The sequence below is a fragment of the Lactuca saligna genome, chromosome 9 (assembly GCF_052625555.1).
Source record: "Lactuca saligna cultivar CGN05327 chromosome 9, ASM5262555v1, whole genome shotgun sequence".
Classification (NCBI taxonomy): Eukaryota; Viridiplantae; Streptophyta; class Magnoliopsida; order Asterales; family Asteraceae; genus Lactuca; species Lactuca saligna.
The window spans coordinates 95,039,108-95,111,196 of record NC_136425.1 but is presented as its reverse complement, the minus strand read 5'-3'; positions in this window follow the sequence as shown (position 1 = coordinate 95,111,196).

Genomic DNA, 72,089 nt, shown 5'->3' with positions numbered 1-72,089 from the left:
GAAGCCTTAAAATAGGAATATAGACCATAAAGAACATGTGGCTCAATATAGGGAAAGAATGGAGATCATCCCTATTCCCAGACATCTGAAGGAAGCTTATCTGTACAAGGGTTTTGGCTCGACCCTCACTGGATCAACCTTGAAATGGCTACTAAATGTTCCTCTTTACTCTATTACTTTGTTTGCACATTTAGTTTATATTTTTAACAACAAATTTTCTTGTAGCAGAACATTTGAAAATATCACTAGTGATATCTATCAATAGTTTCAGAATATTAAGGAATCGCTCAGGGATTTTATGAACAGGTTTGGCAGGGAAGCTTTGAGTATCCTCAACATCTATATGTTGAGTACTGTAGATTCCTTATAAATCGGCTTAAAAAAGGACTCCCTTTCTACGAAGACCTTGTAATGACTCCATTCAAAAGAATGGATGAGGTAACGAGTAGAGAACTTTGGTTCATAAGGCTCGAAGAAGACAAGGAGATCCAAAATAGGAGCAACCTGCCAAACTCCTATGAAAACCCCAATAGGAAGGTCGATTCCTCGGTCTGAATATCCTATGAATCCAAACCTAATCATCATAGGGTCAATGCCATCGAAAAGATTAAGGGGAAGGAAGAAGAATTTCCTAACATCACTAACTAAACAGGATCTTAACAATAAAGCATGATGGCTAAGAAAGGGAGAAAAGTCCTTCGCCTGGAAAAAGATAAGTCCAAATGGTACGCATGCCATAAGTACATTAGACATATTGCGGAAGATTACATAGCCCTCATAAAGGATATCAGTTATCTACTAAGCAAGGGATACCTCAAGGAGATCCTTGGAACAAGAAAAAAAGATCCAAAGAAAAGGACCAAGATCCACATAAGATCCTAGAGAAAACTAGGTTCCCTCCTATGGACACCAAGGTAATCAATGTGATCTCTGGAGGATCTGAAATTTGTGGTACTTATTATTTTGCATAAAAAAATACACGCCAAAGTGTCGAAAATGGAGAAAGAAGAACGGCCTCATAAGAATACACCGATCACAAACAAAAATGAGATTACCTTCGATGAAAGAGATAAAAAAGACGTCGTGGATCCCTACCACGGTGGAATTTTTATCACTCTTTACATCACCAACACTTTTTCTCTGAAGGATCCTTGTCGATGGAGAACCCTTAGTCAGAATTATACTCCTGGATGCTTTGAAAAGGAAGAACATCCCGAAAAACAAAATAGTCAAAACATTCTCAGTGCTAATACGATTTACTGGTGAAACAAAGCATATAATAGGTGAGATAAAGTTACCCATCTACATAGAGGGGTTAAACTCTATGCAACACTTTTTTGTAATTAATACATTTATCCTCATATAAGGTTATACTAGGTAGACCATGGTTCCATGATGTAAAGGTTATCCCCTCAACATACCATCAAGGTTTTAAGATTCCTAGTCCATGGGGGATAGTAAATATCATAGGTGATCAACAAGAATCCAAGAAGTGTTATAGTACCTCGATGAAATCTTTAATAGTACCACGACAAGCTTAACAGTTAAAGAAGGGGGCACAAGGTGTGCTACAAACAAGAGAGAAGGATGTAAAGGAAGTGCCCCTAAAACTCGAGGATCCTAATGAAAAAGCCCTCATAGGATCCTCAATACCATAAAAGATCGAGCAAGAACTAATAAAGTTCCTAAAAGATACAAGCAAAACGTTCGCCTGGAAGCATGAGGATATGATAGGTATACACAAAAATACTATAACTCATAAACGTAACTGTTTGGTAAAAAATTACTCAAGTGCTAATCAACCAAATTGTATGAGAGGTTGTGATGTTTAAACTGTGCAATAGATAATGATAAAAGAGAGTGACATAATGGATTACAAGGAAAGCCCTTTATCCTTTATAGGATCTCTGTGACAAAACATTGGGTGGTGATAATGGTCACCTGCCTTGATGATTTTATTTTCAGTATGAACAATTAAATAATTTCGTAGAATAAGTTTTTAGTAAAAAATAGTGTGTAGTGCGTGAGATCTAAGTGTCAATTTATAGTCTAAACTAGCCAACAAGATGTCTGATATTTCTGGGATCCTCTATGAGCAACTTCAAGAACGTTATTTGAACAAGTATTCCAGGCCTTTAGCATTGTTGAGAAGATTATTTGTTGGGAATTAGTCTTATGTTGACTATTTCTACACATGTACCTATTATGAACAAAAAATAATTGTTATGAATTGTTAATAAAAATAATAACAATGATAGCCTGGATCCTAAGGTAACTGAGATTCCTGGCAATTTGGGGATCGTGAATATCTGACGATCCTAGATATTTGAGGATCCTGGCCCTAATAGTTTCCTGCAAGTTATTCATGAAAATGTAAGAGTTAATTTCGAATATATTAAAGTAATGAATTAAATTAAAGAGATAAAAGGAGACAGAAAAGTAATTTCCAGATTTAACCCTTAACGGCTAGGTAACTTTGAATTTTAATGGGTAGATAACTAGCCATTAACTGTCAAATCAATCTTAATTCCTTAGTATAAATATATATTATCAGCTTCTCCTTACTCATCACGTTCTTCACTTCTTTACCTGTATTACTTTTCGAGCATCGACGATTCATTAGATGGTAATTATTTTTACGTTTTGATTTCTTTCAGTATGGTTAGAAAAATGGTTGTTTCCCGTAAAAGTATTTTAGCCATTTCTGATGATGATTTTATCAATCAAGGGATCCTCTCTTACAAGGATGTTCTTTTGTGGACGATGATATTGAATCTCTAAGACTCAATGGAATGTTTCCTTCCGAAGCTATTTTCAGGCCCTCCAATCCTTTCGTTTAGCCGAAATTCATCTCTCCCACTTGGGTGTGCTTTCCCAAGTACCCCTTCTCTTTGGCTTTTAAATACCCTTTCACCAAGATTGTTTTCAAATTATTCTTGGTATCAGGGATTTCGTATATCTAGTCCTTGGCAATTTTCTGGAGGATCCTATATTGGGTCGACCAGGTAATTCAATCAAAAGACCATGACATATGCGTTCCTGAATTGGCCTTCATATATGATCTCACAACCTTTGGGAATTTCTGTTTCCTCCTTAAGGTTAGAACCCATAGATCTCTTCTCCTGAAAACCAAGCATAACGAAGGAGCTTGGAAAGAATGATACCTTTTCGTGAGATGTGACTCTGCTCTAAATGGGGATCTACTATCGGATACCTAGGTCAAAAAGGGTAAGATTCTTTAATATAAATTTAATGATCCTGGAATTCATATCCTCTTATTTTGTTTGCTTCTTTACAGCTTTGAAATTCGTGGAGCTTGTTCTTGTTGCCGAGGATTCTAAAAACAAGATTAAGAAGTTCTTGGCTTTGTCTAAAGTTGAGAGATCCTTATGATTCGATCAAATCATCTCGCATGAAATCTCCTCTACCACTGACCTCATGTTGAGAGGTAAGGATCTTTGGTTTTTTCCTATTTGTAGTGAAGATCTTAATGATCCTCTTCTATATACATAGAATCCAAAGCCACTTGCTCTAGTGCTCGCTCCACTCATACTGATATTGATACAGTAATGTCGAAAGACCAACTGGCAGTGAAGAAGGAGAAGGGTTCATCTTGTCTTCCTCCTGAAAGATCAATTGTTAAGTTTCCAGTGAAGACTTTCGGATCCCGAAAAAGAAAAACGATTGATTCCACATGATTATCTTTGGACAGCCTTGGAACTGATGAAACACTCCAGAAGTTGGCCACTTTCTCCCAAGCTGTAAGTGGTGGCTCTATTCTCGTTTCATTTTTTATTTTGTTTTCTACTAATTCACTACATCTTTTTCATAGGTCTGTGAACATGTTTTCGTTAAGGATTCAGGCGGAGACGGTTGAACAAGTCCTTTAGGGAAAAGAGAAGATGTGGAAGGTGACCAATGATGATCTTCTTAGGCGGGTTGAGCTGCTCAACAAGGAGAAGCCTGAGAGAGAGGATGAGAACGTACACGAGATGGAGGAAGTTATCTTCGATGCGAAGGTCAGTGCTACAGTGGCCAATTGGGAGGCCAAGATTCGTCTTGCGGAGGATCTTGAAAATGTACGTTCCTAGGACACGGACCATTGGTGCGAGGCACTGGCCAAATTGACTGGCAAGCCTACTACCGCCAGACCAAATCATGTAATGCAGCTGACCGAGGGGGAGGAGAAGAAGGTTGATGATGACCGGGTTAAGTTCTAGGCCATTTAGGCGATTAGGGTAGCGTAATTTTTTTAGGTAACCATATGACTCTTGTAGGGCTGTAAGCCTTTTATCTTGATTCCAATGATTAATCTTTCCTTTATATTTCTATGCTTCCTGCACAATATGATCCTAAGATCTTTGCATAGTTAGGATCCAAAAAACAGTAAATAATTTTCAAAATGAAGTTCTTTAGATAAAATTGTTTGATAAGGATTGAACTAGTTAAAAAAAATACTAAAAATAATAAGTGCTGACTTTGTTATGTAATTTGAAAGTTTCTTTAGAAGTTTGATGACTGACTTGTAACCATTAAAAGTTTCAAATAATAATATAAAATAATTTGTTAGGAACTAATTTTGGTAAATCCAAATGCTTTAAAACTTCTTTAAAGACATCAATTTAAAATAATAAATGATTTCGAAGTGATGAAAGTTTATAAATCAACAATTGGTTTAGGATATTGTAAATTTTAGGATCCTCAATTTTACATAAAAAAATTCAAAATTAAGAACAAAGAAAGATGGAACTTGATTGTCTTCGAGTTTTACCTTAAGCTTTACAAGTCTTTCAATCTTAGAATCTACGTACGATAAATCTCCACTTAGGAAAGAACTCAGGATCGTTGTTAACTTCTGATGATATGGTTCTTCATTGATAAGGATCCTTACCGATTACGATCCTTAATGATGCAGATCCTTAAGGATGAGGATTCTAAATGATGACATGATACATTGGAGTTCCCTTCTTAGGATAACGTGTTTAGTTTATACACTTTGACAAATTTTTGTGTAACATTATAGGTTCTATGGATAACATGTTCATGTTATATACTGGGGAGGATCCCAAGTAGTTTATAATTTATGGGAAAGATCCCTACATATGATAACATGAAAATGTTTTGATTTGTATGTTCTCTAGGGAAAATTCCCAATGTATGATGCCATGAAGATGTTATAGACCTGATGCAGTTTCCTAGGTAAGATCCCAATTTTTAATAACATGAAAATGTTGTAAACATTAAGGATCTCAACATATATTCAAAGATAAGCGGGTTGCCAAGCCACTGAATCATGAAATGATCCCTTATCCATATACCATAGTTAGATATCATGTGTCCAAGCGAGGTGTATAAACCTAAGTTTGTGTAAAAGAAGTAATTAGCTCTTTAAAACTTAGAGGGGATTAAGTACTCTTAAACGTATGAGAGATGATCACTCTCTTGCTCATGTATATGATTGTTTAAAGATTACACTGCTAAATATATTGGAGTTTCTCAAGTGTTAAGATGTTGATATCTTCATTTCTCAAGATCCATATGTTTAAGGATCTTCAACCTTGAGGATCATTATATTTTAGGATCATTGCTTATGTGGATCCTTTGTTGTACAATGTTCTGCATAGTAAACGTTAGCTAGGGGTGGGCGTTACTCTAGCTAACTCCACTCTAATGCTTAAGTTAGTAATGTACTCAAGGAGAAAATAAGTAATTATGAAAAGTTTAAGTTAAAGAATATGTGTACCTTCGTTTTGTTGTGGATCAATCGACCCTAATTACATGTAGTATGCTTTGAGGTATCATGTTCCAGGATCTTCACAGAACATCTCCTTCGAGTGTTGCTAGCTAATACGTTCCTTTTCCTTCTTCAACGTATATGAAATATGGTCCTCCCTATTTAGGAGGTAATTTTCCAGCACTAGGAGAACAATACATATTTTGCGAGATCTCCGAGTTCGCCAATGTTGTCAAGATCCTATGCTAAGAGCTGGTCACTATTTTCTTGATCTTGCAGTAAGCATCTTGCCATCAGGATCACTACTTCGATGGGGATCAGTGCTTTGGAAGTAGTCCTATCTGCCCATAAGACAAAAGGAAGCTCTTTTTCCCGTCTTCCCCTCTTCTTGTCAAATATTTTCTGTAAGTTGTTTACTATGATTTTATTGATGGAATCTGCTTGATCATTAGCTTGGGGATGAACAGGAGTGGAAGTTATCATTTTGATTCCCCAACCTATGCTGAAGTCTGTTGCTCATTTACTTATGAATTGGGATCCATTATCGCACATAATTTTAGTCGGGATCCCAAACTTGGTCAAGATATTTTGTTTAATAAATGAGACTACTACTTTGTATCATACCTGAACAAAGGCTTCATCTTCGATCCACTTGGAGAAGTAATCAGTCATCATTAGCATGAACACTTGTCCTCCTGGGCTATCGGTAATTTTACCACTATATGCATTCCCCATTTCATGACTGTCCATGGAGAGATAAGAGGATGTATAGGTTCTACCGGTTGATGCAGGATGTTGCTATGTCTCTGGCAAGTATCACACTTTTGAGCATGTAGAAAAAATCTCTCTTCATGGTTAGCTAGTAGTGTCATGTTCTTAGTATTTTGGACCATAAGGATCTGCCCTCGGTGTGATTGCCCCTGCTTTGAGGATCCTATTCGTTGGGGTCCCTTTGAAGAGAAATGCTAGAATTAGGATCTTCAATAGCTTCTATGTTTGTTAGTTGTTCATCAGATTTTTTCAAAGAGGGTTTCTATAGCTAGGATTATTATGCCGGTTATAGGAATCTTCATATCTGGTGGGATCCTAATAGAGGATCCTAAGTTGGCTAATTCCTTTGGTTCTGTGTGTTCTTCTGTGGGAACTTAGGTTAGGCTAAACTTCTTGAAATCAAAAGCTATTTTTTTGAGGATCTCTAGATATAGTGCTAATCTTTCACTTTCTACTACATAAGATCCATTGAAGTGATTGGTTAATAATATAGAATCAAAGAATACCTATAGATTCCTGATTTGAAGATCCATAGGAAGTTGTAGTCCCATGATGAGTGCTTCGTATTTTGCTTTGACATTGGTAGTGATGAATTCGCAGCTACCTGCCTGAGGTAGGATATCCCCCCATGGCGACTTCAATATGATCCCTAGCCGTGTTCCTTTTCTATTTGAAGCTCCATCTATGAAGAATGTCCATTTTCCCAAGTGTTCATCTTCTAGGAGTTATTTGGATTCCATGTCTACTTTGTTTCGTAGATCGTCACTAAAGTCAGCCACAAAGGCCGCCAATGCTTGTGACTTTATGGCTGATCTTGGTTCATATCTGAAGTTGAACATGCTTAACTTCACTCACCATTTTTCCATCCTTCCTGAAATGTCTTGTTTTCTCATGACATTCTTAATAGGATAATTAGTCTTTGCATGTATAGTATGCATTTCAAAATAATTTCAAAATTTAGTACAGACGGTTATTAAGGCATGAATTAGTTTTTCGAGGTGAGAGTACCTGGTTTCATGATCTACGAGACTTTTACTTACATAGTAGATAGGATGTTGGTCTCCATTAATATATTTGGCCAAGATAACACTGAGTGTGTTTGAGGATATTTAGAGGCAGAGGCAGAGTGGTTCCCCGTCTAAGGGCTTTACTAGTAATGCCGTGGAACTTAAGTATTTTTTGAGTTCCTGAAAATCTTTTTCGTGATCTTCAGTCCATTAGAACTTCTTGTTCTTCTTCAAGATGTAGTAGAAGGGTTTTCATCTTTCTGAGGATCTTGAAATGAACCTGTCGAGTCCCGCTACCCTTCTAGTTAGCCTTTATATGTTTTTTGTTGAGGATGGAGATTTTAGCTAAAAAAATCCAAGGGTTTTAAAAACTTTCAAAACTTGCCCTCAAGTTTTGGAATTTCTAAAGTCACCCCATGTACACTTTAATTCCAAACCCTAGAATTTTAAAAGATAAAATTCAAACTTTATGGACTTCATTAAATTAATTAAAGTGTTTAATTAAAAGATTTAATAGTTCCATAATGGCATAGTTTAAGTTTAATTAAATTAAGAGTATAGTTTCATTATTAGATCAAATCACCAAGTATTTTAAATGTGTAAAATACACACTTATATTATTATAATATTTAAAGTTAATATTTATATATATGTATAAGATTAAAAGTCACTCTTACCTCTAGTAGGCCTCATTCACGAAGCCGGTCTATAAGGGAGGTATAAGTTTACTACCTATAAAATGGCAGTTTAATGGGTGTCCACTCTCACCCACCACTTCTTTAACTGGTGGAGCGTCGTTAGCCGAACGGGTCTGACAGGACTATATTTTCCCTTCATTAAAAGTATTAATGATAAATACTAAGTAACTAAACCTTTTATAAATACCTAATCTTAGTTACTTAGGAAAATGTGAATATGGTGCTAACCCATGAAATTCACACTTTGTACCTTACCAAGTCGTTGGTGGAGCGTGTGTGGGTTACCGGCACACTAATGTGGACTAGTATGGATTACAAAGGGTGAATTAATGTTTATCATAGATCGGTGGAGTGTGTGTGGGTTACCGACACATCGATTAGGTGATAATATTAGGGGTACCAAGTGAGTTTGCATGGTTATTCACACCTTGTTTTGTGATCCTCGGCATCCCAGTCACAAAAATTGAAGGGCACAATCGAGATTGAAACACGCCATTGAAAAGTTCAATGAATCAAAAGATCTAGGAGTTTTAAATCCAATTAAAACCTAATAATTTATTTCATTTTTCATGGTGGAAATTGTGAATCGTCATTCACCTACCTTCAGACATCTTATAGCTTGGATTATGGCATCCCTCTTCCAAGTTATAAAATATCGTGTTGGGTCGTAGCCTTAATATTTCAATTTGGGTGTTATATTAAGGACTTAAAAACCAACTAACTTGAATATCTCACATTGTATATGTCTAGTTTAGACATCTATGATCTTCCCAAATCTCTTGGAATTTCACTTCCTATACCCCCTCCAATTATTCTCCCTAACCCACAAGTTCAAGGTCATTCAAGCCCTATTGGCAAGCAAGGTCTATGTGTGATCACATATTGGAGATGAAGTCACATATTGACAAGCCGGGAAAGTTGGGTGTCAAAGTCTTGAGAAGTTGGATGTTCAATCACTTTGTAAGTTACACAGTCAATTCCTTTGGGACTACTATGAAACATACGATGACATGACCCTTTATGATTTTGTCTATTTGCTTGGTACTGGTGAAAAGAAATGATTTGAGGACTAGTAAAGAAAATTTGATTAGAAGATCAACTTCCTAAACCTTCTATTTCCAAAGGAAAGGGTATTGGTTACGAAGCTGTCTAATTTACCTGAACAAACATAAGGTTGGAAAAGTCAAAGAGTTTGACTCTACTTCGGGTAAAGTGCACTATCTAACTCTATTAAGTTCCTATTTGAGATTCTTATACATGATGTGACCAGGTCACATTTTGATGTTTTGTAGAATCTAAGAGAGGAAGCTTAAAGGAAGTATATGTTGAGTCTGATCACGAAGATGGATTTCGATCGCATGGTTCGGTGATCAGAATTGTGAGTTGTTACTTAAGAGTTATGATACATTACTTAGGAATAGATAACAACAAATTTTTCATATGCATTTGCATTGTAAGGATAAGTTTTTCCGCAAGTTTTAAATAAAACATAAGGTTTTATTTTATTTATTTTAAAAATCCTTACAGTGGCATTTGTGAAAAATGGTTGTTTATATGATTCCATTGATAGCAAAATTGGAAAATGGATTCGATTCGTTCATTTGTGGTAGTGTCTAAATTTACCAAATAAGGAAATATTCTCATCACCCAAGTTTCAATTGGACTGAAACTTGAAATCATACAAGTTGTATGATGAATGAGAATTTTCATCTTTGGAAAATTATGTCAAGTGAAAGGACTAAGGGAACGAGTACACATTCGTGTGCACTAGTCAAGTCCACCACAAAGATCAATAAGACTATTCATAATGATTTACTAAAGTATAGTAAATATGGTTATACTTACAAGTTTAAGAATAATTGTGAAACATTAGAAAATATTCAATGTATGGAAGAACGAATGAGAAGAATCAAATTAGGAAGAAAGATAAAAGTTTCTCAAATCTAAATAGATGGGAGAGTACTTTAGTATCATGTTTTGTGATCAATTTAATGATTGAGTAACCATATCACAATTCATCATCTAAGGCATCTTACTGCATTCTTATGGCTAAGAAGAGGAGACATGAATTGTTGGAATGGTTAAATCAAAAAGATGAGTCATACTTCGTTCCAAAAACAAAGTCTTAGAGTTATACTCGAAGATTGTAACTTGAGTGGCATATCTTGAAGAAGGTTTATTAACACTAGTCAAATGTTAGCGTAAAATGTTTTCTACTGATGTACATTTGAAATTGGTAAGTTGTGATGTTTTGGATAAAACAGAGATTAACTTAGGCCAATTGCATGAAGTGTTAGTCTTGATAAGAATCTGCACTATCCCTTGAATATTTGTTTTGTCAACTAATGGTTCTTGACAAGAGAGTCTTATATGTCAAGAGGACAGTCGGAGTCTTGAAGGTCTTGAAAGTTTCAAGAACTAATCAAGGATAAAACCTATAGTTCTTCACTAGCACACAACTTGAGGTTTATAATTTGTCGTGTTGACATTTCTGTGTCCATTCTAGTTGTAGTTGTCTTTGGATAGGAGTTCTGAGAGTTCTCAATTGATTGCATAACAACTTGGAAGCAATGATAGGCCCTTGTGCTGCCGGATGGCAAGAATTTAAGATTGTACAAGTTCAGTCCATATGAATTTGGAATTGTCACTAATCTTGTCTTGTGATTATGGTTTTGAAAAAAAAATCACATGGTAAGAAACACATATACCATAAAATCTAAGGGTCATAAGGTTTTTCTCCTATTCATGAAAATGATGGTGAGGAAACACTTCCATCAAGTAGATTTGAAGCAGATGGAAAAGGTCTAAACAATTGAGACTATGATTACGACATCCCTTTTCATAGTTCGTTAAAACTGTTTAGATACACATGTGAGCTATCTAAGGAAAGGTGTATGGTTTTGATAAAGTTTTATCAAAGCATGTAGTATCAGAAATCTGAACTTTGGTAAGAGAGTCAATAAAGTATTGATTTCTAGAAGTCCAACTAATTTCTGGATACATGTCAAAGCTAGTGGGAGCATAAGTGTTATGCTAATAATTATCATGTTAGTGGGAGCATGATTATTATGTTAAGTGCTAATTATAGGAAAAAAGGTTTCAATTCGTGAAGTTGTAGGGATTGAAAAGTTGTTTTGCTTTAATTAAGGGAGAGGAAATTATACTTCATTACAAATCATCTTAGATAGTGAGATTTTAATCATGTTTAGTCAAGTATATATATATATATATATATATATATATATATATATATTAATTTTATGTTGGAATGGTTCGACTTAAGGAAATTCTATATATGTAGCGTTTTCAAATTTTGATTATAATTACGACATCCCTCTTCATAGTCAAATTTTGAGAACATGGAAAATAAAAATATTATAGGAAAATACTGGTCTATTATCATGTCTTTATGTGAGACACCATGAATCGTGTCCCATATGCTTTGTATATAGGATCGATTGCATGTGTTATAATATTAATCATTTCTAAATTTTCCAAATGCTCAGGGCATTAAGAGGGGAAAAATCTAGAACTGAATATGACTAAAATGATTAAGCAATTGTTGAGGACAATCTGAGGTTTACCAAATATTGGTTGCTCACGAACAGTTGGAAGTATAAGTGTAAATTCTAGAAGCACCATATTGACATATTCAGAAAAGAGGTAACTCTTGTTCAGAAGTGATAGTCAAAATGGGAATTTGGGAAGGTTTCCATACGTGGAAGTTGTTCTTTCAAATATGTGCAAGATTAGAAAGCTTAATGCAAAAAGGATGTTCAAAGTAATGTACTTTGAATTTGAGACTTCATTTCCATGGAATTGATTTCCATTGGAATACTCTGTAATGTCTGTTGACAAGTCTTTGTGACTTTGTGCACAGTCATTACGAGTGGATCAATGCATATACATTTAGAATCTAACAGATACGTTAAATGGTAGGAATTTGGAATTCTTACATTTATGATAAAGATTTGGGATTGTGAAATGAGCGTCATTGGAATCATGTTCAATTGATCTATTTCACAAAGTAAAGATCATAGATAAACATAGTGTGCATACTTGGTGTATGCCATGATTAGTGTTTGGAATACATAGTTTACATGCTTGGAGCATGGGTTAACTATTGTTTTAACTCAAGTATAAATTTGATTATTTGAAACATTATGCAATGAATAATGAGTAATCAATATGGTGTTTGAATAAAAGGTGTTCTATTTACTCTCAATGGTGCTTGGGACCATAGAGGATTAGTATTATTCTTGTGTTTCACTTTGCATGTCTTGACTTCCAGAATAGCTAGGTTATTCTTCCATAATGACTAAGTTATTCAATCCATCCACAATCGATAATACGTAGGAAGTACATATTACGGAAAGACTGTCATGAATCGGGTTTGTAGATGTCCAAGGTAGTGGACATAGTAAGAGTTACTACAACATTTATGAGTTCTCTTGGAATAGAGATTCAAGTGTTGGACTCAACCCACGCTCATTTGAATCATTTCATGAATTTTATCACGAGTGATCATTACATGATAATATCTTATATTCTTCAAACCTAGAGATATAACTTGCTGCATATGAGTTGGTTATACATTGATTGCATGTAAACACATTTGGTAACTCGATGTTAAAAAACGTGCCTTTGTGTATGATTTAACAAGTAGTAGAATAAGCATATGAGTTGAAGTTTATCCATTCCTTTTACCCTTGGAGGGATAAAAGTGATATATGTGGGCCCCTCGATGATTTAGTGATGACAAACGTAAGTGCTCGGTCAGGCCTGGACTGATTTGATTTGTTCAATTAGTCAGTCGTCATAAATTAGAAATCGGGAAACAACAAATGGATAGAGAGAATGATTATAATCCATGTCTCAGTCCATATGATATCTAGAATGGAGGAATATATGATCCCTTATCTAATGGACATGTCATTGATTTGTTCAGAGTTCGACAGCGACTTTAAGAGCTACGATTGATAGTCTGGATCTTGGAGTCATACTTGAATAATAGTTTTAGACTTATCCAAGTTGGAGACTGTTGGATTAGGTGTCTAAGCCCATAACTATTATTAGTATTTATTCGACCCAAGAGTAGCATGGTCCATTTGGATTGCATATCATCAGGACAATTTGTTAGGATAGACTATTGAGAGAAGGTTATTTATGGTTTATTAATATATTATAAGTTATAATATATTAATATGAAATCATATGTTTTAATTAGTATTGATCAAGAATTAATTTGGAATTAATTTAATGGTCGAAAGAGACTAATTAAATCTATGGGGACTAATTATGATAATTAGTTATATTTATATGTGTTGGGCTTATGATCCATGTTGGACCAAATTTATGTATGGATACATAAAGAGTTGGGCCACATGAACCATGGATCATAAAACCCACGGGTATGGATTTGGGTTATATCCATGACCCTAGAAATCCCACATATAAATAGATACTTCATTGCCTAAAATCGCCACTTGTATCTTCTTGGAATTCATGGTGTCTTTTGTTTGAATGGAATTCTCTCTCAAGATCACCCTTTGTCCATGGTGTGTTGTGATTCCATTTGAGGCTTCCACACTATTAGGGATAAGCTCTTTAAGGCCAAATACACCAATACTTCAAGCTCCATCAAAAGGTATGTTATGCTAACTGGTATCTTATTTGGTTTATGTTAAATGCATGCTAGTTGTAAGATTAATACCTTGGAAACCATTTGCATGTATAATTAGTGAAAACATAGATCCAAGGTATTTAGGGTTGTATGTGCACCATAGGATGTTGTATAATACTAAAACCCAATAAGTACTAGCCCCTATATAAATCTCTCGATTTTCTTGCTTTTGGTGGGGACCATGCATGGACATAGGGCCACCAAATCACTGAATCTTGTCGTATAGGCCACTATATCGGAACCTTTCATCTTAAGGCTCGATAGCTTTTACTCGAGCTTCTGAAATTCACCCCTCAGGTAGTACTCTATTGACATAAGGTTGTTCAGTGTATCCCATCCCATTTCGTTAGCCCCTAATAAGGTGAGGGACTTGACATGGCCATTCCAACATGTCAAGGATCTATCAGAGCAGGTGCAGGAAACAAATTTTAATTTGCTGACCTACAAACAGGAGTAGATCTCAAATATTGATTCCGTCTTTTCAATCCTTTACGACAAGGCAATGACTCCCCGAGTCCCATTAAAAGTCATGGGTTTGCAGTTGGTGAAGTCCTTGTAGGTACACTCCCGTGTACGCGTTTGGCTACCGTCGTGGTTAGAGTTGGTACCTGTTCCAGCTCCACTTGCACCACCAAAATTCATCTGTGTCACGGATACAGTTACATCCGCAGTCACAATAGCTTGAAACACCGTTGCATCGAACTTTAGTGGAGGATTTTGATTTACTTGAGTTTTTCTGATTGGGCACATGCGGGGCGACATCTTTTAGCTATAAATATTTGAAATGATGATAAGACTTCATTTGGGTTACTAAGAGAGAAAATATTGAGCTAGAATAGAGTTTGATAGAGATGATTACTAGCGAAGACTATATCTGTCATAATAGTTGGTATTAATGTTACATGGAGTTCGTAAAATTTGACCCTGTAGTAGGTCTTACAATCATACGAACAGACGGAAAACTTGACAGCACACAGATTTAGTGGAACAGTACTTGCTAAATAGGAATATATACATAAAGGAGTGCTACTTAGAGCACCTACGAAGGCTATTCCTTAAACCAAAAGAAAGGGTGGTAGATCATCTTCTACTGGCAGCGGGCACCCCTCAGATGAACCCTTAAATCAGCCAGCTGACGATCTACATCAAGCAGGTGCCTTTCATACACAGATAAGCGTGCTCGGAGTTGTATGACATTAGCTCAGGTTGCTGCTAGTTCTTGCTTCAGAGCTTCATTATCACTCATAGATCTCCCATTATCAACTTTAAGATGATAAATGCGATCCGTATTGGCGCTTGAATATTCCTCAAGTTCCACAGTTCACTAAATGGCTGCCACACTTAACTTAACATTGCGAGCCACTCGGCAAACCAGGATTGGAAGGGCTCTGTCTGCGAAGCCTCATTTGTTCGGATTATAGAAGCGGCGGTCCTCATTGTATAGGAGGGGTTGACCTTGCTTGTGGCTCCACCTATTCAAACTCCCAACCCACATAGGCGTTGGACCATGGAATTCAAACCGGAGGTTAGGATCTGGTATTGGGGCCACTTGAGGTAGATTCTCGACTTCAAGCTCTGAGTCAGCCTCTTCAGGATATTATTCTGTGAAATCATCATCTAGGGGAATCCCAAGGTTTTCTTCCTACTCATCGTCTACCCATCCATCATTTCCCTGATTGGGAAAGTACGGATCTCCGGGATGATGGAATCCATCCATGAAATCTATGCGAGAAAAAGGGATAGAAGAGATAGTTAATAGATGTCTAATTTAGTAATACTTATAGAGGAGTGATCCTTATTAGTTATTTCTATAATTAGTAGTGCATACCAGCTATATATAATTTATGAGATAAAATAGACCTTGGAATAAATGACACAACTCTAAGTCTACATCCAAACAAGGAACAAGAAGTAAAGCGATAGTCACATATTCTAAGTCTATAAGATCTTTAATTATATATAACATTTAGCATATTCACTCCATACTTATAGACCTACTAATACGAATCTTTAGTTTTCACATAAATTGATAGTAACACAAAATACACCTATAGTATTTTAAGTTTGTTTTGTGTTCTCACTAATTCTTTGTGGATAGTTGGTAAGTTTTAGACTTGCTGCAACACCACAACCGTTCTTGGGCATATGCTAATCACTTCTCGGATAGACATAGTTGATCAAGCTATGTCATTCCTAGAATTGACCATTCATCCCCAAGTCTACTTGTGTCATTCAACAATCACAATACTTTTGTTCTGTTCTAGTATGATACTGATCCTAGTATGAATGCATGTATGTATAGTTTTTAATAACATATTGATTATATTATTAAAGGTATAACTTTTGGTCATATTGTTTTAATCCCATTGTGTTTACAGTTATATATCTTTTATGGGTTGATCTACTTCATACGCTATAAACAATGCTCTGATACCAATCTGTCACACCCCAAAATCGGAATGGCGGAATCGTTCTGGGGTGGAGGACTTTATGTACAGTATCATAACGATGCATAATAGTAAATCAAGCAACAACATTCATTGCATTAATAACATTAGCTAATAGATGTGTTCTTTATAAAGTTTAAATGACACCAAAAAAATGAATACATTAGCAAAAGAATAAGACGAGTCTTGAATAAGCTTTGTCTTCGTAAAACCTGGCCATCTATACCTGTCTACTGGTGACCTGAGATTACAAGTTACTTTGAAAGAGTAGACCAGAATTTAAACTAGTGTGTTCATAAGCAATTTAGTGTCATTATGTTGTATTCACTTCAGAAAACGGGCTATGGTTGTATCATAAAAAGGTTTGTTTGTTTTCCCAGAAAATCCTATATTTTCTGCTTGTAATGAAAAATGTAGTCTCCTACCAAGACTGTTCCGTTTGTTTGTTCTCCGTTAGTAATGTAAATAAAATCTTTATACTAATGAATGATACTCAAATATTAGTTTACCACCTTATAACCAGGTTGGTTAATTAAGATGAAAATTTGATAAAGTTGTAACCATGCTTGATCGACCTAGTGTAAATACATGATGTTCTTCGGACGTCAAAAAGGTATGACATTTGTTCATCCGTGGACCTACAAATCCCATTGTAGCTAGCAGCGAGATGTGGGATGGTCAATCCCGTATAGATCTATACACAAACTCACTCTCTCCCTCCAGGAGACTCTGGTTACAAAACATGACACAACAAGTGTATCGTTGTGCCATGAAATAGCATCTCACATTATTGTTATCTTGTTCTAGTTATAGTGTACATGTTCCTTTTGTAAATGTATATGTTCCTGTTTGTAAATGCATATGATTCTTTCTGTTCTTGTTATAGTATGAATGATCTGACTCGTGTTATGGATTGACTTACGTAAGTTTCATTATGCTAGAATAGTAAATAGTAATTCTCTAAACTATATCTATTATAGTTTACTAGCATGTTTGTTGTATAACTGACATGTTTAAAGACTCACTTGTTAGTCATAAATGATTAAGTTAAGTATATCATTGAAAATGGGGTGTAATATTCATGTAAGTATTTAGTATGTATAAGTATAAGTTAATTGACAATCGGACTAGTGAATCCTACCCTAATCCCAGAACCAAACAAGGAACAGGAGTCAAGGTTATTAACATTAGTCCTAAGTCCATTATGGCATATTTATACTTAAATATCTATATGAATAGGATTTTGAAAGTAAAAGGGTTTTATAAGTAATTTAATATAAAGAGTTTAGAAAGTGAAGTTTAATCAGTGTTTGAAAACAGTAAAGTTCTTATGTTTGCAAGAATTTAAATGTAAAACTAAACACAATTCTATTGTGTTTCAACTTGTATCCCCTCCCCTCCCCCACTTAAAAGCATTTAAAACATGTAAAAGGTTGATTGTAGGGGTATGAACTCACCTATAGTGAGTGATATGAATGAAGGATTAATATAAGATGCTAAGTATGCCCAGCAAAATCCCGAGCACAAACAGATCCTATTAAGCATATAATAACACATATATGTGCACAATTAGTGTACATAACAACTAATCATGCATGGAAAACGCCCTTAGGAACTAGGAACCACTCACAATGGAGTGTATAAATCACATATGATCGATAAAAGAGAGTTCATGACCACACTAAAGAGTGTTTACGGTCAAGAACACTTGAAGTGTTCACGACCGCAATCTTGGTCTATGAGGGGTTTACGGTCACCATGATCTTAGGAAGGGTTTACGACCACTATGAAGGGTTTATGGCCAGAAAAACCTGAAGATCATGAACAACGTGTTTGATTCCAGGTTGGAAAGTAAGTGTTCCTAATGGATACATGATGATAGAAGATATACTCATGATTTGGGCAGCCTTTGGGGGTTCACGGCCACCAAGAACAAATGTGTGTTCTTGGAGTTCATGGTTAGATGGATGAAGATTTGAAGATCTATGTCTAAAGAGTTGGATTTATGGATGGAATCAAAGGGTTTCACTTGAATGTGAAAGGTATTAACTCAAAATAAAGGAAATACTTACCACTTTGAAGAACAATGGAAGTGTTCTTGGTGATAGTTGAGAGAAAATTTGAGTTTCAGCCTTAAAGATGTGAGGAATAAGGAAAAATGAAGGAATTTGATACTCAAGGGAAGGGGTTCATGACCAACTTGGAGTTTACGGCCGTAAACCCGAGTTTGCAGCTATGAACTCCTTGTGATGGTGTTTTCGGCACGATTTCGACTCGACCAACTTAAGTTAACACATCCCTACATACACACCTTGAATGCACTAGGCTTAGAACACTCAAATAGACCCCTTTACAACACCAAAAGGTAGCAGAAACGAGTCTGAATTTTGATTGAATTAATTGACATACAATATAGAAATTTCGAGTTGTCACATTTAGGATGGGCTAAACCAATATGGTAGTCCATGGATAGTCCATGGAGGTTTTAACCCATGGATCCTAAGTAATATAAAAAGTCATTCACATTAGGGTTTATATAGATTTAACCCTCATCCTAGCCATACCATATAAGCAGCCCCTTAGCATCCAAAATAATGCACTAGTGATCCTTGGAGTTCCATGAGCCGATTTTGATTGCAAGAATATTCTCTCAAAAGTTATCCTTTTTCCACAGGTGTGGTGTTATCCCATTGAAGGCATTCATACTATTAGTGCTAAGTTCTTAAACGCCAAACACAACAAGTTCTACAAGCTACATAAAGAGGTAACCAGCTAACTAGTATTTTATGTTGATTATGACATTTATATGTTGGTTGTAGGCTTAATGCTTTGGAAACAATATTGCATGTGTAATTAGAGAATACATAGATCCAAAGCATTTAGGGTTGTATGTGCACCATAGGATGTTGTAGTGTACCAAAACCCTTTAGGCCTAATAAGATCCGACAATAACATTCATGGTCCAAAACAGATAACCTGGCCCACTAGCTGCAAAACGTGACCAGGCCTAATGGCTAATTAAGGCCCAAAAGCTTACAAGCCCAAAACAAGTCTGAGTCAATTTCCTATGTGTAGGCCTTGCATACCACCCTAGTACGTACAGTGTACTCAGTACTTGAGGGTCGTATCCACTGCGTACTTTAAGTTACACCCAACGTACAAACAAGTTAGGCACATTTTCCATTAAGTGCTTAATACTCTATATTCTAACACCCAAACCTTAGATGTGGTCTCATTAAGACGTCTTAAGTCATAAAGTTGGCTAATTTATGCCTTTGCATGTCCCCTATGCTCCCAACAACCCACTAAGACCTTTCCAAGAGTCTTAATCCATGCATGAGGTCAAAACACCCATCAAGACTCCATTTTTATGCCATGAATGGACTAAAGGACTTCAGATCTATCTTTCTTAAGCTCTGGAGTTGCTCATACTCTCAAGAGGTAGTTCAAGAGCACAAAAAGGGACTAAGGAGAAACCCTAACTCTAGAAATGGAAATGATAACCAAAGTGAAATCTTTTTACCTCCTTAAGCCTGCTAGGCTACTCAAAATGCAAAATTCAGAAGCTTTCCCTTGTTTAAGATTGTTTCCTCTTCTACTTTGTAGCTAACAGGCAACAAGGATGATGTTTAACCACTTAAAAGCTCAAGAACACACTATATAATGATATTAGGGTTTTCAGGGACGTTTTAATATGAAGGAGGTTGGCTAAGGTGAGGCTCAAATGAGATAAGGATGCTTATATAGGTATTAATTCCGAAAATTAGGGTTTGAACATCCATCACATATGCCCCGCGTACCCTTTGGTATGCCCAACATACGTGCTGGCCCTCCGCGATCATCCATGCATGATACGCTAACCATACTCATGAAGTACGCCCAACAAACTTAAGGGGCTTATTTTACAATATTTGAAATTTCAAGGGCTTCAAAGGTAATACATGATTTGGAATGTTACATAAGATTTCCTCAATTACCCTTTCATACTCATAACCCCTTATGGGACAACTTTGGTCGAAGTTAAATTCAAGGTCAACGCTCCGAGTTGACTCAACTTGTCGAGTTTTCCCTTCAACTCGCCAACTTCCCAAGAATCACAGAATCGTGAAATCGTGATCCAACTCATCAAATTTTCCCCAGCACTCTGAGTTCTTCCTTTTCAATAGAATCGTGACTTCTCAATACAACTCGTTGAGTTCTTCTGTAAACTCGTCGAGTTCTTCAATCTATTAACCCTTCTTAATGCCTTAAGCCCTTATTCTTCATATCTACACCCTACACTACAGATCTAGGTTGGAAATTCCTTTAGAAGGGTAAAGTTTCCAACTTTACCCATTACTACCTTTCCTAAAGGGATTAAGCTCAAACCCTAACCCAAAAAGTCCAGAGTCATAATTCAAACACCACCAAAACTACAAGACAGACCATGAGGTCATAGATCTGGACTCTAGGGACTAAAAGATCACGTAAAGTTCCAACTTTCTCTACATGTATGGCCATTAGAAACTCCAAAACGTCAAAATGATGGTCTAAAGATTGCATGGGACTTCAATGGCCATAAAGTTAGCACCTTTATGGCATGAAAACCCTTCAAGACTCTAGATCTGAAGTGTTAACCCATTTGGGACATCCCATTCCTAAGGACCATGATATTTGGAAAAACCAAGCAAAAATAACCGAAAAAGGAGATCTACTCAGCTACAATGCAAGGTTCAAGCTTTATACCAGAAAAGTGTCATGGTTGAGGCAAGGATTCTAGATCTATAAATTCATTCTTGAGTCTTCAAGCTTTTCCTTCTTCCAATGGTTTCAACACACAACAAAAACACCCAAAATAGCTCACAATCACTCAAAGTAGCTTTAGGGTTTCGAGATTTAGGTTTAAGACAGCGGAGGCTGGGAAATGAGGCCATCATGAAAGGTTTATGGTGTTTAAATATGGTGCAAAACCCCGAAATTAGGGTTTCATTTCACCCAGCAACTCGTCAAGTTGATACCTCCCAACTCGTCGAGTTGGTCACCAAAACGTGCAGTCCAAAACATATCTACTCGGCGAGTCTCGGGCCTCAAACTCGTCGAGTTGCTCTATAAAAATAATTAATTTATAAGTTAAGTACATATCAAGAACAAGATGTTACAAAGAGCTGTTAGCCCAGTCGTACTAGGTTTGTCCTCCATCTTTAAGGTTGAGAGTTCAAGTCTCATCTAGAACATAGGTGATTTAAGAGTAGTTTAGTAGGAATAGGTTAGATTTGCCGTTTAAAAAAAAAAAACACTTTCTCCTGCTAAAAAAGATTTTAAATTAAATCGAAAATCATTATGTATTAGAAGTTAAGAGTTGTAAGTTTTTGAAATATTTTATAAAACAATGGAAATGGATGATTGATAAAGGAACTTTTTTAAAATATCAACAACTTCATAATTCATGTCCAATACCTGATACATAAACTAACTTTTTTTATATGTTTTACAGAAAAGTTTTGTTTTAAATAGTAGCATAGATTGATGAATATATAACATACCTCCCTTCTGGTGTAGGTGCCATATTTGGTGAAACAGATGTCTACAACACGTTGGGCACAAATTTCTTCCTATTTCCTTTAAGTTTTATAATTGTATGGATATCTTAATAATAAAAAAATGATAGTTTATGTTAAATTAATAAAATAAAATAAAAGTACTAACGACGCAATTGAAGTCTTTTGTTTTTTCAATTTACATTTTAGATAGACAATGATCAATAAGAGTGATTGTTAAGTAAAATATTTCAGATGCTAGGCTATATTCTTCACGAACCTTCAAATAAAAAATATATAGTTTTATTATAAATAATAAGAACAATTTAATATAATGATAATTTCTTAAAGAAAATGAATAATGTTGTAAGCTAACCTCCACACAAGCCAATCAATAAGAATACAACACATTTATTGTGTGAAACATGTTCTCAACTATTTTGATGATTTTGATGATTTTTTTTAAATATATATATATATATATATATATATATATATATATATATATATATATATATATATATATATATATATATATATATATATATATATATTTTGTTGATTTCATGTGGTTAATAGTTAACAAGCTTTAGTAAAGCTAGAATTGATAAATATCATCCTAAATTTAAATTTTAAAGTTCGAAAGTATAAATCGATAATAAACATGCATTTTTATTTTTAATTGTTTGTTTACAAGTCATATATCAAGTAGGTCTTTAATATCTAAACATTGCTATTTTGTCTTTCGTTTCTTCCTCAAGTCTTGGCCTAAAGTATATTCTATTTAATATTCCAAACGGAATAGGAATAGAGAACAAAGACATTTGTTCATTTTTTCATCTTTTACGAAAAAAAATCAATGTATTAATCAAAATGCGTAACATTAATAAATTTTTAATTTATGCACTCCAACATTAATTTAGTAATTAAGTTTTTACGAAACAAATAGGAAAAAAAATAACTCAAATTTTGTTTATAAATGGATAGTTCGGTAGTTTGCTCTTTCGATGAAGGTCGTCATTGACGTTGTCTCCTCCCCACCCCAACCCCCATCCTCTCTCTCTCTCTCTCTCTCTCTCTCTCTCTCTTTATATATATATATATATATATATATATATATATATATATATATATATATATATATATATAGACCTTAATAAGAATTTACCCTCAAATATTGAATTTTAACAGGTATAACCCTTAAAACGTCATATACGACATGTTTATGCATTGCAGAAAAAAAACGTCAACCACTTAGTGAATTAAACGGATTTTGAATAGGTCTCCGACTCTTATCTTCAAATTGAATTGGTCAAATAAGAACTGGTATCCCTCAATGTTTAGCCAATTAAATCGGTGAGGAGGGAATGCACTTTATCTATCTTTAGGGCACAACCACCTGCAACCGGAAAAAATTTCTTTCTCTCCTCATGCCTTTTCTTTAGAATATAACCTGAAATACTTTATAAGAAAAGTGATTTCATTGTTTTTAAATCTTGATGTGTATTAATATTAATTCGTTTTTTTGTTATTGCAGATGGCAATGAAATCAACCTTCCACAAAGGAGCAAGAACAGGTAAAAGGATTCGATGACTGTGGGGAAGCTACTAAACAGGTTCAACTGTGTCTCTTCTCTGTCTATTTTTTCTCGATCTACAACCATATTACCACTCCAAACACCACCACCAGCCAAGAACAAGCACTATCACCATCGATGAACACAACCACCGAACACTCCTATCCAACTGTTGACGAACCTCACACCACCTCCACCCATGTGAACCCCCACCACCGACTTCCCGATTTCATGTTTGATCTTGGATTTAGACCATGAAAACTCACTTTTTTAACTGATATAAATCTGTAACATCCCGGAATCGCAAGAGTAGAGTTGAAGGGCTAAAAGTGTAAGTTTTAGAGGGTGACTCGGTGAGTCCATGGATAGACTCGGCGAGTCAGGTCGCGACTATGGTCGCGTATCAAGTGGCCTACTCGGCGAGTCCAAAGATGGACTCGGCGAGTAGGTGCTGTATGGAGAAAACCCTAATTTTCGGGGTTGAGCTCTATATAAAGATCATTATACCTCTCTACAGCCTCCCTTATTCCCCCTTGAGTTCCAGAAACCCTAAATTCGTGGAGAGTTCATTTGTGGAGCAAATTAGAGCTTGGAGAGGTGTTGGTTGAAGAAATCTTGAAGGAGAAGTGGCTTGGATCAAAGGGCTTTGCTTGGATTCGAATTTGGTTGCTATTGAGGCGTCTTTTGGAGTGGAGGAGTTCGTGTCAGAGTTCGGAGCAGCAGGATCTTATCCTTTCAGCCGATAGTTTCGAGGTGAGTTATCCTCACTATATCAACAGGGTCTAAGGCACCAAGGTCGGCCCTTTATTGGATTGAGATTCGGATACGGTTATTATGTTATTGTTTGATGTGTCTGCATCCTGTTAGTTAGGGTGGTACATGCTAGGAGACCTTGTCAAGGTCAGTTTCCCGATATACAGAGTGATGCTATGCTAGTGACCGGTTAGGTCGGTAACCCGGTTAGGGTAATGATATGCTATGTGATCTGCTTGCTCGGTTTGTTGACTATGACTGTTATATGAATGTATGTTTTGTGCACATGGTTGTTTGGACTGGAGATGGGTTGAGGCGGGTCCTGCTTTGTGCTGTAGGCCAAGATACCCAGGGCGGACCGGTTGTTCCGAAGGCCCAGCGAGCGGTCCGGATAGGCTGTAGGCCCCACGAGGGCGGACCAGACGTGCCGAGGCTCGGAGAGTGGACCAGGGCGACTAAAGGCCCGATGTGGGCGGACCAGTCACACTGTAGACTCAGAGAGTGGACCAGGGGGTTGAAGGCCCGATGCGGGCGGACCAACCCCACTGTAGACTCGAAGGACATGACTAGACCTGGAGGATGGATCCGGTGGACTGAAGGCCCGATACGGTGGACCAGTCACACAGCTGACCCGATATGTATGGTTGTTCTATGTTCTGTTATGTATGTATGTTTTATTTTTTGGACCGAAAGGTCGCAGCCTGGAAGGGCGTATACGTGGTTGGTATTTTGGGGGTATCTCACTAAGCTTTCGGGCTTACAGTTGTGGTTTAATGTTTTTCAGGTTCTTCAGGAGACTGTGGCAAGGCGAAGGCGCGATCGTACCGCTCCTCATGATTTTGTAGCAATGTGATTATGGGAATACTCTAATGATTTTTATTGAAAACCTTTTTGTAAACATTTTTAATGAAAATCGGGTTGTTTTGAAAATTTTAAATTGGTTGTATTTTTCGGATGTTACAAGTTGGTATCAGAGCCTTGGTTTGAGTGAATTGGAGGAACACTTGTGTGACTCCAGTCTCAAATCGAGGAGGGTTTTCAAAAAGAGAATTTAAAATGCTTTTCAAAATAAGTAAAGGAGGACGCGGAGGTACGATCAGTCAGAGCCAGTAAGTAACCCCAAAATACCATACATGACAATTGTTTTATTGATCCTTGATAGAACAGCATGCTAGAGTTAGGCTAGGGATCTTCAGGATTTATTGATGAGTTGCCTGATTTATGATGCCTGCTAGCCTAGGGTTCCTTGTGAGAGATTTCTAGTGTTCCTCTAGTTGTGAGGATAGAGCGTTGTTATGTATGTCACTAGGGTGTCGTGGGAGTACTTCATACAAATATGGGTAGGTGTTGAAGGTAGTATGGGCCGGTACTATTGAAAGCACGGACACATACGCGTATCCGGGAAACCATGACCTCTAAGGTTGGGATGAGAGCTTGTTCCCGGGATAGTGGAATTTGTCTGAGATTTGGTGTTTTATTTTTAGTATGGAGATTTCAGGGCATGTTGGGAGTGGATCCAGGTCAGGATCAGGAGCAGGAGAGGGAGTTTCGGGTGGGTCTGTGCAGCTAGAGATTGTCAGTCAGATGAGAACGCACGAGTTGGATGCGAGGATTCGTGAGATCCTGCATGATGAGGTTGCTGCATTGTTTCGGGCTGAGCTGTCGGAGTTGTTTGGGTCGATCAAGACCGCCATGGTGGAATACTTTGATGAGCGCTATGCGGCTCTCACGGAGACGGCTGTTGCGGCGGCTACAGCAGCTGTAGCAGCAGCATGGGGAGGAGCTAGTAGAGGTTTTCAGTATCGGGACTTCGATAATACGAAGCCTCCAACTTTTGATGGAGTTCAGGATCCGATCGCTGCTATGAGATGGTTATCAGATGTGGAGGGATGTTTCTTCACATGTTCATGCCCTGCTGATCAGAGGGTGAGGTGTGCTCTGAACCTGTTAAGGCTCGGGGCAAAGGATTGGTGGAGATTGACCACGGGGTCGTACTCGGATGCGCAGAGAGCTGCGATTTCATGGGATCGGTTCAAAGAGATGTTCAACACTCGTTATGTTCCGCAGGTCGAGAGGGAGAGGTTGGCTCAGGAGTTCTTGGAGCTGAAACAGGATTCGGAGTCGGTGACGGAAATCACCAGGATGTTTACTAAGCGGGCGATGTTTTGCCCTGAGTTCGCTTCGGAGCAGGCTCAGATGTCCCGATATCTGAATATGCTAAAGAAAGACATCGGACAGTTTGTGTATGCGCAGAGGTGTGAGACTTTGCTGGAGTTGCAGGAGGCCGCCAGGCGGCGTGAGTTAGAGATTGAGTTGCAGATGCGTGAGCTGAGGCAAGCTCCGGTTCAGTCGCAGCCGGCGACGAAACAGTCTAAGACCGTTGATTCCAGGATGGGAGATCAGGGTAGCCATGTCTGTGGAAAGTGTGGAAGGGGTCACGCAGGGGTTTTTCGGTACGGTGGGGCATGCCGCAAGTGCGGAAAGGAGGGACACTATGCGAGGGATTGTCGGCAGTCAGTGCCGGTTCGGGATTTGAGGATATGCTATCATTGTCATCAGGTTGGACATTTGTGTTGGATTAGTGTCTAAGTCCATAACTATTTTGGTATGTACTTGACCCGATGGTGCATGGTCCTTTTGGGTTGCCTTCACCAAAGCAACTTGATAGGATGAATTATGGAGAGTAAGGATTAAATATGGTTTATTAATATATTATGGGAATAATATATTAAAGGAGAAATCATATTGTTTAATTAATATTAGTCAATAATTAATTGGTAATTAGTTTTGTGACTAAAAGAGATTAATTAAACTTAAGGGACTGGAATTGTAATTATAAGATAATTGCAATTTGGGCCATGGATTGCCTTGTATTAAAGGATGAACGAATTCTAATGGGAAACCCATAAGGAAATCGTCCATGGGCTTAATTAAAGGAGTCTATGGGTTGCTTAGGGCTTAAGCATCCAAATTAGGGTTTCCTTGTTAGATAACCCTAATAGCCCAACTATATAAAGACCCCTTAAGGCTCAAAAACGTGGCTAAGCTTCTTGTAAGGGTTTACACACGTTTTGGCAGCCTCCAACCTCTCTCCTTTTCATCCTCTTGCTTATGGTGTTTGTGAACCATTAGAGGAGTGACACTTGTGACTCTAAGCATTCCAAAGTCAATACAAGGAGATTTGGGATTGTTATTGCTACATAACAATCAAGGTAACACTATAAACTTATTCTCATGTTAATATGATTATATGTATGCTAGAATTAGGGTTTATAGTCTTGGATTCAAAGCATGTACAATAGAGAAACCTAGATCCAAGCATTAGGGTTTGTATGAGCACATAGGATGTCTTATGACCAAAAACCCAACAGTGGTATCAGAGCCTAGATTGGTTTCTATTGTATTGATGCTTGATATAACTGGAAAATTCGATTTTTTGGATTCTGGAGGCTGGACTCGCCGAGTCCATGGCTGAACTCGCCGAGTCCATGCAGACTCGACGAGTCAACTCGTCAGACAGGCGGATTTTCGGGATTTTTACCTATTATGACTTAGGATAATTACCATAATGGTTTAAACTTAATAAAATTCGAATTTTGTTAATCCTTTATGATTATCCTTCTCAAAATAAAAGATTTTGGTCATCTAATTAGATAATTGTTACCTTATTTGATGTATGTGAAGTTATGGAAATTATTTGATCATTATCTTGCAAGAATTTGAACTAGATCTAATTAGATAACCACCAATTATAGTTAATTGCCTTATTTGAATTATGTGATCTAGAATATTCTTGACAAAGTTTGGAATAGTTTCAAATTAATCCCTTTAGGTTTTATAGTTTAAATTTGAACCCCAAAAGTTTTGTTGTTTTGAAATTTAAATAGTTAAAACCCTAATGTTTTGAAAAAGGTTTCAAAACTTGCCCTTAAGTTTTGGAATTTAAAAGTTGATTAAAAGGTTTAATTAGAAATGTTAAATTCTAAAACTCTAGTAATGTTTTGAAAAGTTCAAATCACACCCTTATGGTTTTATTAATTAATTAAGGAGTATAATTAAAAGAGGTTTAATAAATCCATAAAAGTTCAGGTTAACTATTTAATAGAATTAAAGGTGTAATTGTTAAGGTTAACCACACAGTATTTTAAAAGTTATAAAATACACCCTATACTATATATAACATTAAAAGTCTAACATTATATATATGTATAACTAAAAGTCAGTCTTACCGTTAGTAGGCCTCATTCACGAAACTGGTCTATAAGGGGTGTTTAAGGAAATTGCCTATAAAATGGCGATTGAATGGGTATCCACTCTTACCCACCGCACTCTTGACTAGTGGAGGGTCGTTAGCCGAACGGGTAGGATAGGATGAAACCTTCCATTATAAGTATAATGAAATACAAAGTAACTAAATGTTTTTCAAATTCCCAATCTTAGTTACTTAGGCAAAAGTGAATTGATGCAATTCCATGAAATTACACTTTGTGCCCTTGCGAAGACGTTAGTGGAGCGTGTGTGGTTTACCGGCACACTAAATGGTTCTAAGCAAAGGTAGCAAAGGGTGACTCAATGTTTGTCATAGTTCGGTGGAGCATGTGTGGTTTACTGGCACATCGAATAGGTGATTGTAACATGTGAGGGCACCATGTAGTTTGCATGGTTATTCACACCCGCTTTGTGATCCTCGGCATCCCAGTCACAAACTAGAGGGGCATATCGAGATTTAAACATGCCATTGAAATGTTCAATGAATCTCAAAGGATCTAGGAGTTTTCATAGATTTAAAACTTAAAATTCCTTTTCGTTTTTCATGGTGGAAACTAGTGAATCGTCATTCACTTACCTTCAAATGTTCTGCAGTTTGGGTTACGGCATCCCTCTCCCGAGTTGTAGGATATTGTGTTGGGTCCTAGCCTTGGAATTTCATTTGGGTGATTTACCAAGGACTCAATCAATCAACTAACTTGAATTCGTTTTTCTCCCGATGTCAAAGTTCGACAACTATGGTCTTCTCAAATCCCGTGGAACAAGTATTCCACATGAAGATGATATTCCACGATTCGATCGAGGAACAAGAAATCATGCTTCACTTCCTCCTCTTCCTCCAATTATTCTCCCTAACCCACAAGATTGTAAAATTGAAAGGTTCAATATCACTCAAGCCCTTTTGGCAAGTGAACATAAAGAGGGCAAGTCGGTGTGTGCACACGTCTTAGGGATGAAGTCACACATTGATAAATTAAGAATGATGGGATCCGTTGTCGGTGAAGTGATGGCTGTTGATTGGGTTCTTCAGTCACTTCCTAACTCATGTAGTGAGTTCGCAAGAGAGTACTATATGATAGACCACGACGTGACCCTTATAGATCTCACCTACATGCTTATTGCTGCTGAACCAACAATGGTTTGGCGTAATAGAAAAGCAAAGTTGATTGGTGAATCTGCCTTCAAGACCTCTATGGATATAGACAATGGCAATGAAAGACATGCAATGATCGAAAAGTTTGATCATAAGAGAAAGGCGATGTCTAAAGTAGTTCCATGTGTTGTTCCAAAAGAGTCAATTTGCTTTTATTGCCAAGAGAAGGGGCATTGGAGATGAAGCTGCCCTATTTACCTAAGAGATCTAAGAGATGGGAGAGTCAAAAGTATGACTACGCTTTAGGTAAGAATCCACTATCTAACTCCATTAAGTTCCTATTCATTGATTCTTAATACATGATGTGATAAGATTGCATTTAAATGTTTTGAAGGATCGGTGAAAAGAAAGGAAGTTTGATAAGAGAGCAAGATGAATCTAATCACAAGAGATGGATCTCGATCTCATGGACTTGAAGATTGGATTTTGAGCTTAGATAGTTATGATAGAGTTGTTAGAAATTTTCTTTTACATAGTTTTCAATAGATTTTGCATTGTAAGGACAAATGTTTTTCCGCTGCTTTTATAAATAAAATAAATTTTGTTTGACTTATTTATTTGTTTACTTCCTTGCAATGAAATTGTTATGAAAATTGATGTTTGCATATTTCTACAACGAATGGATATGATTCTTAGTTATGTTATTTATGGAAGGGTCAAGAATTTACCAAATAGGGAGAGTTTCTCATCGCCCAAGTTTCAATTGGACCGAAACTTGGAATCATGCAACTTGGTTGCACGATGAATGAGAAATTACGTATTTGGAAATTAGACTAACTCATTGACAAAGTGTCAAGTGAAAGGACTAGGAGATCGAGTACACAAAGTTGTGTGTTGATCGAGTTTACCATAAGAGTAACAAAGATATTCGTCATGATTTGCTAAAGGCTTAGTAAATATGATTACACTTACAAGATTAAGTGTAATTTTGAATTGATTAAAGGGTTTAGATCAATAGCAAAACGAATAAGAAGAATCAAGTAGGCAGAAAGATAAGAGTTTCTCCATTCTAAGAAAAAGGGAGAGTAGCTTTTATGCTTTATGATAGGTCTTAATGATTAAGAACCATATCTCAATTGATCCTCTAAGTGAATCTTGGTACAATTGTATGTCCAAGAAGAGGAATCAAAGATTGAAGAAATGGTCAAATCAAGAAGTCAATCATACTTCGTTCCAAAACAAGTCTTAAAGTCAAGATTGTGACATTGAGTGAATAGTATTAAGAAGGTTTATAACATTCATCAATTGTGGAAAGTTGTGATGTTGTGGATAAGACAGAGACCAACTAAGACCAATTTATGAAGTGTTTTGATAAAAGCTACACTAACTCTTGAATATTTGGTTGTCAACAAATGTTTAATGACAAGAGAATCTTATATGTCAAGGAGTCAGTGGGAGTCTTAATGGTCTTGAAAGGTTTCAAGAACAAATCAAATAAACCTTATTGATCATCACTAGCACACGAGTTGAGGTTTACAACCTATCGTGAAGACATTATTTTGTTTCTGTGCTGTTCCAATTGAGTTAATTATGCATGTGAGTCCTATGAGTTCTCATTTTGAATGCATAAAAGGCAAAGCACCTTAATCAATGAAAGGTACATTGATAGGAAAAAGTGAGATGCTTAACTACTTGGAAGACGTGGTGGGCAGCTGTGCTACCATGAGGCAAGAAATCAAGATTAAGGAAGTTCGATCCGTATGAGTTTGAATTTGTCGTAAACGTTGGTTTTGACAAATTCACATGGATAGGAACATTTACACCGTTTAAAATCTAAGTGTCATAAGATTTCCTCCTTCATGTAAATGATTGTGAGGAAATGCTTTCACTAAGAAAGATTTTAAGAAGATAGTGATTGTAAAATTGCATTCTCAAATTCGATTATGGTTACGGTATCCCTTTCCATGATTCGAATTGTGAGGTTTGGCAATTAGTCTTAATCGTTAAGACACACATATGAACTATCTAAGGCAAAGGTGTATAAGTTCAAAAAGCCTTGATAAAAGATTATCAAAGCACTAAGTATTAGAAACATGGACTTAAGAAATTCAATAGGTATTGTTTTTCTGAAAGTTAAGATGTTTATGAATACATGTCGAAGCTAGTGGGAGCATAAGTGTTATGTTTGATAATAATCATCATGATAGTGGGAGCATAAATGTTATGATTGTATGATTATTAAGGCACGTATTGCATAGTTGGCAATATTAATTATAGAAAACAAGAGTCATACTTTGCAAAGTTGTAAGAGTTGAAAGGTTGTTTTGCTATAATTAAGGGAGAGAATATTATGCTTCATTTCAAATCTAAAGGATTAGGTTGTGGAATGTTAATAGATTTAGTCCAGGGTACATAGTGTGTTCTTAAAATTTCGATTATGATTACGGCATTCCTCTTCAAAATTCGAATTTTAAGAACATAGCAAATAAAACATTATGCATCATGTCCCATACGCTTCGAGTATAGGATCGATTGCAAATGATTTAATGTTTTACCATTCTAAAATTTTGCAAATGTCTAGCGCAATTAGAGGGAAAAGGGACTAGAATCGGTTTTGACTAAAATAATTAAACAACTATCAAAGGAAAATCCAAAGTTCAACAAGGATTGGTTTCTTGTGAGTAGTTGGAAGTATAGTATTGGAAATTATGGAAATGTTTCCATATTGGATGGACAATATCGACATCATTACGAATAGATAAGATTCTATTAAGAAATTAGTTGTCATATGGAAAATATGGAAGCTTGTCCATATTGGGAAGTAAATATTGAAAATCTATGTCTAGATTAGAAACCTTTATGCAAAAGGATGTTCAAAGGAATGTACTTTGAGTAAGAGACATCGTATCTAAGGAATTGTCTTGTAACAATCTCCGATAGAGGACTTTGTAATATCATTGGCAATAGTCTTTGTGACCTTGGTGCAGTGACATTACGAAAGGATCGTTGCATAAAGTGTTAGAATCTAGCATATTCTATAAGTAGCGAGAATTTAATATTCTTACACTTAAGAAAATGGATTTGGAGTTGTAAAATGAGAATGATTGGAAATATGTTCAATTTCTCTATTTCACAAAAGTAAGAACCATAGATAAACATTGTGTGCATGCTAGGAGCATGGGACAAGTGTAATAATTCAAGTAAAAAGTTGATTACCCGAAATGACAAATAATGAGTAATCGATATGGTGATAAATAAAACGTGTTTTGTTTATACTCAAAGGATTGAGGCCATATGGGATTAGTATTATTCTTGTGTTTCACCTTGCATGTTTTGACTTCCAGAATAATTGAGTTTATTAAGAATAATCGAATTATTCAAATGGGCCACAGTCGTTCATATGTTGGAAGTAGATATGAATGAAGACTGTCGTGAATTGGTGTGTGGATTGTCTAAAAGAGTATTAGATATAAGCAAGTGTTTGCTGCAACGTTCATGAGTGCTTATGAATATGATTTGAGCATTGGATTAAACCCACACTCACTTGGATCACTATCTCGAGTGATTAGTGAGACGATAACATCTTATATTCTTGAAACCGAGATGTGTGAGTTGTATCTTGCGAATCGATTGCACATTGATAATATGTAAACGCACCAGTAACTTGGTGTTATAAAACATATTGTTGTGTGTAATTCGGTGAGTGAGTGCAAGCGAGCATTGTATCAAAGTTTATCCGTTCCTTTTATCCAAGGTAGGATAGAAGCGATATCTTTGGGCCCCTCGATGGTTTAGTGATGACATACGTAAATGCTCGGCCGGGCTAGGGCTAATTTGATTTGTTCAATTAGTCTGTCGTCGTAAATCGGAAATCGAGAAGTAGTACAAAGAGAATGATTAGAAATCATATCTCAGACGATATCTAGAATGGAGGAATATATGATCCCTTATCTAAGGACACGCGTATCTGATAGGATCAGAGTTGACAGCGGCTTTGGAAAGCTACGATTGCAGATCAGGATCTGAAGTCATACGCAGAATAGTTGTTAGACTTATCCAAGTGGGAGACTGTTGGATTAGTGTCTAAGTGCATAACTATTTTGGTATGTACTTGACCCGATGGTGCATGGTCCTTTTGGGTTGCCTTCACCAAAGCAACTTGATAGGATGAATTATGGAGAGTAAGGATTAAATATGGTTTATTAATATATTATGGGAATAATATATTAAAGGAGAAATCATATTGTTTAATTAATATTAGTCAATAATTAATTGGTAATTAGTTTTGTGACTAAAGGAGATTAATTAAACTTAAGGGACTGGAATTGTAATTATAAGATAATTGCAATTTGGGCCATGGATTGCCTTGTATTAAAGGATGAACGAATTCTAATGGGAAACCCATAAGGAAATCGTCCATGGGCTTAATTAAAGGAGTCTATGGGTTGCTTAGGGCTTAAGCATCCAAATTAGGGTTTCCTTGTTAGATAACCCTAATAGCCCAACTATATAAAGACCCCTTAAGGCTCAAAAACGTGGCTAAGCTTCTTGTAAGGGTTTACACACGTTTTGGCAGCCTCCAACCTCTCTCCTTTTCATCCTCTTGCTTATGGTGTTTGTGAACCATTAGAGGAGTGACACTTGTGACTCTAAGCATTCCAAAGTCAATACAAGGAGATTTGGGATTGTTATTGCTACATAACAATCAAGGTAACACTATAAACTTATTCTCATGTTAATATGATTATATGTATGCTAGAATTAGGGTTTATAGTCTTGGATTCAAAGCATGTACAATAGAGAAACCTAGATCCAAGCATTAGGGTTTGTATGAGCACATAGGATGTCTTATGACCAAAAACCCAACAATTTGAAGGTCAACTGTCCACGGCTTGCTGCAGGACCGGTGCAGGCACGAGCACCGGCTACGTTGAGGATCACAGGTGGGGGTCAGGGTGGTGCGGAGCCCCCAAGGACTTAGGGTCGTGTTTTACAGCTTGCTGCTATGGGTATGTTCTTTTACTGTTTTTGATTATTTATGATGATTGTGGAGTATTGTTATCTGCTAGTTTCGTTGGTTGGTTATGGAATTGCGTTTCGGGTTTTCGTGTGGTATCCGTTGTTCCCGGAGGGTTTGGCGAGTTGCGATCGAGATTTCATTTTGGCATCCTTTGTTCCCTGACGGATCGATATGGTTATGGATTAGTACGTCGAGCTATCGTAGATTATCTTCGTGAGGATTGGTGGCGGATGCGGCGTTGGTTTGAAGGCCGGTAGATTCTGCAGTATGAGGAATGGATATTTGGAGATTGGGTTCCTTGCGAGCGGGTTGTTCTGTGAGGAAACATGATTTTCTATGAAAGTTGTTAGCACTGGTGAGAAACATTTTGTGTGTAAGTGTTGATTTTCTCCAAGGTTGCTTTGGGAGATCGGTGATGGCGACCGGTGATTAAATTGTCAGTGTCTTAAGTGGGGGAGAATTGGAAATTCTCCGGATGATCGTTGGGCCTGAGAGGTTGTTTAGCTGCTTGGGGAATTCAGCGGTACTTCTATCAGTCGAGAGCAGGATCTTATGGGTGAGTAACAGGTGTGCGGGGCGGAATACAGACCTAGAGCAGTAGATTGCGGAAGGCATGGGATCAGGCCTGGATCGAGTAGGTATGATGGAGATAGAGTTCGGAACCCCTAGAGGGCTAGAACGGTATACATGGGAGGATTTCCCGAAGAGATAGTTCGGAATGATGAATGATTGTTGAGCGGTCCGGATAGACTGAAGGCCGGTAGGCATACCAGTCAGGCCGAAGGCTCGGAGGACGGTCCAGTCAGATTGGCTGAAGGTTCTGAGAGTGGTCCAGATTGGCTGAAGGCCTGGGGAGGCGGTCCAGTCATGCTGAAGACTCTGCGAGTATTGTTGGATTGGTGCGAGGTTATGGGTTGCGTATGTTGCAGTGGGATTACATTGGGAGGTCTGGTCCCGGGTAGCAATTTTGAGCAGTGAAGGTAGTGCATGGGCTTGAAAGTCCCTGCGATGAGAGTCAGCGTAGTGGTGATGCATGGATGTCGGGTACGCTTTAAAGAGGTGGTGTAGCGTGGGATGAGCACTATAGTGCCTGTCATGGTGACTGGGCGGACGAGTGGTTTCCTTGGTAAGGAAAGAGGGAGGAATGAAATTCCAAAAGGGAGTGCGAATTCATGGAAGTGAAAGCGGCAGTGTAGAGTTATGATTGGAGTGGTCCGTCGACGGTCTTTGAGTAGTGTGTTGCGGCGGTAGAATAAAAGCTCATTCGACTTGATATGTTGCTCTGGGCGCGGAGAGAATACCGCGGCGTAGAGCCAGGGAGAGGGGTTCGGAAGGGATACAGAGAAAGAGTCTTGGACTCTCAGTGAGATTCTGATCAGGGTTTTGGGTATGTATCAGTGGTTCATCCTGGAAGGATGTTTGAGGATATCATCAGTGTATCAAGTTATCCAAACCTGAGGGTGCTAGAGCTAGATCAGCATGTGTGTGATTGCGAGAGGAGAATTCGGGGGAGTTGCTCCGAAATGGAAGAATGGGTCATTCGGTCGACATGGGATGGATAGAGTGGAATTCGGATCGGGGATCCGATGGTTCGTGGCTTTATAGCCATATGAGTCAAGTGAAAGATGAGAATTGGAGCAGTAAGGCATCATGGGTAATTCTCGGTTGTTGAGTGTGGTTATCGGAGGGTACAGTTGGTGCCCGGTTTGAGTAGGTGGTGGGGACACCGTATGGAAGGAGAAAGTGAGCTTATGTTTTCTATGATTGTACCTTGAGGGACTTGGTTCGGTCAAGGTCAGGTGGCACGTCGTGGGAAGTAATTTGAAGATGAGATGCCGTAGGCTTCGAGGACGAAGCCTAATCTAAGTGGGGGATGTGACAACTGTCAATTCAGGTCATTCTTGGACTCATGCATATTTATAATAACCATTCATGCACAACATGCCATGACCTAGTAGTATAAATTAGGTCAAAAATCTTGCATAAACTAGGATCCAACTAAGGTCTAGGACTAATATACTTGATACTTACAATTCTAGTAACTTGCTTAGCTACAATAGGAAATGCCAATACTATAATTAGAATAAGCTTCAAACTTTGTTATAATTGAAATAGGGTATAAAACTCTAAAAATAAATTAAAACACTCTAATTATACTTCAACATGTTGTTGAATATCAATCAATGTTCCAAAAACTCTAAACAGCCAAAAATCCAAATTTATAAATCTTAAAGCTTAAAAACTTTATAAAATTTGGCTATAAACTTTCTAATATCAAATTTTATTAATCAAATTATGGATTATACCAATGAAATAGAAATATAAATTACAAGTATTAATCATAATTTATTAGTTAAAAACAAGATTTTTAAATAAATCAAAAATTGCTTAAAGAATCACTTTTATAAAAATTAGATTTTTATAAAAATTAGATTTTTATAAAAATTAAGGAGGGATTTTTTATAAAAATTTGAATTTAGGAGAGAGGAGGCTTTAATGCCTCAAAAATCTGGCCATCTCCCCTCTCCCCATGCACTCTCTTCCCAAAACTCATGATTAAACTCAAACCCACACTCCACCTCTTCTCTCTTCACTCTTCTCACTTCACTCTCTTCACACACTTCACCCTCTTCCTCTCTCTCTCTAAACTCACGAAATTTCTCTCATTTCTCTGCCAAATTTCAAGACTTTGAAGACCTTGAAGTGTTCTTACTTCTCTCAAGATCATAACCAAGGTAAACAACATCATCTTCTTCCATAGTTTGATGATTCTACTTCTTTTCCTTCTTAGTTTTCTCTTCTTTTAGGATTCTATGCCTTTCCATGGCTAGAAATCTTTATTCTCCCCTTGTGGTTTGTAGATTCTCACCATAACACAATGCATGTGTTTGAAATGGTGAAAATCCGGGATCAAACCCATGCAAGGAGTGAAAAAGATGCACATATGATCATGTGACATCAAAACATAATATTTCATGTTCTTCTCCATTTCTTGTGTGTTCATGCATGACCAAAAGCATTTAAACCATTTCTAGTACATATTGAATCCTCATTCATTCCATGCATGTGTTAGAAATCGGATCTTACCAAAGACATGCATGATGTTCTTGTTGAAATACCCTAAAAATGCACACAAGCAAACATGCAATCTGCCAGATTATTTTGTTCGACTTTGAACAGTCATAACTCAGTCATTTTTTAACCAAATCATGATATTCTTTTTGTATTGGTTAGTTCCACGAGTTAACTTTCAAACCCAACTGGTCTTACTGTAAAATATTAAATATCCGATTTTTGGCAGATTTTACAAAAAGGTTGCGCATACAGCTCTTTTTCTGTGATCACTATTTTTATCTTGCTTAAACAATGGTCTTAAACCCAACCATAAATCTTAGGAAAAATACCTTAGAAACTTAACATATCTAGTGAGTTATGGTTGAAATATCGTGGCTTAAAACCTCACTGAATGGGCTACAAAAATTCATGAACCTCAGCCACATCTACACTTCATGCATTATTGCATGCAACTTTTCTTAAATTGTTTGGAATCATTACCCTCATTTCTCTTCTGAATACATTCTTAACATTTTTACTTTTGAAAGCCCTTGCATGCATGAGATAATCTGGAAAATTTCAAGAGCTTTTGTTATTTATTTGATTTATTAGAATTATTGCTAAAACCAAGGGCATAAATCATATAAAATACTTCCAGAGGTCAATAAATCCTAAATAAATTCATGGATGATACTTATGGGGAATAATGACCCCTCACCAAATTTCAGCAATTTTTGTTACTGTTTCATATGATTTCTAATTTTCTTTTATTTAGGACATGATAAATTACAAAACCACTTTTTAGGATGTGAAAATTTTATCTAACAATTTTTGCATACCTTACTTGTGATGGGTGACTCAAGAAAATAATTTCAAGATTTTTCATCATGTCTAGCTATTTTTCCCAATTTTTGGTAATTATAATGGCTTAAAAATGGGAAAAATAGTTCTGATTATCCAAAATTCATGAAAATTTGCCAGGATATCATATTATATAGTAGGAGGTTACATAAAAATTTTGAATATTTTTCTCCACTGTAAACTATTTTTCCCTTATTTTCTAAAGTTAATTGCACTAAAATTCACTTAAATATACATAAATACCCAAAACCAGTTTATACATTATGAAAACCACTTTTGATATTTTTCCCAAGATATTTATACTGTAAATGATGTTACAAAAATTTATGGTAATTTATTTTAACTGTTTAATAATATTTATTTAATTAATGACTATTTGAAGAAATAAAACAAGGAAAAATACAAATAACCACTGAAAAATATATTTTATATTTTTTCCAGCCTATTTATGTATAATAACAATTAAATAAAAAGTTTGGGTAATTTTGGAAACTGTTTACTATTTATTTCAATTTTTATTGAAATAAATGCTCAAAAATTATAAAATATAATTAAACAGCTTGGAAATCCATTTTTATAATTTTCCCAGCTTAGTGTTGTGTATTAACAGTTAAATAAAAAGTTTGAGAATTTTTATCCCTCGAATACTATTTTTCGTGAATTTATGTTGTTATTGAGACTTAAAATTTGGAAAATTAACCTTCCAAGGTTGTAATTAATCGCACGACTTGTAAAATTTCAATACATCAGAAAAAGTGTAACAAAATGATATAAATCCAATACTAAAACATAAATTGGCATTTCCCTATATGTAGAGTTTAGTATATTAGCATTAGATATCGACATGGAAACTCACTAGTGCGTGTGTTTGGTGTCGTAGGATCCCGGTAGTAAGACGTTGGTGCATCCCGAAGTACCGCTTGTGTCTACACAAAACATCGTGAGTATTCACGCACTCCCCTATTTTCGTTTTTTATGTTTTGGGGTGGAAAAGCATGTCCAGAAAAACTATTGTTTGCATGTTGTACTTAAATTGAATTGTATCAAACATGATTGCTATTGTATTGCTATGTTTCTTTATGTATGTCTATGCAACACGGAACATGAGAACTTATCGTACAAAGGCCCTTCCCTTATCTCTAACCATTAACTCTTTGAGCCAATGGTCGTTATGGATAGCGCTATTAGGAATTGACAACTCCTCACTCGCCCGAATCGCTGGAGTGCATGATACCATATTCATCTATGGAACGATAAGCATAGATCTCGATAGGGCTTCAGTCATAGGTTTGGTTGAGACTCATTGTTTGCTCATACACATACAAACTCGTTTCTCGTTATAGCAATAAACTTGTATTCATTAATAGCAATCAACTTGTTTATCATTGAAGCAATGTACTTGTATTTACGAAAAGCCTTATTGTACGCTCGATTTTATAAACTTGTGATACTCACCAACTATTTTCATAGTTGACGCTCGTTTTACATGCTTTTTCAGGAAATAATTAGTAAGTGGATGTAAAGATTCATCATCATAGAGCATGCTGCATCGTGTTGAAGCTATTATGAAGCTATATTTTGAACAATGTTATTTTGAAAAACTTGTATTTTGTTCTTTTGAAGCTATGGGTTGTAAACTTTTAAATACTGCTATGGTGATGTATCTTTATCTTTTGCAATGAAACCGTTATCGCTGTCATACCTTGCGTTTCCGCTTTAGCGGGGTGTGACAGGGGAGAATTGTTGAAACACCGTGATTTTCAAGGAAAAATTTTCATTTAATTAATCAAATTAATATTAAATTACTTGTTTAAAATCTCATACACATTTGAATTACAAAAACATAGTTCCATTTTCACTTAGTAGAAAACCGGGATCCTCCAGAATACAACTCTTTCTTTGGTGTGTACAATCGAGCTGGTGCCATCCCGCGTTACTGAAAGAACCTGAAACAACATACAATAAACACTGTAAGCACAAAGCTTAGTGAGTTCCCCAATATACACCTTACGCACATACGCCTTTCCAGGCCCTGACCTTCCGGTCCACTGTACAATGCCTTCCGGCCCATGAGATAATCGCCTTCCGACCCATAACGTGTTGCCTTCCGGCCCATAACATATTGCCTTCCGGCCCATAACATATTGCCTTCCGGCCTATAACATATTGCCTTCCGGCCCATAACATATTTCCTTCCGGCCCATAACATATTGCCTTCCGGCCCAAAAACATATACGGCACATAATACATGTACTCTAACACATAAAGCACATATATCATATATCATACCTGACCTTTCTGTCACATAACACTTTGCCTTCCGGCCCATATAAACATGCATATCACGCGTAGCAACTAACTTCCCATTTATAGCATATATACATAACACATAACATATTCGACCTTCCGGTCACACAATCAAACCCTTCCGGGTACAGTATAGTGAGAAGACTCACCTCGTGGATGCTGGAAGTTAGCAACTCCTGAAATCACTTGCACCTGATCCGCCGAGCTACAAGCTCCCTATAACAATATATCTCTTATTAATACTTTTATCTTCCATGTTAACTGACCCTAACAAATCACACACAGGTGAACTCTGGTCAACGGTCATCTCGACTGGACTCGGCGAGTACCCTGGCGACTCGGCAAGTCTAGTCGTCCTCACAAATTCCTGGATGTTCCCTTTCTACTCGTCGAGTATCTCTCTTGACTCGACGAGTTCCTCGTGGAAGAATTGCGGGGCCACCCCGACTCCGCTCGCCGAGTCTGAAGAACAACTCGACGAGTCCCAGCTATTCTTCAAGCTACTCGCCGAGTCTGCTCATCCGACTCGGCGAGTCCATGCCATGCAGTCGATCAAACTGCTTCCTAAGATCAGAATCGTCCCGACCAATCATAGGTCTGGTCCTCCTAAGCTGGTCCAACACAAAAGGCCTTCATTTAGGTGCTCATGCTACACCCCAAGACTCATAATTCCCATGTTAACCTAAGGCATAAGGATTTCAATCCAAAACCTTCACCAATTCCCGAAATGCACAGACCTGGGATCTTCTGGACCTCCAAGGGTCCCAACACAGGGTTACAATCGTTTGGGGGACAAGGGTAACCATTAATCTAATCACAAAAGGGTTCCTTAAACCCTAATCCATGCACACATTCACATAACAGAATATAATCCGGAATGTTACCTGAATAATGCCCTCTCTGTGTCCCCAAGCCTCAGAACATGATTCCCTTGTTGTTCCTTTAGCCAAAACCTTCCCCTTCTTGAACAATAACTTCTTCAAAATCACCAATAGCCTTCAATCCTTGCTCTAGATGCCCCCAACCGATTTAGGGTTCTTCTCAGCAGCTAAAAGGGAACAACGACGGCCAATGCTCCCATTTATACGTCCCCAAACCTGAACGGCTAGGGTTTACGCTAAACAGCGCAGACTCGCCGAGTCCCTATCTGGACTCGTCGAGTCCAGTCGCGAACCCGCGACCAAATCTGCGATCCTACTCGGCGAGTCAGGCTCCAACTCGCCGAGTCCCCCCTTTAAAACACCCCAAAATGTGATTTAACAATACTTTGAGATTTCGGGCTGTTACAATTCTCCCCCACTAGAAACAGACTTCGCCCTCAAAGTCTCACTCTGAAAATAGTTCCGGATGCTGCTCCCGCATCTCACGTTCCGGCTCCCCAGTCACTTCCGATCTCTTCCGAGGTTACCACCGAACCAATACCAGAGGTACCTCCTTGTTCCTCATAACCTTGATCTTCCGATCCCTGATGGCCACTGGCTTCTCAGCGTAACACAAGCTCGCATCCACCTAATTGTTTTTTAGTGGAACCACTGTTGACTCATCGGCTATACACTTCTTCAATTGCGACACATGAAAAGTGTCATGGATCCATCCCAATTCCGTCGGCAGCTCCAAACGCTAGGCCACCCGTCCTACCTTCGCACCTTCACGAAAAGGCCCAACATATCGGGGCCCCAACTTGCCCCTCTTCCTGAATCGAATCACCCCTTTCCAAGGAGAGACCGTCAGAAGTACGAAGTCGCCGACCTGAAACACATGCTTGCAATGGCGTCTGTCCTCATAACTTTCCTGTCAACTCTAGACGATCATTAACCTCTGATTAACCTGCTGCATCTGCTCTGTCGACTCAAGCACGATCTCTGCACTGTCCACCACTCCCTGTAATCGAGAATTACCCAAGATGCAACTCTGCTCTAAATCTCAACGATCACTTGACCCATAAGGATTAGGAAACCATGAATCACCGGATCCCCGATCCTAAGCCCACTTTATCCATTTCGGAACAATTGAGGGACCCATTCTCAATTCTCAGAGCAACTCTCCCGAGTTCTCCTCTTGCAATCGCATGCACATGCTGCACTAGTCCCCAACATACCTTCTTCTTCCTTTATCTAGGGAAATCCTCTTGACGACCTTGCCACTACTCCATGTATCGCACATGTTTTGGATCTGCTCGCAAGGACTCTCGGGTCCATTCGTTACCTCTCCTCAGCAAATGAGGGTCCGGCACCACCTCCTATGCAACAGCTCAAAGGGCGGCATACTAATGCACTAATGATGGCTGTTGATATGAGATAACTCAACCAAGGATCAATACGTACCGCGACTTTCTCAGAAATCTAATGCACATGCCCGAAGCATGTCCTCGAGCGTCTGGATCGTTTACTCTCTCTAAAGTGTCCTCAGACATCATCATGCTAAACTCCTTTCCCATATTCCTCCCCGAGACTGAGTACTGGATCAGCTTTTGGCTCCACATCTGAGCCCCCAACTGTCACCCACCTCATGACCCAATTATTCCACTAACTTTCTCCCCGTGACCACTATCCCGACCCAGTGACACGCAAGTCACAAAATTCTCTTTTCCTCGTGCGAGCAATACAATCCAACCGAGGATCGTCTCAACACTAATCTCTGGGTTTTGCTGCGCATATTCGTCGCGTATCTCCCCGCATCTCCCGACAGGGACGGATACCCCCGTCTTGCCCCCGACTCAACATCTAGGCTCCAAAAACTCAATAATAGGACTACTCAAACCCAAAACTCTTCCACACCATAAACTGCTCGGAAAACATTCCAGCATCGTATTCTCTTGCCATTTAATGAGTACTGCGACTCCACGCGTATCACAACATCTTCTGAATAGTGAGTACTACGACTCGAATATCCACCACAGACTATGGAGACAATCAACATAACAAATGCCCATCTCTGCAAATATCCACTCCCTCAAATAATCTCCCTGGATACCCATACCCGAAGGGCTCCCACTAGATCCACAGATACTTGATATGCCACACGTCGATTCAATTCAGGATTCATGAGTAACTCCGAAATAAAGATATCATACCCGGATATCTCAGAATACCTCAACCGAACATCACAAGATCCTGCCACGACCACTGATCTCCTGCCCCAAGTATCATGTAGATACAATAATACATCTCCTCGGAATCCCATAAATAGATCTACATTTTCCCACATTACAACTCCGATGCATATAATTTCCCGATTGGAATACGAGAAAATGCTGACGCTACGAAATATGCTGAAAATTCTCCGAAACCCTTCTTCCGACGCTCAAAATCCAACCAAGAATGCGCATACCGACCCAAACATTCTCTATCTACTTGTAACGACACCAAACCCCTGTCATAGATACATTCGTTCTCCTCCTCAAGTACTTCCCGCATTAACTCACTCTGACCCTTTTCCTCGATCATCGACACCTCTGGTTTTATGATTCCTTACAGCATATCCCTATACTTCACTTATAACCACTCTTGACAAATCTTTGCTTTCTTACGTACTGCCCCCCGGTTCTCTCCCACTCAGGGTTCGAACCATCACCAATTAGCACACACCCAACCCACAACTACTTTTCACCAGCGAAGTCGTACCTGCTCCAGGAAAGTGCTACGTAACGCCCGGTAATTCCCCCTTAAGGAGTCAATCGACCCCCTATACTCTAAACCTCTGATGAACTCCTCAAGAACTTCTCATCACAACTGCTTCTAATCGTTCCAAATCTCATACCAATCCAACACTAAGCATCTCAACTGCTCAATAACATCCCTGGCTCATAGACTGCACCGTAATTATCGTTCCTCTCACCTCAGCTCATCAACCAATGTTCCAACACCGAAATTGTCCCAAGGATAGGGACCCACTCCCAACATAGACGAAAACTCTCTGCACTGCAAAACTTGACTGAACTCTCCGTTGCTACCACTATGACGCATCCTACTATTCTCACTTAGGTGTAGTGTGGTTTTCGACTACCTCAGTCCCAACTGACTGTCTGCTCACGATAAGTCACTGCCTCGCGGCACACCTGCTACCTGATACTCTGAGGGAAAACATTGTCGATAACTACCTGCAGGGTGTACTCCCAAATCCACAACCGAAACATCAAGCCCCTCGTGTATTGCTCACGAACATAAATGGCACCACCCTCCTAGAAGATGGCCTCTCCCTTATCGCCTGATTGTTTGACTCAACCGAAATTTTCCTCTGTCTTTAACTTCTTACCAAAATACTCTGATGGGCACTCGCCTTTCCTCTCGGGGAACGCCTCCCCATACTCAATCATGGTCTACAGGCCTAAAACCCATAGCATCCGATCTCTACCTCCTCGATCATGACCCGATAGAAAGATAGTCACAAGCATCATCCGCTACGAACCCTGGTACTCATCCCATGACGTCCCTTCTCAACCTGTTCCAGTGTATGGTACCCGAACCATAACATCACTCCTCAATCTGCTCCGATGTATGATACTCGAACCATAACATCTATCCTCAAGTTGTTCCAATGTATGGTACCCTGACCATAACATCACTCCGCACTCCGCTCCGATGTATGGTACTTGAACCACAGCATCTATCCTCAATCTGTTCCGATGTATGATACTCGAACCATAACATCTATCCTTAAGTTGTTCCGATGTATGGGACCCTGACCATAACATCACTCCGCACTCCGCTCCGATGTATGGTACTCGAATCACAGCATCTATCCTCATTCTGTTCCGATGTATGGTACCCTGACCATAACATCACTCCGCACTCCGCTCCTTAGGACCTTCAGAATGCTCCTTGTATCAAGTATGGGTCCTCTGCTTTCAGTAGTATGGGCCCATACTACCTTCCACATCTACCCATACTTTCCACACGGACCATCCCAGAGTTCCTAAGTAGCTGATCGACCTCCTCTTTTACCAATCCATCGTGCGTACTCGCTCCCCAGCGAAATCCTCTACTCTACCAGCGCACTCATCTGGCTAGGTTTACTCCCTAGTCCCTTCCGCTGTCCTCCCACTTCTTTGCTATCAGCTGCTGAAGAGCTCCTAATGATGCCAACCATCTACCTCCTGAGTATCGTCATACCCACGTAGTAGCTGACTCCCATCATCGAGAATTCCACAAAGCACAAAGCAAGCAGCATTCGAGCATCGAAGAATGCATAGGACTCCCTATCTGTGATAGCTCCACCTTTTCGGCTCATCCTCGGAAGTACCACTGAACTCTTTAGCTCTACCCCTCGTGCGTCCTAACTGGATATTCTTGCTCATCACATATTCAAAAGCATAACGCACATGTGACAACAAATCCTAGGCTAAGGCATCACAAATCAGGCCATTCTAGTCCTAATATATGAAATACCTAGCCTGTCTCTAACATGCAATAATATCTCGTAAAGTGCATAATAGATATTTCATAACACAAAAGTAAGGGTATTTTGGGAAATCACCGTTTGGCTCTGGCTGATTGTACACACTGCTCTTTCTTGCTTTCTCTTTGAACTCTTATCCGCTTTTAGAAAACTATTTATTTGAAACTTTTTCTTATTTCCTTAGTTTGAGTCCAGATTTACCCGAAGGCGCATCCGAATCCCTCAAACCAAGGCTCTGATACCAATTTGAAACACCGTGATTTTCAAGGCAAAATTTTCATTTAATTAATCAAATTAATATTAAATTACTTGTTTAAAATCTCATACACATTTGAATTACAAAAACATAGTTCCATTTTCACTTAGTAGAAAACCGGGATCCTCCAGAATACAACTCTTTCTTTGGTGTGTACAATCGAGCCGGTGCCATCCCGCGTTACTGAAAGAACCTGAAACAACATACAATAAACACTGTAAGCACGAAGCTTAGTGAGTTCCCCAATATACACCTTACGCACATACGCCTTTCCAGGCCCTGACCTTCCGGTCCACTGTACAATGCCTTTCGGCCCATGAGATAATCGCCTTCCGGCCCATAACGTGTTGCCTTCCGGCCCATAACATATTGCCTTCCGGCCTATAACATATTGCCTTCCGGCCCATAACATATTGCCTTCCGGCCCATAACATATTGCCTTCCGGCCCAAAAACATATACGGCACATAATACATTTACTCTAACACATAAAGCACATATATCATATATCATACCTGACCTTTCTGTCACATAACACTTTGCCTTCCGGCCCATATAAACATGCATATCATGCGTAGCAACTAACTTCCCATTTACAGCATATATACATAACACATAACATATTCGACCTTTCGGTCACACAATCAAACCCTTCCGGGTACAGTATAGTGAGAAGACTCACCTCCTGGATGCTGGAAGTTAGCAACTCCTGAAATCACTTGCACCTGATCCGCCGAGCTACAAGCTCCCTATAACAATATATCTCTTATTAATACTTTTATCTTCCACGTTAACTGACCCTAAGAAATCACACACAGGTGAACTCTGGTCAACGGTCATCTCGACTGGACTCGGCGAGTACCCTGGCGACTCGGCAAGTCTAGTCGTCCTCACAAATTCCTGGATGTTCCCTTTCTACTCGTCGAGTATCTCTCTGGACTCGGCGAGTACCCCGACTCCACTCGCTGAGTCTGAAGAACAACTCAACGAGTCCTAGCTATTCTTCAAGCTACTCGCCGAGTCTGCTCATCCGACTCGGCGAGTCCATGCCATGCAGTCGATCAAACTGCTTCCTAAGATCAGAATCGTCCCGACCAATCATAGGTCTGGTCCTCCTAAGCTGGTCCAACACAAAAGGCCTTCATTTAGGTGCTCATGCTACACCCCAAGACTCATAATTCCCATGTTAACCTAAGGCATAAGGATTTCAATCCAAAACCTTCACCAATTCCCGAAATGCACAGACCTGGGATCTTCTGGACCTCCAAGGGTCCCAACACAGGGTTACAATCGTTTGGGGGACAAGGGTAACCATTAATCTAATCACAAAAGGGTTCCTTAAACCCTAATCCATGCACACATTCACATAACAGAATATAATCCGGAATGTTACCTGAATAATGCCCTCTCTGTGTCCCCAAGCCTCAGAACATGATTCCCTTGTTGTTCCTTTAGCCAAAACCTTCCCCTTCTTGAACAATAACTTCTTCAAAATCACCAATAGCCTTCAATCCTTACTCTAGATGCCCCTAACCGATTTAGGGTTCTTCTCAGCAGCTAAAAGGGAACAACGACGGCCAATGCTCCCATTTATACGTCCCCAAACCTGAACGGCTAGGGTTTACGCTAAACAGCGCAGACTCGCCGAGTCCCTATCTGGACTCGTCGAGTCCAGTCGCGAACCCGCGACCAAATCTGCGATCCTACTCGGCGAGTCAGGCTCCAACTCGCCGAGTCCCCCCTTTAAAACACCCCAAAATGTGATTTAACAATACTTTGAGATTTCGGGGTGTTACAATTGTAACATCCCGAAATCGCAAGAGTAGAGTTGAAGGGCTAAAAGTGTAAGTTTTAGAGGGTGACTCGGCGAGTCCATGGATAGACTCGGCGAGTCAGGTCGCGACTATGGTCGCGTATCAAGTGGCCTACTCGACGAGTCCAAAGATGGACTCGGCGAGTAGGTGCTGTATGGAGAAAACCCTAATTTTCGGGGTTGAGCCCTATATAAAGAGCATTATACCTCTCCACAGCCTCCCTTATTCCCCCCTTGAGTTCTAGAAACCCTAAATTCGTGGAGAGTTCATTTGTGGAGCAAATTAGAGCTTGGAGAGGTGTTGGTTGAAGAAATCTTGAAGGAGAAGTGGCTTGGATCAAAGGGCTTTGCTTGGATTCGAGTTTGGTTGCTATTGAGGCGTCTTTTGGAGTGGAGGAGATCGTGTCAGAGTTCGGAGCAACGGGATCTTATCCTTTCAGCCGACAGTTTCGAGGTGAGTTATCCTCACTATATCAACAGGGTCTAAGGCACCAAGGGCGGCCCTTTATTGGATTGAGATTCGGATACGGTTATTATGTTATTGTTTGATGTGTTTGCATCCTGGTAGTTAGGGTGGTACATGCTAGGAGACCTTGTCAAGGTCAGTTTCCTGATATACAGAGTGATGCTATGCTAGTGACCGGTTAGGTCGGTAACCCGGTTAGGGTAATGATATGCTATGTGATCTGCTTGCTCGGTTTGTTGACTATGACTGTTATATGAATGTATGTTTTGTGCACATGGTTGTTTGGACTGGAGATGGGTTGAGGCGGGTCCTGCTTTGTGCTGTAGGCCAAGATACCCAGGGCGGACCGGTTGTTCCGAAGGCCCAGCGAGCGGTCCGGATAGGCTGTAGGCCCCACGAGGGCGGACCAGACGTGCCGAGGCTCGGAGAGTGGACCAGGGCGACTGAAGGCCTGATGCGGGCGGACCAGTCACACTGTAGACTCAGAGAGTGGAGCAGGGGGTTGAAGGCCCGATGCGGGCGGACCAACCCCACTATAGACTCGAAGGACATGACTAGACCTGGAGGATGGATCCGGTGGACTGAAGGCCCGATACAGCGGACCAGTCACACAGTTGACCCGATATGTATGGCTGTTTTATGTTCTGTTATGTATGTATGTTTTATATGTTTTGGACCGGAAGATCACAGCCTGGAAGGGCGTATACGTGGTTGGTATTTTGGGGGTATCTCACTAAGCTTTCGGGCTTACAATTGTGGTTTAATGTTTTTCAGGTTCTTCAGGAGACTGTGGCAAGGTGAAGGCGCGATCGTACCGCTCCTCATGATTTTGTAGCAATGTGATTATGGGAATACTCTAATGATTTGTATTGAAAACCTTTTTGTAAACATTTTTAATGAAAATCGGGTTGTTTTGAAATTTTTAAATTGGTTGTATTTTTCGGATGTTACAAAATCACTTCCTTGGTACACCATCTCTACTATTGTTCCATTCTTCCTATGTTGTCTTCTGATTTATAAAGCCTTAATTTAAACTCTAGCAGTAAAAGAGTTGTTGTGTTTCTATTTCTATTTTGGACTTTTTTTTGTTTGAAAGATTTCATTATTTAGGGCTTTGACTAGCCATAATAACTAGAAAGAGGTTATCTTCAGGAATTATCTTTTTAAAGCTAATTGCCTGCTTTAATCTTTTCCATCATACAGTTTGTTTGTTTTACTTTCAGGTTTAAAGGTTTGAGAGCCTTATATTGTTTTTTTTTCTTGGGATACATAAAAAAGTTGTTTTACGGTTTTATTATCGATTGAAAGAACATGGAACTCATGTTTTCGATGAAATGTCTCAAAGTGTAACACGCAGTTTCGAATCGCTTCTTTATTTTGGGTCGTAGCCCGCTCATCATTTATAATAAGGCTTAGGGCCTTGGGGAAGAAAGGATTTGGCCCTTTTTGGTTGTAGGTGTCATAGTCTAAGCGATATGGGTTTTTGTTTGTGTTTCAGAGCCAAAGGGTATAATCGTAATTTGAAAATTCGGCCCGTTATGAATTTTGGGTTTTTTCTCGGAAAGTTCTTACGCGAAGGTGAGTTGATAGAAATGTAGGGTTTCTCATCATCTTTTTGTGGACATAAAGTTCGTTGGAAACGGACATAAGATGAATGAGTTATGACCATTTGAAGATAGCAACAATTGAAGTTTGGTCGAGTACACGGGGCATACACACCAAGTGTGCGGGGTGTAAAAGTTAAATGATTGTGGGTCTTCTTCGAGTATGCCAAGCCTACTAAGGGGTATGCGGGGCGTACTCACTTCAGCCAAAAATAATTACTTTTATGGTTTTACCCTATTTAAGCAACTTATCCTTGTGAGCCTTCACCGTTATTAGCCTCCAAGCCACCTAAACCCTAATATTCGACCATTAGCCACCATTTTGGAATTCTTAAGCTTTTGGTGTGTGATTTTGGAGTGTTCTTGAAGCATTTGAGGAAGTTGAAGATTGTTGAAGGATTATCTTTTGGAGTGGGGCTTGTAGATCCAAAAGTCTCTCATCATTTTCCATCTAGTGAAGGTAAAAACCTTCCATCTTGGTTCTTCTTTGGTTAGATTTGGTTTTGGGTAGTTTTTGGTCCCTTTTGGTTTGAATTTATGAATTCTAGCTCGTATCAAGAGTTAGACACTAGATCGGGATGTTTTAGATGTTCCAAATGCATAAAAATGTGATCTTCATTGTTAATATCTTCTCATGCATGTGGTTTAGCCTTTTAATCAAGTTGGAAAGTAAGAACTTAGATTAGGGACCCATTGATCCTTGTAAAAGCTGAAAGTTATCAACTATATGGATTAAGGCATGTTTTGGGTCCAGACCTGAGCATTCAACATCTTGGCTTAAGGGATTAAGGTGTTTTCTAGGTTGGTTATGGGTTGGGTTAGTAGTACGTGGGGCATACCTCCTTGTGCGTGGGGAGTATTGAGCTTTTTGTGTGTATGCTTAGCGTACCCACTGAGTACATCGAGCGTACTTCGTCATATGAGACTTTGTAATTTGGGCTTCAAGTTTGGGCTTTCTTTTGGGCTTCGGTGCTTGACTTATTAATGGGCCATCAGAGTATAAGTGTTATAGAGTAGTGAATTTGCTTGGGCTTTAGGTTAAGGCCCATGTAAGGGGTTTGGGCCCAATTTGGAAAATTGGGCCATAAGCTAGGTTAAGGGTAAAATGGTATTTTGACCTCGAGTATGGAGTTTTGGTTATGGATTGGAACCTAATTGTTAATTGGTTGTTGTTTTGATATTCATAGTTCAGGGATTTATCAGCCAGCAACCAGGGATCATATGTGTGATTCGGCAGTACGAGGTGACTCTCCTCACTAGGTTTTATAGGGTCGAAGGCACCAATGTCGGCCCTTGGTTTCCATATTAGAATGCTACATGTTAGCATAAATCTTGCATGCGACACGAGATGATATGCTTACCAGGCAAGGCCCGATGCTAGGAGAGGTTTGATAACTATATTGCATGATGGCTATTAGTACATGTTTTTATGCTTACCTGGCAAAGCCCGATGCCATGTGGGGCTCAATGACTTATTGCATGTGCTAGTAAGGCTATATGTTTATATGATTATATGGTTATATGATTATATGTGTATCGGGCGGGGCACAATGCCAGGAAGGGCCTGATGATTGGTTAATATGTGGTTCGAGTAGCACTCGATGTCGGGTGGGGCCCGATGTCGGGCGGGTCTCGATGCCAGATGGGGCACGAGGCTAGGTGGGACTCGAGATTGGGCGATGGCCGTTGGTGGGCGAGGGCCCAATATGTGATTTATGTATGTTTGGTGTGAGGTATCTTGGGTGACTCACTAAGATTTGTGCTTACGGTCTTCAATTAATGTTTCAGGTTCTTTCGTTATCAAATGCAAGAGCTCAAGATGGTTGTAGGTCACACACCACATGTTTCCTTATTTTGTGAATTACTCTAATTCGATGATGTTTTGCTAAATCTTGATTATTGTGGTTTTATGGAAATGATATATATTAATGAGTTATTAATTTTAAAACGAAAATTTTATATAATTATTTCAGGGATTTTACACAACAAACTTGGTTGGCAGATCTCTTTACCTAGTCAGGAAACACTGCAGCCGACTTACCCATGACGAGATCTTCCTCTCAAGTGCAGGTAAATACAAATAAAAGTTAAATAACTACATTTTTTTTTCTTTTTTTAAATTTCAATGTATATTCATTGTTTGTGATGTTTAGAGTTTTTGATATATTGAATGGTAGCCTTCAAATATTTCAATAAGATTGTATCATGAAGGTCAAAGTTAGGTAAATAAGATTGTATCTAGAGTTGAAAGTTAGCTAAATACGAAGCCATTGTGAGAAGTTCTTTGTCTAAGGCTTCAATTTCATAGTTTTTTGTTTAATATATATTCATTTTCTCATGTAAAAATGGAGTTGTTAGATTAGTTTCCTGGTTAGTTTTTATGGCCACTATTGAGGCATTAGATCTTGCTTTTAGACATCTATCAAGATGTAGAATTAACAGCGTTTATACTCAAGATGTAGAATTAACAGCTTACGTTAGTTGTTCTTGGTATATTGAAAGTGTACCAATCATGACCTATATGTTTTGTTTTTTTTGGAAAATTGATCAATTGAGCATTAAGGCAGGTGGTAAAATTGGTTTGGCTGCTTATGACAGTATCACAATGTAACTTAGAGCTTTGATCAGATTTCTCACTTTACTTTTCTAGAGTAGGAAAGCTTCAAGGGTACTTCAAAAATTGGTTGGTATACACATCTGGAATACAAATACTCACCACATATTGTATTTATGTTGATGTATTTATGTTACTGGAGTGGTCACATTGGTGGTCTAACTGTAAAGTTTTCGTTTGAAACCATTAATAGAGAAAATATGTTTAAAATCATTTATAGATAAGCTTTTTGCATACTATTTTTGGTTAAAATAATAATAAAACAAAATCTACACCATCTCTTAGTTGTTAATTTATTCATTTTATGTATTTGTTTTTCTTATTTTATATTAATATTGGTGTAGAGATATAAATGATGTAATTGTTACTGCTTTTGTTAGGAAGTGCAAAACCGGAGCAAGGGAAAGCAAAAGGCAAGCTAAGCAACATTGTTTTTTTTGGAAAAAACCATATTTCTAATTTTCTATCATTCATTCATCTGATCATCAAAAAATATCGGTAATTCTGGATCAATATCTCAAGTGACCATTTGTGTATTCTCATGTAATGATCTCCTCTTCGACCAATTCATTTAAGAATGTGTAGACATTATTAGAAATTTTTGTACTTCCCATATTGCCTATATAATTATATTTTTCCTATTTATACTTAATCTATTATGTAGTTCAAATCGGTCATACAACATCTTTTTTTTAACCAAATGTTTGGACCGGGTGTTTTTTTGCTTCCCAATGATTTGGATTTCGACTACATTGTTTGAAACTTCAAAGTGATATTCTTTCCAAAAAATTAATTTATTTGTTTTACTTAAATCATAGGTTTTTAAAATCCAATTAAATCGTTAAGATTTTTAAGCATTTAGTTCAATATTTAGAATAATTTTGTTCAATCATTACTTTTTACTATATTATTTAAAGTGGTTCACATACGAAAATCATTAGTGTAATTGGTTTTTAAACAGTAACATAAGTATAAGTATAAGTATAAGGTGCAGTTGATTTTCTAACAGTGACCTAAGTTTTTGACAAAATGAATATTCTTCACATTTATGATGGTAACATAACTTTATTTTTTTACGACAACATGGTTTCCGGTTTACCGTACAAGTATTTGATTTTTGCATGTTCCGTCTTTGGTTCAGTTGATCATAACTTCTTTTTTTTTTTTTTTATTATATACAATTTCTAATTTGTTTTAAACAACTTACAATTTATAAATGGTAATCAACTTTTATCATAGGGTTCTTAATATCGCAAAATATGCACAAGAAACTCTTTTTTATGGTCATAGGCTATTAGTCGCAAAGTTTATGTAACAACGTGAATTTTCAAAACAATTTTTCATTTTTCAAATAACATAAAACTCATTCAACATTCTCAAATTCTCAAGTTTAACAAATGTCATCACGATAAAAACATATCCCAAGATCATAAAATAAATCTCCTGCCAGTGTGTACAGATCATCGCTAGTACCTGAAACACGTAACACATAACACTGTAAATATAAATGCTTAGTGAGTTCCCCAAAATACCTCATACAACACATACGCCACTCAAGGCCAATACTCTATGGGATCTTCTGATCAATGTATCTCAAGGGACTTCCGTCCCAACTCTGGTGGACCTTCCAGTCCTACCTGTATGACCTTTCAGTCCTCATCATCTTGATCATCTTGATCTTTTGGTCCATACATTGTTGACCTTCCGGTCCATCTCATCGTTCTCATAACATAGCATAACACATACATATCACATAGCAACACATATTACATACTCTGCATTACATATAAGACCTTCCGGTCACACATAGTTACCACTCAAGTAAAGTATAGTGAGAAGACTCACCTCGTATGCTGTCTAGTAACTCACGTTCTCGATATCCCTAAACCTCGTAACAATGACCTAGCCCTGCCTAAACATATAAGCAATCATCTCAAATCAATAATGGCTCTCCAGGCTAGACTAGTTCGTTCCAATATTCTCTCAGAAGGCAAAAATACCATTTTACCCTTCAAATGGGCCAAAAGTCCAAGTGTTGACCCAACCCTAAAAGTCAACAAAAGTCAACAGTCAAACTTTCACCAGACTCGTCGAGTGCACATAAGTAACTCGGCGAGTCCAACCGTTTCTTCTGGATCTTTCTAAACCTCACTCAACTCATCGAATGAACCTTCCACTCGACGGGCTAAAACCGATCGCAAGTCACGAGGCAACCCGACTCGACTCGTCGAGTCCCCTAATGTGCTCGACGAGTTTCTTCCATGACAATCACCCAATCGTCCTTCTGAGGTGAGATCTGCTTCTCTAACCTATAAATCTGACTTCCCCATGTCCAATAATAACGTAAAGGTCAAATCTTGACACTTATGCAATGCATCCAAATCTTCTTTTGGTAAAATGGCTTCTAAAATGGCATCCTAGGTTCATTTCCCCCATGGAACAACATAAAGCTAGATAGATAATGCTCGTTGGACCTCTAAAGGTCCAGATCTAAAGTCTAACACTAAAAGGGACAACATGAGCATCAAATCAAGCCAATAAAGGGGTATAGAAAACCCTAGATTCAAGGATTTGTACAAATCAGAAGAAGGGATCGATTTTCTACCTCAACAATGAAGACCCAAGCTTGGAAACCACATAATCACAATCCCCTTGATCTTCTCTTGCTGGAAACACATTCTTCTTTGCAAAGCCACAAAAAAGGATCAAAATAGGTCTCTCTCTCAGACAACTCGCTCGAGTTCTCTATGGTCTCTCTCTCTCTCTCTCTCTCTCTCTCTCTATGTGGACTGGTAGCTGCAAATGAGGGCTATAAGGTCCCTTATATAGGGCACAAGCCCAGAGATTTAGGGTTTTTGACCTTAGCGGGGACTCGTCGAGTCCACCCATCGACTCGTCGAATCCGTTCATTAATCCAATCAGCAATCGCGATCCTACTCAGCGAGTCTAAGCGTCAACTCGCCGAGCCCATCCTTATAAAACAAAATAAACAATTAGAATATGATACCTGGAAATCTGGATGTTACAGTTTATATCTAGTTATGCACTTTGGTGTCTTACGGAGCTGGAATATTGATTTGTTTTTACCGTAGGGATAACTGTCACTCATTTCGACAAATTTGCGTTTAAGATCTTTGTTATCCTTCATTCTTTATGTGATAACCCGATACTTTCCAGACATCAAAAGTCCAATCCGATAAATAAAATTTGAGTTTTATTTATTCCGTTAAGTTCATGAGGGTTAGAAAATAATTTATATTATATAAATAAAGTTTATATAAGTTTTCGGAACCAAAAACACTAGAAAAACCAAGATTTTCCCTTGAAACAGCAAAACTCGTTACAACAAACTGCTTTCGGCCAAAAACCTTCAGACCAAAAACAGATCTCGGCCGAGAACCGTTTTTCGACCGAGAACCCAACCCTATAAAGGCCTTTCATCTGAAAACTTGATAATTTTTCACTCATTTCACTCGAAAACACTCTCATTTTGCTACCAAGGATCATCCAAGAACATTCAAACATTTAAGAGTAAACCTTCAAACTTTACATACTTTCATCAAGAACACAAAGAACAACCTTTATACCTTTAAGTGACCGAAAACAGCTCAGAACCGAGAACCCGTGCTCTGCCGAAAACCTATGTTCGACAGAAAACCTGTTCGGACCGAAAACACATCAGGACTGAGAACCTAATTCTCGATTGAGCCTTGACCCAAAATCCTTCCATTTACTTCAAACAATTCTCAGTAACCATTCCTAACACAAAAACAAGTGTTTTCCAACACTTTAATTAATTGTTTCGATAGTTTAAATACAATTATGTGTTTAAATATTATTGGGATACCGTTAATTCTGCGTACGCTAACCCGGGGGTCGTCTTTCCAGTCTTACTTGTAGACATAAACAACTATGAGTTCATACCCGTACATTTTTACTGTTTTTAATGTTTTCAGGGAGGGATACAAATAAAAGACAAGGACTTTTGTGTTTTTATAAAAATGATTTCAAACAAATTACAAACTTTTACAATTGATACAAACCATGTAATGACTACATTATATAAAAAAATTGAGATATTTTTAACCCTTTTGTAACGTGTCGAGCATAAGGGTAGTTTCCAACATACTGTCAAAATTGCAAAGTTTTCTGGACAGTACACACAATACGTTTAAACTATAGTTAATCTAGTTCTGGGAGACTACCTTACTTATACAGAATTCAGTACACAAAACGAGAACATACATATAAAGTATAATATGTATAGTTTGGGATACAATACACTATTTTACTATTTCAAGAACATTATACAGAAACAAACATATAAACTATGGTATATGTAGTTTATGGTATACAATACCATTTTCCGAATACAAGAGTACAATACTAAATAATTATTTAAGTGTAATTATTTTTACTCTACAAAGTTTTACATACAGTTTCAAGGACAAGAGAACACTACAACACTACAAGCAAACTATTTAATACTAGGCGAATGCCCACGTGTTGCGTGGGATATAAAAAAAATTATATTAAAAATAACTAAATCATTGTTATTAACAATTAAATAATAATTTCATAAAAGTATAAAAAATGTTTTTTAGTATTGTTATTATGTTGAACTATATTATAAAATATAAGGTTGGAACTTGAAGTTGTTTTGCATATACAAAGTTATATGATTAAAATAGAAAAGAATTAATTTTTAAAAATAATAAGTCGTTATTATTATCTACTAAATAATAATTTCATATTAAATTAAAACATATATATTAAATATTATCATTATGTAGAAAATACTATAATAAAGGCATCTTTTTATCTATCTTAAATTTTATCATTCTGTACAACATATGATAATAGAGACAAATGTTTGGTATCATAATTATTACCATAATTATGTAGAACATATGATAATAGTGACGTCTTTTATAAGATTAAAACTTTAAATTGTATTACATACCAGGTTGTAAAACTTGGCTAACACAACCAAATACTCGGCATGTTAATTAAACTTGGCCTCCAATGGAAGCAAGTTTGCCTAACTCAGCCAGAAGACACTCGGATCCTTATTAAACTTGATCCAAATCTAAAATATACGGTTCAAAATCATTTTCAAAATTCTGAAATTTAATTGGTCACTTGTCGACAAAGACAATCTCACCAAAGAATACACTCAACATCTTACAAAGTTAGATGTAAGGAAGATCTTATGGCTTAGTGCCTTTGAAATATTTCACAACCTTTCCTATTTATAGAGGAGAATACATTCTCTTGTTTACTCTCACGGTCAATGTGAGATGAACACATTTTAATTAAACTCATTTATTTATTTGCCAATAATTTCATTTTGTTAAATAAAATATTAAATAATGAAAATAAAACGTTATCCAGAAAATTTATTGTTCAATAATTCCAATTTTCAGTAATCTAGTAAGTTGCTATAAAAAATTAAGTTTTTATTGAATAACTTTTTGTTAAATCCTAAAATCATATATTCAGTTATGTAACAACGTGAATTTTCAAAACAATTTTTCATTTTTCAAATAACATAAAACTCATTAAATATTCTCAAATTCTCAAGTTTAACAAATGTCATCACGATAAAAACATATCCTGAGATCATAAAATAAATCTCCTGCCAGTGTGTATGGATCATGCAGGCACCTTCCCGCGATCATCGCTAGTAACTGAAACACATAACACATAACACTGTAAATATAAATGCTTAGTGAGTTCCCCAAAATACCTCATACAACACATACGCCACTCAAGGCCAATACTCTATGGGATCTTTCGATCAATGTATCTCAAGGGACTTCCATCCCAACTCTGGTGGACCTTCCGGTCCTACCTGTATGACCTTTCGGTCCTCATCATCTTGATCTTTCGGTCCATACACTGTTGACCTTCCGGTCCATCTCATCGTACTCATAACATAGCATAACAGATACATATCATATAGCAACACATATTACATACTCCGCATTTTATATAAGACCTTCCGGTCACACGTAGTTACCACTCTAGGTAAAGTATAGTGAGAAGACTCACCTCGTATGTTGTCTAGTAACTCACATTCTCGATATCCCTAAACCTCGTAACAATGACCTAGCCCTGCCTAAACATATAAGCAATCATCTCAAATCAATAATGGCTCTCCAGGCTCGACTAGTTCGTTCCAATGTTCTCTTAGAAAGCTAAAATACCATTTTACCCTTCTAATGGTCCCAATGTCCAAGTGTTGACCCAACCCTAAAAGTTAACAAAAGTCAACGGTCAAACTTTGACCAGACTCGTCGAGTACACATAAGTAACTCGCCGAGTCCAACCGTGTCTTCTAGATCTTTCTAAACCTCACTCGACTCGTCGAGTGAACCTTCCACTCGATAGGCTAAAATCGGTCGGAAGTCACGAGGCAACCCGACTCGACTCGCCGAGTCCCCTAACGTACTCGACGAGTTTCTTCCATGACAATCACCCAATCGTCCTTCTGAGGTGAGATCTGCTTCTCTAACCTATAAATCTGACTTCCCCATGTCCAATAATAACGTAAAGGTCAAATCTTGACACTTATGCAATGCATCCAAATCTTCTTTTGGTAAAATGGCTTCTAAAATGGCATCCTAGGTTCATTTCCCCCATGGAACAACATAAAGTTAGATAGATAATACTCTCTGGACCTCTAAAGGTCCAGATCTAAAGTCTAACACTAAAAGGAACAACATAAGCATCTAATCAAGCCAATAAAGGGGTATAGAAAACCCTAGATTCAAGGATTTGTACAAAACAGAAGAAGGGATCGATTTTCTACCTCAACAATGAAGACCCAAGCTTGAAAACCACATAATCACAATCCCCTTGACCTTCTCTTACTGGAAACACATTCTTCTTTGCAAAGCCACAAAAAAAGGATCAAAATAGGTCTCTCTCTCAGACAACTCGCTCAAGTTCTCTATGGTCTCTCTCTTTCTCTGGACTGGTAGCTGCAAATGAGGGCTATAAGGTCCCTTATATAGGGCACAAGCCCGAAGATTTAGGGTTTCTGACCTCAGAGGGGACTCGTCGAGTCCACCCATCGACTCATCGAATATGTTCATTAATCCAGTCAGCAATCGCGATCCTACTCGGCGAGTCTAAGCGTCAACTCGCTGAGTCCCTCCTTATAAAGCAAAATAAACAATTAGAATATGATACCTGGAAATCCAGATGTTACAGTTTATATCTAGTTATGCACTTTGGTGTCTTACAAAGATGGAATATTGATTTGTTTTACCGTAGGGATAACTGTCACTCATTTTGACAAATTTGCGTTTAAGATCTTTGTTATCCTTCATCCTTTATGTGCAACCCGATACTTTCCAGTCATCAAAAGTCAAATCCGATAAATAAAATTTGAGTTTTATTTATTCCGTTAAGTTCATGATGGTAAGAAAATAATTTATATTATATAAATAAAGTTTGTATAAGTTTTCGGAACCAAAAACACTCGAAAAACCAAGATTTTCCCTTGAAACAACAAAACTCGTTACAACAAACTGCTTTCGGCCAAAAACCTTCAGACCAAAAATAGATATCGGACGAGAACCCAACAGTATAAAGGCCATTCATCTGAAAACTTGATAATTTCTCACTCATTTCACTCGAAAACACTCTCATTTTGCTCCCAAGGATCATCCAAGAACATTCAAACATTCAAGAGAAAACCTTCAGACTTTACATACTTTCATCAAGAACACAAAGAACAACCTTTAAATCTTTAAGTGACCGAAAACAGCTCAGAACCGACAACCCGTGCTCTGCCAAAAACCTATGTTCGACAGAAAACCTATTCGGACCGAAAACACATCAGGACCGAGAACCTAATTCTCGATTGAGCCTTGACCCAAAATCCTTTCATTTACTTCAAACAATTCTCAGTAACCATTCCTAACATAAAAACAAGTGCTTTCCAACACTTTAATTAATTGTTTCGCTAGTTTAAATACAATTATGTGTTTAAATATTATTAGGATACCGTTAATTCCACGTACGTTAACCCGGGGGTCATCTTTCCAGTCTCGCTTGTAGACATAAACAACTATGAGTTCATACCCCTACATTTTTACTGTTTTTAATGTTTTCAGGGAGGGATACAAATAAAAGACAAGGACTTTTGTGTTTTTATAAAAATGATTTCAAACAAATTACAAACTTTTACAATTGATACAAACCATGTAATGACTACATTATATAAAAAAATTGAGATATTTTTAACCCTTTTGTAACGTGTCGAGCATAAGGGTAGTTTCCAACATATTGTCAAAATTGCAAAGTTTTCTGGACAGTACACACCGTACGTTTAAACTATAGTTAATATAGTTCTGGGAGACTACCTTACTTATACAGAATTCAATACACGAAACGAGATCATACATATAAACTATAATAGGTATAGTTTGGGATACAATACACCATTTTACTATTTCAAGAGCATTATACAGAAACAAACATATAAACTATGGTAGATGTAGTTTATGGTATACAATACCATTTTCCGAATACAAGAGTACAATACTAAATAATTATTTAAGTGTAATTATTTTTACTCTACAAAGTTTTACATACAGTTTCAAGGATAAGAGAACACTAAAACACTACAAGTAAACTATTTAATACTAGGCGAATGCCCGCGTGTTGTGTGGGATATAAAAAAAATTATATTAAAAATAACTAAATCATTGTTATTAACAATTAAATAATAATTTCATAAAAGTAAAAAAAATGTTTTTTAATATTGTTATTATGTTGATCTATATTATAAAAGATAAGGTTGGAACTTGAAGTTGTTTTGCATATACAAAGTTATATGATTATAATAGAAAAAAATTAATTTTTAAAAATAATAAGTCGTAATTGTTATCTATTAAATAATAATTTCATATTAAATTAAAACGTTTATATTAAATATTATCATTATGTAGAAAATACAATAATAGAGACATCTTTTTATCTATCTTAAATTTTATCATTCTGTACAACATATGATAATAGAGACAAATGTTTTGTATCATAAATATTACCGTAATTATGTAGAACATATGATAATAGTGACGTCTTTTATAAGATTAAAACTTTAAATTATATTACATACAACGTTGTAAAACTTGGTTAACACAACCAAACACTCGACATGTTAATTAAACTCGGCCTCCAATGGAAGCGAGTTTGCCTAACTCAGCCAGAAGATACTCGGATCCTTATTAAACTTGATCCAAATCTAAAAGATACGGTCCAAAATCATTTTCAAAATTTTGAAATTTAGTTGGTCACTTGTCGACAAAGACAATCTCACCAAAGAATACACTCAACATCTAACAAAGTTAGATGTAAGGAAGATCTCATGGCTTAGTGCATTTGAAATATTTCACAACCTTTCCTATTTATAGAAGAAAATACATTCTCTTGTTTACTCTCATGGTCAATGTGAGATGAACACATTTTAATTAAACTCATTTATTTATTTGCTAATAATTTCATTTTGTTAAATAAAATATTAAGTAATAAAAATAAAACGTTATCTAGAAAATTTATTGTTCATTTAATTCCAATTTTCAGTAATCTAGTAAGTTGCTATAAAAAATTAAGTTTTTATTGAATAACTTTTTGTTAAATCCTAAAATCATAAATTCAGTTAGGTACTTAATATAGAAACTTTGTTTATATGTAATTTCATGATTCAAAATGTCATTATAAAATGAATTCATTTATAAAATATAATCGAGTATATATTTCGTGCTTTTAAATCAAATTGGTTTTCCAAACAATTATAATTTTATGTTTAAGTAGATTTTTTTTTATATTTATATAACATTATGTAATTTATAATATTATTATAAAAAATTTGAATAATCATGGGAGTTTCAAACGTATGTGGTGAAAGGAAAATTCTTCATTTATCGGTCCACTTTGATCAAACTCGGACCGATTCAGCTTAATATACAAAACTATATAACGTTTTTTATTGAAACCCGGTTTGTATATATTTTGTGTTTTTGAATCAAATTTATTTTTCAAAAAATTATAATTTTATGTTTAGCTAACTTATTTATAATATTATTAGAAACAATTTGAAAAATCACGGGAGTTTCAAATGTATATGTTGAAAAGAAAATGCTTTCTTTATTGGTCAAAATTGGTCAAACTCAGATCGATTCAACACAATATACCAAACTACATAACGGTTTTCCAACTGAAGCTCTTTTTGAACCCAAAAAAATCTTGTTCAAAACCATTTTCGGGATTCTAAAACTTAAATAGACAGTTACCAATAAAGACAATCTCACCAAACAATACCCTCAACATCCTAAATAGGTAGACATAAGGAAGTTCTCATAGTTTGGTCCCTTTGAAACATTTCACAACCTTTCTTATTTATAGAAGAGGAAATGTTCTCTTGTTTACTCTCACTATCAATGTAGGATGAAGACATTGTAACAAAACACGCTTTCTTGTTAATAAAACATTATTCAACTTATTTAGTAAAACAACTTTCTCTGGTTTACCCTTTCTTTATTGTTCAATAGTTCCATTTTTCTATAATCTCGTAAGTTGCTATCCAAAAAAGTAAGTTTTTATTGAATAACTTTTTGTTTAATTCTAAAATCATAAATTCTGCTAGGTACTTAATATAGAAAGTTTGTTTATATGTATTTTCAAGATTCAAAAGTTCATTATAAAAAGAATTCATTTATAAAATATAATCTGCATATATATTTCGTGCTTTTGATCAAATTGAATTTTCAAACAATTATAATTTTATGGTTAGGTAGATGTTTTTTTATATTTATATAACATTATGTAACTTTTTAAAAATATCATTGGAAACAATTTGAAAAATCATGGGAGTTTCAAATGTATATAGTGAAAGGAAAATGCTTCTTTTATGGTCTAAATAGATCAAAATCAGATCGATTCAACTAAATATACCAAACTACATATTTTTTTCTAGTGAAATCCGGTTTGTATATATTTCGTGCTTTTGAATCAAATTGATTTTTCAAATAGTTATAATTTTAGTTTAGGTAGATGTTTTTTTATATTTATATAAAATTATGTAATTTATTTATAATATTATTAGAAATAATTTGAAAAATTATGGGAGTTTCAAATGTTTGTTTTGAAAGTAAAATTATTCATTTATCGGTCCAAATTGATCCAGCTCCGGTTCATCTCAATATACCCAAATACATAATTTTTTTCTAACTGAAACACGGTTTAAACCTAAAAAAATTCGGTTCAAAACCATTTTTGAAATTCTAAAAGTTAACTTGTGTTTTTTAATAAGATATGGTGATTGGTTTGCGAGATTCCTAACTTTTTTTTTTTCACATTACAAATAAATGAATGGTTTATCTTTTTGTTTTGATTTTACGTAAGATTTGTTCAATCTAAAAACAAAAACCGGATATAACACATTTAAATATTATCTTTTGTTTTATTTATTCTCTAAGATAAATTTAGCTAAATTTTAAGTTTTGTTTATTTTAAATTAAACGAAATATCACCAAATAATACCTTCAAAATCCTACAAAGGTAGGCATGAGAAAGTTCTCATGGTTTGGTCCATTTGAAACGTTTCATAACATTTCCTATTTATAGAAGATTAAACATTCTCTTGTTTATTCTTACCATCGATGTGGGATAAAGGCATTGTAATAAAACACACTTTCTTGTTTATAGAACATTATTTAACTTATTTATAATATTATTGTAAAGAAATTGAAAAGTAATGGGAGATTCAAATGAATGTGGTGAAATGAAGTTAAAAAATAGGGTTTCAAATGCATGACATTCAAGAAAAAAATGCTAGCGTTATAAGTATGTATGATAAGGTTGGGAGGCACTAAGTTAATTATATCCATCATGGTACAAAACTAAGTCCTATACAGTATAACAAGAGTCTCCTGGAGGGAGAGCGTGAAATTTGTGTATAGATCTATATGAGACTGACAATCCCACACCTGAACTGTTAGTTACAGTTTGGCTGACAGGCCTGGGGTGACAGATGTCATACCATTCCGACGCCTGAAGAATGTCGTAGAGGTCACTAGGTCACATCAAACACGGTTATACCAAACTCACAACAGTACAAACTATTTAAACTCTTCAAATAGTTTTATTTTAATTAATAGAACTACTATACAATACAGTTAGAGGATCCATGGAATTACAAGCATGGTTTTATTTTAATTAATAAAACTGTTATACACTACTACTTGTGATATCCAAGGATTTCATATAAAGGTTTTCATACATAACAATACGATACAATACAACTGGTGGTATCTAGGTATACATACAAAGATATTTATATAAAATTACATAATATAATAATGAATATACATTTTGGTCTTAAGGCCTAAGACTACTTTTCTCTACCAAAGAAAATATTGGATTTTCTTGAGAAATATACAAACATTTTCAAAGATTCTAAGAAGATTTTACTACAAAAACATTATTATGAACTCATCAACTTAAATGTTGATACACTTTCAAAACCACCTATAGTCTCAGGGAACTGGTAAACAGGTGCACCCATAGGTTTTAAGAAGATGGAACTTTTATAGTCGCATCTTTTATACTTTTGTTATACATTTTGGTGTCATACAAACTATGTATCGAACAAGTGTAAATACCTTATTTATTCAACGTAATGGTTGTGTTTACTTTGATTACTATGATGTAATTGTTGCGATATTGTACATGATATCCTCCGCCCCCAAACATTTCTGCTGTCTCAGTTTAGGGGTGTGACACTTTATTTTGTGTTGCTTGTAGAATGTGACAGTATTATGATGTTCTATTGTAAGTTGTCTTACAATATGAATGGTATCCTTTAGGGAATTGTGTTAGAATTAGACTATTTTACCCTTAAATCCCTTTTATCCATTCCTTTTTGTTTTAGGTCAAAAAGAATGTTCATTGTAATTGGTTGTATCTTTTTATTACATGGCTTCAGATTATTTCTTATTGGTGGTGAATTATTTGGATGTGTTTTTTAATAAGATATGGTGATTGGTTTGCGAGATTCCTAACTTCTTTTTCACATTACAAATAAATGAATTGTTTATCTTTTTGTTTTGATTTTACGTAAGATTTGTTCAATCTAAAAACAAAAACCGGATACAACACAATTAAATATTATCTTTTGTTTTATTTATTCTCTAAGATAAATTTAGCTAAATTTTAAGTTTTGTTTATTTTAAATTAAACGAAATGTCATGTGAATGACATGAAATGAATTTAGGAATTTGATAAAACCTAATATTCACGTATAAGATTACTACATCAAATTGGCTATTTTTGATGATCACATAAATGACATGTAAGAAATTGTTGTAAGTTGAAATTTTCTAAAAAAAACCTTGGATTTTTTTCCCAAAAAGACTCACAATTGACAATTTTTTTTGAGAACAAAAGATTAAATAGGTGAAAGCAAAAAATAAAAATAAAAATGCAAGGTTTTATAATCACGGTATCTAAAATATTGACATGGGAATCTGATAGGAAATACAATAATATGATTCAAGATGAAAACAAAGTTGGGTTTAATTGGAGTAATTTTCTCTACTAAATATATTCTAAATTAATATTTGCGCAAAAAACTAATCACCTTTAAAACTATTTTTTGAAAGAAACTATTCGTACCCGTCAATTGGCGCGGATAAACGACTAGTATATATATATATATATATATATATATATATATATATATATATATATATATATATGTATATATATATATGTATATATATATATATATATATATATATATATATATATATATATATATATATATATATATATATATATATATATATATATATATACTAGTGTTTTTTTGCTATTTTTTTTAAATGTTGTACGTAAACATGTCTTTTGGTGTATACTTGGTTTTTGTGATTTTGAATTCCAAAAACAATTATTCTTGCTTTAAATGAGTCATGCCTTGGGTGTTTTATAGATATTACACAATCAGGCATCTATGGTTAGAAAATAAAAAATGAGAAACAAAACATAAAATAAATAAAGTTATAATAGATAAACAAGTTTCTTGACGAATTAGTAACATAACAACTAAAAACAAACCAAAACAATGTGTGACCATGTCGTATTTGTTGGAATATATGACATTTTAATGAATAGCCCAATTAAAAATATCCATAAAAATAGCTTCCAAATTAACGAGGTTATTTTTCTGACATTAATAAATTTTATTACAAAAAAATGGCAATCTTTTAACAAATTAGAAAAAAAATCTTGAATTTACAAAGATTATATAGTTTTTGTGATTAAACAAAATAACAGAATAATTTTTTTTCTAAAAACCACAAGTAAATTTAAAATCTCAAAATGTTGAAATTTTAATAATATAAATATATCAAAAAAAGAAAACAGAAAGATGTGTGGTAGATTTGGTAATATCATACAACCGTGAATCCATGATCATTATGGTAGCTAGGTATCAATAAATAAATGTTTAAAAAACGTTATAATAGATAAACAGATCTCATGATCTATTATAACAACTAAACTCCAACAAACACAAAATCAAATGATAACAATGTGCGACCACCCTATATAATTTTCTATAGATTGGTGTTGTTGTTAATACAACATTTTTTCAAAAGAAAACCAGCAGTCAAAAGAAAGCTAATCACTGAAAAAAATAATAATAATAATAAAATAAAAAATAAAAAATAAAAAGAATTTGGTTGATATTGTGCAGGTTCCACTTATTATCCGAAACAACAATTGTAAGAAAAATTAGAAATGGTACCATCCATTTTAAAAATGATTTGTTTAATTCAGATGAGGCTTGAGTTTTGGGTTACTATACTCACATATGTTACAAAAGTGCAAAAAGAAACTAATATTTCAGAATAAACTGTTCGCTGAAATGAAATTATCAAGTAAAATTAATGCAGAAAAAAAAAAAACAATTCTTAAAAAAAAGCCTACCAAAAGAAAATTAATCGCCGCCAAAAGTGCGAGTACACTGCTAAATTAAAAAAATTCTAAATTTCAAAAAAAAAAATCCATGCCGAAACAACATTAGGATTACCTTAAACATCGTTATGATTTAAAAGAGCAAATTAAAAAATATATAGACGAGGAAATTAAATTATACAAATGTCACAACGAGGTTTTTTAACCGCAAACCTGTCACTACTATAAAGTGCTAATAACTTTTGATAATTTCTAACGCACAAAATTAATTTGACTCTATAAAACAATGTATTCTTGAAAAATATTACTTAATATATTTGTGTATTTCATATTTTAAATGAGGTAATTATTGGAGTAGGTAGAAATCTTGGGAAAGCAATACATTTAGGTTGTATTCATATTCGACGATAACAGTAAGTATGCAGTATTGGTTGTGTAGTCACTTACTCACATTGATTCCCTGCAGATGCCCTCTCACGCTTCCATGCATAACACAGACAACTTTTTTCAACATCTTCTCTACACTCGCATCCCAAATACATAAACCCCACGTCTTTTGCGGACAACCGTTCAACTTTTCTTTACCCAAATGGTAGTAATTGGATCACTTGAAGATATGATCAAGACTTAAAAATTTCGAAGAAAATATGTGTTTCAAACATTGAAAATGCATACAAGTTTGTATGTTGTTGAAATCACCGCAGACTTGGTTGGATTTGTTAGATTATTTGAATATATTCGAAATGGTTTGAAGTTATGGGATTTTGTTTTATTTTAAGTGTTGCTTGTGGACTTAAAAACAGTTTGTTCAAAAAGGTTAATGTAGGCATATGATTACTTGGGTTTTTTTAAAACGACAATAGTGATATTATATACAAGACTAGCTGGATGTTATGAACGCCGATTTTAAAGATGTGGAGATTGCCGCAAGAGGGTTCCACACCCTAACTGACATAATCTGCATCTCATCGGTGATGGTGTCACTTCCAGGACAATTAGATTGGAATACCACTTTTGCTAGCAAATATAAATGTGGACTTGACTTGACCAAAATGAACTTTTGTCTAGCGATATAATATCAGGAGTTGATAGATATATATCTCTCAACCAAATGTTTAGGGTTCTAATCCTAATGTGGATGAAATGTGTAGATTCATGAGTAGAATAGGGTTAAGCCGTTGTAAAAAGATATGGGTTTGACATTCATTGCCTCTTCTCACTCGAAACATTAGACTCTTATGGAAAGATGGTGGAGATTTCTAATAGTTCGGTTTGAGTTAAGGTCATTTAGGCCTTTCACAATACAAAAAGAGGTTTGGATGTCATACTTACAAGCCGAAAGAGCGAGGGTGTTGGGATCGATAATATGTATTGCGAAGTCGATGGAACATTATAATATCCCTTTCAAGGATCATTTTAATAGATCGGTGGATTGGTACCAATAATTTGATGTCCCTTTTTGTCAATTATGTATTTTAGACATGAATCGAAACTATTTTGTGGGTTAAAGAATAACTTCCTCAGCTTTTGTATATAGGTTTTGCCAATTTTTAGTAAAAATATAAAATAAAAGAAAATAAAATGAAAATATAATCAAATAATATAATAATGATAGATTCAACGCAAATAAAAATTCCATATAGTTCACACCAAAAAATTGTGACCATATACCTTTTGTCACATGCTTCTTTCCTAGCTCAAAGGATTAAATAAAATTTGAAATTTTATTTTAGGAGGTTGAATTTTATTGACCGGAAAAGTATCGGGTTGTCACATCATCCTCCGTTATAGGGAATTTCATCATGAAATTCTTTCTATAAAGTATAATCATGGACTAGGAAAAAGATATGGGTATTTCTGTTGCATCAGGTCTTCTCGCTCTCAAGTGAATTCAGGTCTCCGCTTGGCATTCAAGCGAACCTTTACTAGCGGTATACGACTTTGTTTTGTTCGTTTGACTTCCCTATCAATGATTGTGACTGGTTCTTCCACGGAGTTAAGACTCTCGTTGATCTCGATTTCATCGAGTGGAATCACAAGAGTTTCGTCGGTTAGACACTTCTTAAGATTTGACACGTGGAAGACTCGGTGTAAATTGATAAGTTCTTGTGGTAGACGAAGTTTGTAGGCTACGGGGCCGATTCTAGTAAGAATCTCGAATGGCCTAATGTATCTTGGATTTAGCTTTTCACGCTTTCTAAAGCGTATCATGTTTTTCCACGGTGAGACCTTCAACATAACGCAATCACAGATCTGGATTTCTAAGGGTTTTCGTCTCTTGTCGGCGTAGCTCTTTTGTCTATCTCTTGAGGCCTTCAAACGTTCTCGGATTTGTATGATATTTTCTGTGGCTTCTCAAATGATATTCAGGCCCGTAAAAGTGCTATCAGGGACTTGTCCCTTAACCAGCTATGTGTCGCCTACTTTAGCCTAGCACAGAGGGGATCTGTACCGACGGTCATAGAGGGCTTTGAATGGAGCAGCCTTGATGCTGGTGTGATAGCTGTTTTTATAAGAAAACTCGACCAGTGACAAATGGGTATCCCATGACTTGCCAAAATCGATAACACATGCTCTCAGCATGTCTTTGAGCTTTGAATGGTTCTCTCACTCTGCCCGTCAGTTTATGGATGATAAGTTGTACTCATGTCCAGCTTAGTTCCAAGAGCCTTCTGAAGTGACTGCCAGAATCTCGAGGTGAATTGTAACACCCTAAATTTCAGAGGTGTTGTTGAAGGACCTAAAGTGTAAATTAAGGAAAAAGACTCGACGAGTAGGCATGCTTACTCGCCGAGTCGGAGCGGGATTTATCGCGGGTTTAACTAGCCAACTCGCCGAGTCGGCGGCTTGGACTCGACGAGTAGGTGCTGAAGAGAGAGAAAACCATAATATCAGGGGTTGTGCCCTATATAAAGCACATTATAAACCACCCTCAGCCTCTTTGCTACCCGTTTAAGATCCAAAAACCCCAGAATCAAGTTTGCCTCCATTAATAGATAGAATATAGCTTTGGAGGAGAAAATCTTGGAAAGGGGCTTATATTGGAAGTAATAATCTATTTCTTGGGCTCTCTTGTATCTAGATCTATTATCATTTGAGATTTGGGGGATTTTTGGTATAACTGAGAACTATTTCAAGTTAGAGGCTTAGATCTGAGGTTACTACTTCAGATCTAGGCTTATGATGGTCCAAAATGTCATAAAGCTTCTATCTAAAAGTTATTGGTGAAGCCCCTTTGTCTTAAACCCAAGCCCTAAAGTGTTTTAGGCCTATATCTCCTTGGTTTCATGTAAAATTTGCCACTTTATGTGAGAGTTAGACTGTAGAAGAGTGGATATGTGGATTTGAGCCCCTGCATGGCTTGAAAAGCCACTGTATGGATTGAGAATTGGAGAGACTCGGTGAGTCACATGGGCGTACTCGACGAGTTGTATGAACATGTGCATGGACTCGACGAGTTGGAAGAACAACTCGGCGAGTCTGTTGAAGATTGGCATGGACTTGGCGAGTATGTTCTTGGACTCGATGAGTCTGGTCGTGGAACCTTAACCTCTTCTGGTTAAGCCTCGAATCAGTGAGTCAAGGGACGACTTTGTGAGTTGAGCAGGATGAGACTCGAAGATCGTTGGACTCGACGAGTCTTGGGCCGACTCAGCGAGTTGAATTGTGTTATAGGAGTCTATGAGTATGGGTTGACTCGGCGAGTAGAGTCAACCAGGAAGGTTGACTTTGACTGAGGACTTTGACTTTGATCAAGAGTTGACCAGTTTGACTTCCAAGGGTATTTTGGTAATTTTGGAATTGGTTCTTTGGTAGTGTTCTATGGTGAAGTTCGTGTCAGTGGTCGGAGCAGCTTGGTCTTATCTTTTCAGTCGGCAATTGTAGGTGAGTTATCCTCACTATATCGACAGGGTCTACGACACCAAGGCCTACCCTTTATCGGATGGAAATCCGGGTATTGTTTGTTATGTTATTGCTTTGCTATATCTGCATCCTGGTATTTAGGATGGTGTTATGTTAGTGACCTGGTTAAGGTCGGTACTCGGTATATAGGGTAATGTTATGCTAGTGACCAGTTAGGTCGAAATTGTGGTTAGGATGATGATATGCTATGTGATCTGTTAGACTATTTTTCTGGTTACGGATTTGTTATGTGATT